The 72089-nt window shown below is 46.0% G+C and overlaps 1 protein-coding gene across 1 annotated transcript; it reads left to right on the forward strand.

The window, feature by feature from the left end:
• The first annotated feature begins 1757 nt into the window (after positions 1-1757).
• On the forward strand, positions 1758-33023 carry rtraf (RNA transcription, translation and transport factor). The gene is made up of 8 exons (XM_056301230.1): positions 1758-1894; positions 2595-2719; positions 4220-4319; positions 6125-6202; positions 10562-10650; positions 16036-16104; positions 29571-29619; positions 32233-33023. The coding sequence occupies exons 1-8, from the start codon at positions 1834-1836 to the stop codon at positions 32385-32387; spliced, it is 726 nt and encodes a 241-aa protein (XP_056157205.1). The 5' UTR covers positions 1758-1833; the 3' UTR covers positions 32388-33023.
• Positions 33024-72089: the final 39066 nt, after the last annotated feature.

Below are 72089 nucleotides of genomic sequence, written 5' to 3' on the forward strand. Positions count from 1 at the left end.
CACACAGGACACAATTACTTCCGGGGTTCTTGTAGCTTTAATTTTATTGTTTGAACCTTCGAATGCAGATCGTTTTACTGAGTGCATACATTCCTGTGTCTTTCGAGCAAACAGATCATAAATGTTCACAGATGTGGCAAGTTTAACAGAAAAGATTTTAAAAAGGGAAATAATAAATACAAAATACGGTGCAAAATACGGCAGTGGACTATGTACGTTAAACAGGGTTTAACAAAGACATGTGGAACTTCCTGAAGATCGCGCAACTTCTCACTCTGTCAGTTACCTTGTCATGCCTGCAATGGCGAACAGCGGTCGACGGCTCGCGCCCAAAATCACCGAACATCAACTCCAGTAGCGTTTACTACGGAGTCAGAGCACTGTCACACCGCAATCTTCAGGCGCTCCACACAAGAAAAAAAAGAAAGAATACCCAAGATGCACTTGGATAACTTGCACGGAGTTACAATAAAAGTCCGCCACTGCCACTTACTGGTCAAAACATGCAATGACAACCAAAACTATAAAAATACACTCACAATCTGCCTCACAATTTAAATACATCAAATGACATTTTACATGGCTTGACAGTGTAACAATTACATATATTAACAGTTAAACTATACTAAATTTAAGTGGAAAATCTTTTAACATATTTAACAGATTTACCACCCGGCTACACATACATAAAAAGATAGATGTAGGAAGAAAAACTTTTAATACATCGCAGTACAAGCTTGTTTCGTGTGCAACAAATATCTGAGGACCTCTAGAGCAACTATGAAAAAGTGCAGACGTATTATTATTAAGTTGTTTTATCTATTAAATTGTTTAATTCTCTATCATTTATGTTAAATAGTCAATTTTAAACCATGGAAACTCTCTTTCTTACCTAATGTACCTTGTATTTTGAAATGCTAACTGTCATGGTTTGTATGCCTTGATGTTTTTTGAATAAATCGTTTTCAATACAACAATAAAAAAAAGTTTAAAAAAAACAAACTTTGACTTCCGGTCAGTAAAGGGTCTCTCAATAAACGTTGTGTCGAGATGAACTGATTCAACTTTCTGTGATGTTGTCATCTGGAGTATTGAGCATGCACAGAGGATATATGCGCAGAGCAGCACAGAGGATATATGCGCAGAGCAGCGCAGAGGATATATGCGCAGAGCAGCACAGAGGATATATGCGCAGAGCAGCGCAGAGGATATATGCGCAGAGCAGCACAGAGGATATATGCGCAGAGCAGTGCAGAGGATATATGCACAGAGCAGCAAAGAGATGCAGATTGAAAGCCTGTGTTTTAGGCGTACTGACTCGGAGCTGCGGATCCAACAAAAGGATTAGAGCAGAAGGCCTAGAACAGGACTAGAACTGCTTACTGTCATCAGAGAGTTGAATCAGTTCATCATCCACTGTTTTAAATAGATCAGATTGTAATTATAACTTTTGAGATTGTTTTTCTGATGTATTGTCATATTTTTATTTTGTCTTGATTGTTCTTTGTCTGCCTGTCCAATAGTTTTCTTATGTATTGTGTTTTTACTTCTGTATTAATTGTTGTTTGTTTGCCTGCCCAGTGACTGCAGATGCAAATTAGCTGCCGGCTAACTCTGGTGCAGTTGTAAAATTGTGCCTTGTCCCTGTCAAATACACACTAAACTAAACTAAACTAAACGAAACTAAACGGTACTTTCATGTTCACGACTGCGCTTGAAAGCCGCACACGGCGCGTCCTGCGCATGCGCCATAGCACCAGTTAGCTGCCAGCAAGCCGCTTTAGCCCTCCCTCGTCCAGCGTGGCCATTATCTGAGGCAGAAAACACATTGAAATGTTCCGGAGAAAACTGACTGCTTTAGATTATCATAATCCTGACGGATTTAACTGCACGGGTAAGAAATATTTAACGAGACGTATCTTTATTTCGGCGCTAGCCATAGCTAACTACCCGGGTAGTTGGCTATAGCTAGCGGTTCTAGGTGCCAGACGAGATAGCCGACGTCACGCATACGGGATCACGACATGTACCCGCTTTGTTCTGCTCCAGGCTAAACACCGTTAAATATTATAATACACTACTCAGATTAATCTTACAATCAAGTCATAAGCAAAAGGAACATGTCGTGTAAAGGCAAATGTAACGTTAATTCCGCGGACCTTTGCAACTAGTGTGTTGGCGATTAGCTGCGTCCGGTGCATAGTAGCGGCTAACGTGCCAGCTGGCCGCTGCGTCCTCGCTCCCTCGCTCGCGCTGGCCAGCCAGGGCAGGCAGCCGGCCGGCTGGCTGGCCTACAGCCACCATGTCGGTCTCTGCACTAAGTGAGATTGATTTTATTTGCGGTTTTAAAAAACTTGGTTAAAAGAAACACTCAACGGTAAGGAAAGTGCTGAACAAATAAAGAGCAAAATAATCTAGATTATATTTGTTTGTTTGTTTGTTTGTTTAGCCTCTGACTGCCCCCTTGTGTGCGTGTCGGTGTGTGTGTTACTGTGCGCTGTTGTAGTTGAGGGCTGTATCAGGGGCTGGGTTAGGCGCGGGGTGGGCTGTCTGCGTGCTGACGGCGGCCATGTGGTCGGTTCTGCTGTCCACAGATGAGACTGAGTTCAGGAACTGCATCGTCTGGCTGGAGGACCAGAAGATCAGGCATTACAAGATAGAGGACCGGGGCAATCTCCGAAACATCCCAAGCTCCGAATGGCCAAACGCCTTCCAGAAGGTGAGACCTGTGCTGCATACCAACATATAACAGTAGTTAATGCTGCTTATCCAACACCTGATGTACTGTATAGGAATATATATATCTGTACTGTATATCACTATACTTCTATAGTTAATGCTGTTTATCCCAACACTTGATGAAAGACCATCACACATTTACTCTACTGGAGTCCTGTTAAAGTGTTTAATCTTTGGAATCAGATTTGTTTCAAAGCTGAAAAAAAATGCAGACAGAAATTTAGAGAACACGTCCACTTGTCTTGCAAAGACATATGGTGAAACACAGTATGTTTTCCAAGACACACAACATTTACCTATCAATTTCACTTTGTCTGTGTTTATTAGCGATTGAACCATGTTTAATTCCATAATCAAGCCTGGTTCCCAGTAAAAACCCAGGATGGCCAGACATAATCAAACCACGGATGTTTGTTGTGAATGAAACCATGTCAGTTCGAGCCAAACTGAGTTAAGACATCGTCTCACCAAGTAAGTCTTCTCAGAAAGGCTTACAGTGGAGAAGACTGCATTTAAACCTTACTTTTGGATATGTTGTTATGCTTCTATCCCCACATAAACAAAACACATACTGGGTCTTTTTCTAACCTCTGGGATGTTCCTGTGGCTTGAGTTTTTCACTGTCACATCTCCATCTAGCCAGCTTGTATGGTTCATGTTGGTGAAGCATGAACTTGCTTACCGGGGCCAGTTACTAGATCTGCACACCTTCATGCCACTATTCTCCTCACATCTTCAGCTTGAACTTGCTTTTTATAGTAATGGCAGAAATGGTGTTCTGGGCATCAGGGTGGCATAGCAGTCTATTCTGTTGCCTACCAACACAGGGATCACCGGTTTGAATCCCCTTGTTACCTCCGGCTTGGTTGGCCGTCCCTACAGACACAGTTGGCTGTGTCTGCCGGTGGGAAGCTGTTTGTGGGTATTTGTCCTGGTCGCTGCACTAGCACCTCCTCTGGTCGGTCAGGGTGCCTGTTCGGGGAGGGGGCAGGGACTGGGGGAATAGCGTGATCCTCCCACGCGCTACGTCCCCCTGGTGGAACTCCTCACTGTCAGGTGAAAAGAAGCGGCTGGTGACTCCACGCGTATGGGAGGAGGCATGTGGTAGGCTGCAGCCCTCCCCGGATCGGCAGAGGGTGTGGAGCAGAGACCGAGACGGCTTGGAAGAGTGGGGTAATTGGCAAAGTACAATTGGGGAGAAAAAAAAAAGGGGGGGGGGTTGGAGGCACATCAGAGTCTTGGATGGTTCCACTGTTTCAGCACCAGCTGACCCATAAGACAGAGTACTGGACTCAGGATGCTGTCAGGAATTATAAAGAACGGTGACACAGAACATGAAGTCACTCATAGGAAGAGCTCTTTGTGTTTTAAGGTGGTGGTTTTTAGTACGTGTGGGGTGGCTGTAAGAGAATGTCTGTGTTGTTTACTTGCTTTATGTTGCAGCCAGGTGTGGTGTTTAAGCTCGCATTTCTCTGTGCAGTACCTGCAGGACGTCAGCTGTCCGTTCAGCGTACAGGAGAGACAGGAGGCAGTGGACTGGTTATTAGGGCTGGCTGTGCGGTACGAATATGGAGACAACGGTAAGAGGCTTGTGTATTCGTGAGTCTCTCTGCATGTTGCATTTCCTAGGATGAATGTTGACTCAAGAAACATGTTGTGTGCAGTTTAATATCACGGCAAAACTGCAACAACAAAAAATCCTCACACCTGACTTGACTTGACCAGCAAAGTAAACATGGTTTTAGTTTTTATGGCGTTGAGATCGGCTACCAAGCAAGTCAGTGTAAATTAAATGTGCTTTTTAACTAATATGTAAACCTTCTTATTATTGACCAGTGTCCAGTTATTATATCCAGCGATGCCTAAGCTGTGGGTGGGGGGGGGGGGGTTCTGGGTCAGTCTCAATGTCCTCCACGTAGCTTGTGTTAATTTGTCGTTTTATCGCATGTTGAGATGTCGCGCCACACACTTGTAATTTAAAGAATCTTCATGGCTCTTGCAGTGCTGTGGGAATGCACACTTTAGTGACCTACGTAATTATCCTGGTGATGGCTCCAGACTCTTCAGTTCTTCAAAAAGGTTCCCAGAACTGGGTGGAAAACCACCTAATCTGTGATGATGGTGCTGAAGCACCGTAACAAGCATCATGGTTCACGGCAATTGCTGTTCCTCAGTCCACTGTGTAACTGATAGAATCATCTGGAAGAGATGATTCTATGATCAGATGTTTTTTTTATCTATCTATCTATTTATTTATTTTATTTCCCCCCTTTTTCTCTCCAATTGCACTTGGCCAATTACCCCACTCTTCCGAGCCATCCCGGTCACTGCTCCACCCCCTCTGCTGATCCGGGGAGGACTGCAGACTACCACATGTCTCCTCCCATACATGTGGAGGCGCCAGCCGCTTCTTTTCACCTGACAATGAGGCGTTTCACCTGGGGGATGTAGCGCGAGGGAGGGTCACGCTATTCCCATCAGCCCCCCCCCCCCTCCCCGAACAGGCGCCCCGACCGACCAGAGGAGGTGCTAGCGCTACTGCAGCGACCAGTACACATACCCACATCCGGCTTTCCACCCGTAGACACGGCCAGTTTTGTCTGTAGGGACACCTGACCAAGCCGAAGGTAACACAGAGATTCGAACCAGCGATCCCCATGTTGGTGGGTAATGGAATAGACTACCACGCGACCCGGACGCCACCCTACCAGATGATTCTATTATATATGTGATTCTATGTAACATGATGAAGAGGCCATGAAGGGAACAGTGCCACAAAGACAAAAGAGTTACTTCGCAGGTTAGCATCCGGCCGTTAATCCTTGTTGTTTCTTAAAGCCAATCTGAAGAAAGACATTTTCAGAGACGAGTTAAAGGAAACAGACAAGAGCATGTGAGCAGGGACAACTACATGTCCACTGGTTCCAGTCCAGGCCAGTAAATGTGATGAGTGTTAAATTGACCTGAACGTGAACCCCTGACATACATGTTGCTTGTATCTGTTTGTACTTTGTCATGATTAAGACATTTCATTCTCCAATATGTCCACATAACGGGGGAATTTGCCCCTTGCATCATGGGGTATTTGTTTGTTGAAACACTCAAACTGCAACAACCAATGAGAGTGCTAACGTGAATATGACATTGGGGTTATCATGGGGGCACGTTCCATCCCAGATGTTTTGTTGAATTCGGCCCACAATACCTCCAAAAGCTCAACTCATGAGTTCTGACATCCCAAAACCACTCCCTTCTAAACCCACATCCAACACCCTCTGCCTACTACCAACCTCCCTCTCGTACCCGGTAGAGATGGGAGCGAGAGGATGAGCGTTAGTATCGTTAGTTGCATGAGCTCACGTGGTTTGTATGTGTTTCCCTGTAGTGGAGAAGTATAAGAACTGTCAGCTGCTGTCCGCTTCAAACCACAGTAAACCAGCAGACCCGCTCATCAACCTTGACAGTAGGTATCATGTCCTCTACTCTTCCCCCGTCTGCCCCTCTCGATCTGCTGGCGTACCTTTGTTTTCTGTCTCTGTAAAGACTCCATTGTTATGGGTTTTTAAACACTGATGCCAATGGTTTTTTTTTTTAACCAAACCTGCCAGTAGCCCATATTTTGTGCCAGTATTCAATCTTTAAATTTGAAAATTACTATGCAGTAAATAAAAATATATTGAGATCATTTGAAAGCAATATTTTCATTTCTAGTGTCTATTTCGGCAGCTCGACAGTATGCCTCATCTGTAGTCTTAATTCGGTTGCACTTTTAAGTGTTGGTATATGGTGTGGTAGTATATTATCAGTACTGGTGCAGAAATAAAAGCGTGATGTGAAGTAGTGGCAGTATGACTTCTCTAGTTTGTCTTCATACTGTTATGGTGTGGCATAAGGAAGAAACACCAACGACCCACTTGTCCAGTTTAAACATAATAGGCAGTCTGAGACCTCCTCTCTGTCTGATGTTGGGTTGTGCTACTGTTTCTGCAAAATAACCTGGTAATAATACTACAGTAGTCGATGATCAAACATGTATAATCTACCCTGCAGAGTGCATTCATCTGACCAGAGTTAAACACGCTGCTTATGACAGCGTTTTTAACTCGACCATAAGTCCATGCCACAAGCCATACCATATCCATGCCACAAACCATACTATAATCCATGCCACAAACCCTACCATATCATGCCACAAACCATACCATAATCCATGCCACAAACCATACCGTAATCCATGCCACAAACCATACCGTAATCCATGCCACAAACCATACCGTAATCCATGCCACAAACCATACCATAATCCATGCCACAAACCATACCATAATCCATGCCACAAACATACCATAAATCCATGCCACAAACCATACCATAAATCCATACCACAAACCATGCCATAAATCCATGCCACAAACCATACCATAAATCCATACCACAAACCATGCCATAAATCCATGCCACAAACCATACCATAATCCATGCCACAAACCATACCATAATCCATGCCACAAACCATACCGTAATCCATGCCACAAACATACCATAAATCCATGCCACAAACCATACCATAAATCCATACCACAAACCATGCCATAAATCCATACCACAAACCATACCATAATCCATGCCACAAACCATACCATAATTCATGCCACAAACCATACCATAAATCCATGCCACAAACCATACCATAATCCATGCCACAAACCATACCATAATTCATGCCACAAACCATACCATAAATCCATGCCACAAACCATACCATAAATCCATGTCACAAACCATACCATAATCCATGCCACAAACCATACCATAAATCCATGCCATAATCCATGCCACAAACCATACCATAATCCATTGGTGCCCAACCCTGCTCCTGGAGAGCTACCAGCCTGCCGTTTCTCGCTCCAACCCTAATTTAACACACCTGATTCTACTAACTACCTACTGACCAAGATCTTGGTTAATTGAATCAGATTTGTTAAATCAGGGTTGGAGTGAAAACCGGCAGGAGGGTAGCTCTCCAGGAGCAGGGTTGAGCACCACTGCCATAATCCATGCCACAAACCATAGCACAAGGCCATGTGCATGTAGACACTGTGTCTACTGTTAGACAGTGTGCACATGCATCAGCATTGTGTTTTACCGCAAGAAGCTCTGTCATAAATTGACATTTTTATCTAGTTTTTAGCCAGTATTTTACGCTACAATTTTAGATCCTTTTAGATTTTACCTATATATTTTAACAAGGTAAAAGATTTTAATCATCGGACATTTGGGTAAGTTATCAGTAGTTTTCAGTTGTCTTTGAGCTGGACGTAGCTTACTGGACCATCTCTACTGCCGCCAGCTTAACTAGGTTTATTTTTAGCCTGGTGGCTAAGCTAGCCGGTAACTTTTATTGAGGATTTTAAGCTTTTTGCACCTTTACAGACTTTTATGCCAATTTTCTTGCTTATTGCCTGACAACAGTTCTGAACTGGTTGAGGACCTACCTACAGGATAGGCAGTTCTATGTGTCTATTGGAGACTTTGCCTCGGACAAAGTGGATACCATATGTGAGGGTACCCGAAGGTTTGATTCTTAATAATAATAATGATAATAATAAATTAAACTTATATAGCGCTTTTCTAACACTCAAAGTGGCTTTACAATAAACGGGGTGAAACAAGACAACAGATAAACACAACACAGACATACAGGGTTGGATGGGAAGGGGGCGCTACGAGAGAGAGAAGCGGCAGCCACACACGACGCCAGCAGTACTCTCCCACTTAAACACATACAAAAGGGCAAGAAAAACAAAGCAACAGCACTGTGGACGTTGATGTGTAGGTGTTTACTCCCGTAGCCTAGTCCTCTCCCAAGGTATCCACCAGGTGGCACTATTTAACCCAAAGCTGGGGGTGGTTCCTGGGCATCAGGGAATATCCACACACCGGTGGGCCTGCGTACCGCACGTCTAGGGGCCAGACCTCCTCCGGGTCCCTTGTAGTTCAACCAGGGTCCAAGGTGTACCCAGTTACCGTGTGTCGCCACGAGGAGGCGCTATGTAGGGCTTGCTGTTAGAGAAGTGATGTACTGGCAGGGAGAGACATACATGCTTGGCTGTCCTGTTCACATTTCTGCTTGCCAGCAGTGAAGGTTGAGAGTGAGACGTGACAGCACAGAACACTACACCAACACACTAGATGCTTCACAACAACCCCACTTCCTACACAACAATGTCACACACACATTCGGACCATTACTGTTTAATCTCTATATGCTCCCACTCACACGTTACACAGAAACACAACATATATTACCATAATTGTGCAGATGATTCACAACTGTACATATCCCTGTCTCCTGAAGACCTAGATGCCATACGTTCCCTAACTCGGTGTAGTGAAGATATTAATCTATGGATGTCAGAGAACTTTTTACAACTGAACAAAGACAAGACAGAAACACTTATTTTTGGTGCAAAGACTCAGAGACACAGAATTGCAGCTCATCTCAGCTCTCTGTCTCTGAAGTGCAAAAGTGAAGCTAGAAATCTGGGTGTGATCACAGACGGTGATCTAAATTTTAAGAGCCACATCAGTCATCTCTCAAGATCAGCCTTCTACCACCTTAAAAACATTTCAAAACTAAGGGGCTCTCTATCAAAATCACACTGTGAGACATTAATCCATGCATTTATAACAAGTAGACTGGACTACTGTAATGGACTATTCAACGGCCTCCCAAAATCACTTGTGCACCAACTACAGTTAATTCAACATGTGGCAGCACGTGTTCTCACTAGAACTAGAGTATGAAGAGATTACACCTGTTCTTAGACCTCTGCACTGGCCTCCCGTCAACACTGGAATAGATTTATTTTTACAATGTCTTTATTGATTTTTAACTTCCACAAACAAACAAAACATGCGCCCCCCCCCCCAACATTCACTTGTTCTCATTAACATCTCCCTTGCATTTCGAGCCAAAATGAATATAAAACACATGACAAAACCAATCACACAATTCAGTGGTACCTCTAACAAAATAAAGCTATATACTATATAGACAAAAAAATTACGTCATTGCAGCAGTTTCAAAACATGCCTCCATCCCCTGTAGGATCGATGTTTAAAATGGCTTTACTTTATACAAAGCTGTAAATGGCCATGCACCTCAGTGTGTAAGAAATGCTAATTAGATACAGCTAATTAGATACAAACCAGCAAAAACTCTCAGGTCCAGTGGCCTTTTAACCACCCGTCGTGCTGTAAAACAGGGAAGCTGCCTTTTGTATTTATGCCCCAAGTGGATGGACAGCCCTGCTTGAGGACCTGAGAGAGGCCCCCACACTGGACACATTTAACAACAGGTTAAACACCTTACTTTTCCCAACAGCCTACGGCTGGTGTGTGTGTGTGTGTGTGTGTGTGTGTTTTGTATAGTTTGATATATTCTGCTCTGATTCCTGTATAACTGCACTAACACCCGTTGATGTGCATATTTATTTTCTACATTTGCACTTTTATGATTATTTTGATTGTATTGTTACTCTATGTAAAGCACATTATGTTGCCTGTGTATGAAATGTTCTATAAAAATAAAGTTTGACTTGACATGACAAATAGAAAAAGTTTATATCTAATTTCCAACTTGTACCTAGAAGTTGCACAACATTCATACATTTCAGTTTGATACACCCAGTGGAAATCTGATGTTTAAACAATGACACTTTCTTCGTGCCTGCCTTCTTTTAGCTTTCTCTCATTTTCCCCCATAGAAGAACATAATCCAGACTTTGTGTGTGTGTGTGTGTGGTTTTTTCTTTTTTAGGTAATTCACCAGATTTTAAGGCAGGTGTGACAGCTCTGGCCAACATTCTCAAGATACAACGTCATGATGACTACCTAGTCATGCTCAAGGTAATAGTGTCTCTCTGTGCTGCCTTGTCTTGGGTCTGTGTCTTAGGCCACATTTACACTGCAGGTCTTAATAGCTGAGCTGGATTTGTTTAGTTAAAATTCAGTGTTTTGTCTTTGAAATATACATTTTGCAATCTGAATTTGGACTATGTATTTGCACGGTCATGCATCTTGTGACACATATGTACCCACAGCAACAAGTGTGGTGTTTTGCGTAGCAATGTAGGTGACAGACAGATTTCAGACACAGAACCGAGTGAAAGTGTTGCCAGATTCCATTCAGGGCTCTGATTGGGCAGAAGACAGCCCAATCAGCACCCTAAACCCACCCAAAAATAGCACCCCCTCCTTCTTCTTTTTTTTTACTGCCATTTTGTAGAAGGTTTCTCTGTCTGTCCGGTGTATGTATGTAATAGTAATTATGTTTATCAAAGCCATTTTTACCCGCCCAATCAAATGAAAAGTAGCCCAATCTGGCAACACTGCCCAGTGAGCTTCTGTTTATTCCAAAAGGTGTCGATGGACAAATGGCAGAGAAGGGCTGTGGGATGCATTTCTTTTTTGTATTTGCTGCAGCAATTTCCCCCAAGTCCGTCAAGAAATGTTTTTGACTAGGTAGCAGGACTCTGGGGTGGCAGTAGTGATGCCTCCAGATTTTTATCTGATGCAGGAGAACGAACCGGTGCAGATAACCACATTTCACACCGTCAAGGCAAGGAAGCTGCAGTGGAAGCTGTAGTGGAAGCTGTAGTGTATGTTATCGTGTAAGATGTACTGTAAGCAGTAGTGGAAGTTGCAGTGGAAGCTGTAGTGGAAGTTGTAGTGGAAGCTGTCGTGGAAGTTGTAGTGTAATGTAAGATGTAGTGGAAGCTATAGAGTAAGCTGTAGTCTATGTTGTAATGTAATGTAAGATGTAGTAGAAGTTGTACTGTAAGCTGTAGTGGAAGATGCAGTGTAAGTTGTAGTGTAAGCTGTAGTGTAAGTTGTAATGTAAGTTGTAGTGGAAGTTGTAGTGTAAGCAGTACTGTAAGCTGTAGTGTAAATTGTAGTGTAGCGTAAGATGTAGTGGAGGTTTTAATGCAAGTTGTAGTGTAAGCTGTAGTGTAAGTTGTAGTGTAGGTTGTAGGGTAAGCTTTAGTTTAAGTTGTAGTGTTAGAGTGTAGGTTGTAATGTAAGTTGTCGTGTAAGCTGTAATTTAAGCTGTAGTGTAAGTAGTTCTGTAAGTTGTCGTGTAAGCTGTAGTGTAAGTTTTAGGGTAAGCTGTAGCGTAAGTTGTAGTGGAAGCTGTAGTGGAATTATTAGTGTTAATTGTAGGGTAAGTTGTAGTGTCAGTTGTAGGGTAAGTTGTAGTGTAAGTTGTAATGTAAGCTGTAGTGTAAGTTGTACTGCAAGTTGTAGGGTAAGTTGTAGTGGAAGCTATAGTGGAAGTTGTGGAAGCTGTAGTTGTAGGGTAAGTTTTAGTGGAAGTTGTAGAGTAAGTTATTGGGTAAGTGTTAGTGGAACTTGTAAGTTGTAGGGTAAGTTGTAGTGTGATCTGTAGTTGAAGTTGTAGTGTAAGCTGTAGTGGAAGTTGTACTGTAAGCTGTAGTGGAAGTTGTAGGGTAAGTTGTCGTGTAAGCTTTAGTGGAAGTTGTAGTGGAAACTATAGTGGAAACTATAGTGGAAGTTGTAGTTTAAATTGTAGTGGAAGCTGTAGTGGAAGTGTAATGGAAGTTGAAGGATAAGTTGTAGGGGAAGTTGTAGTTTAAATTGTAGTGGAAGCTGTAGTGGAAGTGTAATGGGAGTTGTAGGGTATGTTTTGGGGTAAGTTGTAGTTTAAGCTGTAGGGTAAGCTGTAGGGTAAGCTGTAGTGGAAGTTGTGGAAGTTGTAGTGGAAGTTGTAGTGCGAGCTGTAGTGTGAGCTGTATTGGAAGTTGTAGTGTAAGCTGTAGTGGAAGTTGTAGTGTGAGCTGTAGTGGAAGTTGTAGTGGAATTATTAGTGTAAGTTGTAGTGTCAGTTGTCGTGTAAGCTGTAGTGGAATTTGTAGTGGAAGCTGTAGGGTAATTTGTAGGGTATGCTGTAGTGGAAGTTGTAGGTTAAGTTGTACGCTAAGTTGTAATGAAAGCTGTAGTGGAAGTTGTAGTGGACATTGTAGGGTAAGTTGTTTTGGAAGTTGTAGTGTGAGCTGTAGTGGAAGTTGTAACGGAAGCTGCAATGCAAGTTGTAGGGTAAGTTGTTGTGGAAGTTGTAGTGTGAGCTGTAGTGGAAGTTGTAACGGAAGCTATAGGGTAAGCTGTAGTGGAAGCTGTAGTGGAAGTTGTAGTGGGCGTGGTAGGGTAAGTTGTGTTGGAGGTTGTAGTGTGAGCTGTAGTGGAAATTGTAATGGAAGCTGTAGTGCAAGTTGTAGGGTACATTGTTGTGGAAGTTGTAGTGGAAGCTGTAGTGGAAGTTGTAATGTAAGCTGTCGTGGAAGTTGTAGTGAAAGTTGTAATGGACGTTGTAGGGTAAGATGTAGTGAAAGCTATAACGGAAGTTGTAGTGGACGTTGTAGGGGAAGTTGTTGGGGAAGTTGTAGTGTAAGTTGCAATATAAGCTGTAGTTTAAGCTGTGGTGTAAGTTGTACTGGAAGTTGTAGTTGTAGTGGAAGTTGTAGTGTAAGCTGTAGTGGACGTTGTAGGGTAAGTTTTAATGGAAGCTGTAGTGGAAGTTGTAGGGTACGTTGTGGAAGTTGTAGTGTAAGCTGTAGTGTAAGTTGTAATATAAGCTGTCATGGAAGTTGTAGTTTAAATTGTAGTGGAAGCTGTAGTGGAATTTGTAGAGTAAGTTGTAGTGGAAGCCATAGTGGAAGTTGTAGAGTAAGTTGTAGTGGAAGCCATAGTGGAAGTTGAAGGGTAAGTTGTAGTGGAAGATGTAGTGGAAGTTGAAGGGTAAGTTTTAGTGGAAGTTCTAGGGTAAGCTGTAGTGGAAGTTGTAGTGGAAGTTTTTGGGTAAGTTGTAGTCGAAGTTATAGGATAAATTGTAGGGGAAGCTGTAGTGTAAGTTGTAGGGTAGGTTGTAGTGTAAGCTGTAGTGGAAGTTGAAGGGTAAGTTGTCTTGGAAGTTTTAATGGAAGCTGTAGTGGAAGTTGTAGGGTAAGCTGTAGTGGAAGTTGTAGTGGACATTGTAGGGTAAGTTGTTTTGGAAGTTGTAGTGTAAGCTGTAGTGTAAGTTGTAATGTAAGTTTTAGTGGAAGTTGTAGGGTAAGTTGTAGTGGAAGCCGTAGTGGATGTTGTAGAGTAACTTGTAGTATAAGCCGTAGTGGAAGTTGAAGGGCAAGTTGTAGTGTAAGATTTAGTGGAAGTTGAAGGGTAAGTTTTAGTGGAAGTTCTAGGGTAAGCTGTAGTGGAAGTTGTAGTGGAGGTTGTAGTGGAAGTTTCAGGGTAAGCTGTAATGGAAGCTATAAGAGAAGTTGTAGTGGAAGTTGTATTTTAAATTGTAGTGGAAGTTTTAGTGGAAGTTGTCGTGTAAGCTGTAGGGTAACTTGTAGTGATAGCTGTAGTGAAAGTTGTAATGTGAGCTGTAGTGGAAGTTGTAGTGTAAGCTGTAGTGGAAGTTGTAGTGTGAACTTTAGTGGAAATTGTAGTGGAAGTTGTAGTGGAATTTGTAGTGGAAGTTGTAGTATCAGTTGTAGTGTCAGTTGTAGGGTAAGATGTAGTGGAAGCTGTAGTGGAAGTTGTAGGGTAAGTTGTAGTGGAAGATGTAGTGGAAGTTGAAGGGTAAGTTTTAGTGGAAGTTCTAGGGTAAGCTGTAGTGGAAGTTGTAGTGGAGGTTGTAGTGGAAGTTTCAGGGTAAGTTGTAGTGGAAGTTGTAGACTAAGTTGTAGTGGAAGTCGTAGTGTGAGCTGTAGTGGAAGCTGTAGTGTAAGTTGTAGTGTGAACTTTAGTGGAAATTGTAGTGGAAGTTGTAGGGTAAGTTGTCTTGGACGTTGTAGTGGAAGTTGTAGACTAAGTTGTAGTGGAAGTCGTAGTGTGAACTTTAGTGGAAATTGTAGTGGAAGTTGTAGGGTAAGTTGTCTTGGACGTTGTAGTGGAAGTTGTAGGGTAAGATGTAGGGTAAGTTGTAGTGGAAGATGTAGTGGAAGTTGAAGGGTAAGTTTTAGTGGAAGTTCTAGGGTAAGCTGTAGTGGAAGTTGTAGTGGAGGTTGTAGTGGAAGTTTTAGGGTAAGTTGTAGTGGAAGTCGTAGTGTGAGCTGTAGTGTAAATTGTTGTGTAAGCTGTAGTCTAAGCTGTCGTGGAAGTTGTAGTGGAAACTGTAGTGGAAGTTGTCGTGGAAGTTGTAGGGTAAGTTTTAGTGTAAGCCATACTGGCAGTTGTAGGGTAAGTTGTAGTGTAAGCCGTAGTGGACGTTGTAGTGTAAGCTGTCGTGGAAGTTGTAATATAAGCTGTAGTGGAAGTTGTACTGGAAGTTGTAGCGTAAGCTGTAGTGGAAGTTGTAGTGGAGGTTGTACTGGAAGTTGTAGTGGAAGTTGTAGTGGAAGTTGTGGAAGTTGTCGTGTGAGCTGTAGTGAAAGTTGTAGTGTGATCTGTAGTGGAAATTGTAGGGTAAGTTGTCTTGGAAGTTGTAGTGGAATTTGTAGTGTCAGTTGTAGGGTAAGATGTGGTGTAAGTTGTAGTGGAAGCTGTAGTGGAAGTTGTAGGGTAAGTTTGGTGGAAGCTGTAGTGGAAGTTGAAGGGTAAGTTATAGTGGAAGTTGTAGGGTAAGTTGCAGTGGAATTTGTAGGGTAAGTTGTAGTGTAAGATCTGGTGAAAGTTGTAGTGGAATTTGTAGTGGACGTTTTAGGGTAAGTTGTAGTGTAGGCAGTAGCAGAAGTTGTAGGGTAGGTTGTAGTGTAAGCTGTAGTGTAAGTTGTAGCGTAAGCTGTAGTGGCAGTCGTTGGGTAAGTTGTAGGGTATGCTGTAGTGTAAGATGTAGTTGAAGTTGGGTAAGTTGTAGTGGAAGTTGTAGGGTAAGTTTTAGTGAAAGTTGTAGGGTAAATTGTAGTGGAAGCTGTAGTGGAAGTTGAAGGGTAAGTTGTAGTCGAAGTTGTAGTCGGAAGTTTTAGGGTAAGTTGTAAGGTAAGTTGTAGTGGAAGTTTTAGGGTAAGCTGTAGTGGAAGCTGTGGTGGAAGTTGTAGGATAAATTGTAGGGGAAGTTGTGGAAGTTGTAGTGGAAGTGCACCACGGGTATTTTGGTTTGTGTGTGTGTGTGATTACAGTGACAAATTAAGTTAGCTTTAGATGTGTTTGTGTATATCTTTTGAATGCAGTGTTATTGTTTGTTGATGACATTGTTTTTATGAGTTGTATTTTATATTTGGCTCTGTCCTGAAATACACAGCCCTTTATACAGTATGAGTCATGTGTATCATGGTTGTGTCCGTCTGCCAGGCCATTCGTATTCTGATCCAGGAGAGGCTGTCTTCAGAGGCCATCGCTAAGTCCGGCCAGGCTAAAGAGGTAAAGCTGAACTTGATGATCTGGGAAATATAAAGATATTGTGCAGTCCTGCAGGGAACTCACCTGCCTCACTGTGGGAAATGTATAATTTGATGGATATGAACAACGTCACTGAAAATAGAAAAGGCTTAGCAGTGTTCTTCACTGGACTGCGTTGTCACATATCCCTGCTGTTGAAGCAAATGGATTTAATTTAAACACTGCTGTGAAACAAAGACAAACAGCATCTTTAGTTACAGAATGTGCAATATAAAAATGCTATTATTACTTTTTATGATGTATCACTATTGTTTTGCATCCTTTATTCTTCCATAACTTTTATTTCTTATATCGACTCCTTTTACTATGAATTGTTTGTTTGATTTCACAGTTTTAGGCTGTTAATGTACAGTGTCTGCAGTTTTCTTCTCGGTCCATGCAGTTAGCAGGGTATTAATGTAGTGTCTGCAGGTTTCTTCTCGTTCCATGCAGTTAGCAGAGTATTAATGTACAGTGTCTGCAGGTTTCTTCTCGGTCCATGCAGTTAGCAGGATATTAATGTACAGTGTCTGCAGTTTTCTTCTCGGTCGATGCAGTTAGCAGGGTATTAATGTACATTGTCTGCAGTTTTCTTTCGGTCCATGCAATTAGCAGGATATTAATGTACAGTGTCTGCAGTTTTCTTCTCGGTCCATGCAGTTAGCAGGATATTAATGTACAGTGTCTGCAGGTTTCTTCTTGGTCCATGCAGTTAGAAGGGTATTAATGTACAGTGTCTGCAGTTTTCTTCTCGGTCGATGCAGTTAGCAGGATATTAACGTACAGTGTCTGTAGTTTTCTTCTCGGTCCATGCAGTTATCAGGATATTAATGTACAGTGTCTGCAGTTTTCTTCTCGGTCCATGCAGTTAGCAGGATATTAATGTACAGTGTCTGCAGTTTTCTTCTCGGTCCATGCAGTTAGCAGGACATTAACGTACAGTGTCTGCAGTTTTCTTCTCGGTCCATGCAGTTAGCAGGGTATTAATGTACAGTGTCTGCAGTTTTCTTCTCGGTCCATGCAGTTAGCAGGGTATTAATGTACAGTGTCTGCAGTTTTCTTCTCGGTCCATGCAGTTAGCTGGGTATTAATTTACAGTGTCTGCAGTTTCTTCTCGGTCCGTGCAGTTAGCAGGGTATTAATGTACAGTGTCTGCAGGTCTCTTCTCGGTCCATGCAGTTATCAGGATATTAATGTACAGTGTCTGCAGTTTTCTTCTCGGTCCATGCAGTTATCAGGATATTAATGTACAGTGTCTGCAGGTTTCTTCTCGGTCCATGCAGTTAGCTGGGTATTAATGTACAGTGTCTGTAGTTTTCTTCTCGGTCCATGCAGTTAGCAGGGTATTAATGTACAGTGTCTGTAGTTTTCTTCTCGGTCCATGCAGTTAGCTGGGTATTAATGTACAGTGTCTGTAGTTTTCTTCTCGGTCCATGCAGTTAGCAGGATATTAATGTACAGTGTCTGCAGTTTTCTTCTCGGTCCATGCAGTTAGCAGGGTATTAATGTACAGTGTCTGTAGTTTTCTTCTCGGTCCATGCAGTTAGCAGGGTATTAATGTACAGTGTCTGCAGGTTTCTTCTCGGTCCATGCAGTTAGCAGGATATTAATGTACAGTGTCTGCAGTTTTCTTCTCGGTCCATGCAGTTATCAGGATATTAATGTACAGTGTCTGCAGTTTTCTTCTCGGTCCATGCAGTTAGCAGGATATTAATGTACAGTGTCTGCAGTTTTCTTCTCGGTCCATGCAGTTAGCAGGATATTAATGTACAGTGTCTGCAGGTTTCTTCTTGGTCCATGCAGTTAGCAGGGTATTAATGTACAGTGTCTGCAGTTTTCTTCTCGGTCCATGCAGTTAGCAGGATATTAACGTACAGTGTCTGTAGTTTTCTTCTCGGTCCATGCAGTTATCAGGATATTAATGTACAGTGTCTGCAGTTTTCTTCTCGGTCCATGCAGTTAGCAGGGTATTAATGTACAGTGTCTGTAGTTTTCTTCTCGGTCCATGCAGTTAGCAGGATATTAATGTACAGTGTCTGCAGTTTTCTTCTCGGTCCATGCAGTTATCAGGATATTAATGTACAGTGTCTGCAGTTTTCTTCTCGGTCCATGCAGTTAGCAGGATATTAATGTACAGTGTCTGCAGTTTTCTTCTCGGTCCATGCAGTTAGCAGGATATTAATGTACAGTGTCTGCAGTGTTCTTCTCGGTCGATGCAGTTAGCAGGGTATTAATGTACAGTGTCTGCAGGTTTCTTCTTGGTCCATGCAGTTAGCAGGGTATTAATGTACAGTGTCTGCAGTTTTATTCTCGGTCCATGCAGTTAGCAGGATATTAATGTACAGTGTCTGCAGTTTTCTTCTCGGTCCATGCAGTTAGCAGGACATTAACGTACAGTGTCTGCAGTTTTCTTCTCGGTCCATGCAGTTAGCCGGGTATTAATGTACAGTGTCTGCAGTTTTCTTCTCGGTCCATGCAGTTAGCAGGGTATTAATGTACAGTGTCTGCAGTTTTCTTCTCGGTCCATGCAGTTAGCAGGGTATTAATATACAGTGTCTGCAGTTTTCTTCTCGGTCCATGCAGTTAGCAGGGTATTAATGTACAGTGTCTGCAGGTTTCTTCTCAGTCCATGCAGTTATCAGGATATTAACGTACAGTGTCTGCAGTTTTCTTCTCGGTCCATGCAGTTAGCTGGGTATTAATGTACAGTGTCTGCAGGTTTCTTCTCAGTCCATGCAGTTATCAGGATATTAACGTACAGTGTCTGCAGTTTTCTTCTCGGTCCATGCAGTTATCAGGATATTAATGTACAGTGTCTGCAGGTTTCTTCTCGGTCCATGCAGTTAGCTGGGTATTAATGTACAGTGTCTGTAGTTTTCTTCTCGGTCCATGCAGTTAGCAGGGTATTAATGTACAGTGTCTGTAGTTTTCTTCTCGGTCCATGCAGTTAGCTGGGTATTAATGTACAGTGTCTGTAGTTTTCTTCTCGGTCCATGCAGTTAGCAGGGTATTAATGTACAGTGTCTGTAGTTTTCTTCTCGGTCCATGCAGTTAGCAGGGTATTAATGTACAGTGTCTGTAGTTTTCTTCTCGGTCCATGCAGTTAGCAGGGTATTAATGTACAGTGTCTGCAGGTTTCTTCTCGGTCCATGCAGTTAGCAGGATATTAATGTACAGTGTCTGCAGTTTTCTTCTCGGTCCATGCAGTTATCAGGATATTAATGTACAGTGTCTGCAGTTTTCTTCTCGGTCCATGCAGTTAGCAGGATATTAATGTACAGTGTCTGCAGTTTTCTTCTCGGTCCATGCAGTTAGCAGGATATTAATGTACAGTGTCTGCAGGTTTCTTCTTGGTCCATGCAGTTAGCAGGGTATTAATGTACAGTGTCTGCAGTTTTCTTCTCGGTCCATGCAGTTAGCAGGATATTAACGTACAGTGTCTGTAGTTTTCTTCTCGGTCCATGCAGTTATCAGGATATTAATGTACAGTGTCTGCAGTTTTCTTCTCGGTCCATGCAGTTAGCAGGGTATTAATGTACAGTGTCTGTAGTTTTCTTCTCGGTCCATGCAGTTAGCAGGATATTAATGTACAGTGTCTGCAGTTTTCTTCTCGGTCCATGCAGTTATCAGGATATTAATGTACAGTGTCTGCAGTTTTCTTCTCGGTCCATGCAGTTAGCAGGATATTAATGTACAGTGTCTGCAGTTTTCTTCTCGGTCCATGCAGTTAGCAGGATATTAATGTACAGTGTCTGCAGTGTTCTTCTCGGTCGATGCAGTTAGCAGGGTATTAATGTACAGTGTCTGCAGGTTTCTTCTTGGTCCATGCAGTTAGCAGGGTATTAATGTACAGTGTCTGCAGTTTTCTTCTCGGTCGATGCAGTTAGCAGGATATTAATGTACAGTGTCTGCAGTGTTCTTCTCGGTCGATGCAGTTAGCAGGGTATTAATGTACAGTGTCTGCAGGTTTCTTCTTGGTCCATGCAGTTAGCAGGGTATTAATGTACAGTGTCTGCAGTTTTATTCTCGGTCCATGCAGTTAGCAGGATATTAATGTACAGTGTCTGCAGTTTTCTTCTCGGTCCATGCAGTTAGCAGGACATTAACGTACAGTGTCTGCAGTTTTCTTCTCGGTCCATGCAGTTAGCCGGGTATTAATGTACAGTGTCTGCAGTTTTCTTCTCGGTCCATGCAGTTAGCAGGACATTAACGTACAGTGTCTGCAGTTTTCTTCTCGGTCCATGCAGTTAGCAGGGTATTAATGTACAGTGTCTGCAGTTTTCTTCTCGGTCCATGCAGTTAGCAGGGTATTAATATACAGTGTCTGCAGTTTTCTTCTCGGTCCATGCAGTTAGCAGGGTATTAATGTACAGTGTCTGCAGGTTTCTTCTCAGTCCATGCAGTTATCAGGATATTAACGTACAGTGTCTGCAGTTTTCTTCTCGGTCCATGCAGTTAGCTGGGTATTAATGTACAGTGTCTGCAGGTTTCTTCTCGGTCCATGCAGTTAGCTGGGTATTAATGTACAGTGTCTGTAGTTTTCTTCTCGGTCCATGCAGTTAGCAGGGTATTAATGTACAGTGTCTGTAGTTTTCTTCTCGGTCCATGCAGTTAGCAGGGTATTAATGTACAGTGTCTGCAGTTTTCTTCTCGGTCCATGCAGTTAGCAGGGTATTAATGTACAGTGTCTGCAGTTTTCTTCTCGGTCCATGCAGTTAGCAGGGTATTAATGTACAGTGTCTGCAGTTTTCTTCTCGGTCCATGCAGTTAGCAGGGTATTAATGTAAAGTGTCTGCAGTTTTCTTCTCGGTCCATGCAGTTAGCAGGGTATTAATGTACAGTGTCTGCAGTTTTCTTCTCGGTCCATGCAGTTATCAGGATATCAATGTACAGTGTCTGCAGGTCTCTTCTCGGTCCATGCAGTTATCAGGATATTAATGTACAGTGTCTGCAGGTTTCTTCTCGGTCCATGCAGTTAGCAGGGTATTAATGTACAGTGTCTGCAGTTTTCTTCTCGGTCCAAGCAGCTAGCTGGGTATTAATTTACAGTGTCTGCAGTTTCTTCTCGGTCCATGCAGTTAGCAGGGTATTAATGTACAGTGTCTGCAGGTCTCTTCTCGGTCCATGCAGTTATCAGGATATTAATGTACAGTGTCTGCAGTTTTCTTCTCGGTCCATGCAGTTATCAGGATATTAATGTACAGTGTCTGCAGGTTTCTTCTCGGTCCATGCAGTTAGCTGGGTATTAATGTACAGTGTCTGTAGTTTTCTTCTCGGTCCATGCAGTTAGCAGGGTATTAATGTACAGTGTCTGTAGTTTTCTTCTCGGTCCATGCAGTTAGCTGGGTATTAATGTACAGTGTCTGTAGTTTTCTTCTCGGTCCATGCAGTTAGCAGGGTATTAATGTACAGTGTCTGTAGTTTTCTTCTCGGTCCATGCAGTTAGCAGGGTATTAATGTACAGTGTCTGCAGGTTTCTTCTCGGTCCATGCAGTTAGCAGGATATTAATGTACAGTGTCTGCAGTTTTCTTCTCGGTCCATGCAGTTATCAGGATATTAATGTACAGTGTCTGCAGTTTTCTTCTCGGTCCATGCAGTTAGCAGGGTATTAATGTACAGTGTCTGCAGTTTTCGTCTCGGTCCATGCAGTTAGCTGGGTATTAATGTACAGTGTCTGTAGTTTTCTTCTCGGTCCATGCAGTTAGCAGGGTATTAATGTACAGTGTCTGTAGTTTTCTTCTCGGTCCATGCAGTTAGCAGGGTATTAATGTACAGTGTCTGCAGTTTTCTTCTCGGTCCATGCAGTTAGCAGGGTATTAATGTACAGTGTCTGCAGTTTTCTTCTCGGTCCATGCAGTTAGCAGGGTATTAATGTACAGTGTCTGCAGTTTTCTTCTCGGTCCATGCAGTTAGCAGGGTATTAATGTAAAGTGTCTGCAGTTTTCTTCTCGGTCCATGCAGTTAGCAGGGTATTAATGTACAGTGTCTGCAGTTTTCTTCTCGGTCCATGCAGTTATCAGGATATCAATGTACAGTGTCTGCAGGTCTCTTCTCGGTCCATGCAGTTATCAGGATATTAATGTACAGTGTCTGCAGGTTTCTTCTCGGTCCATGCAGTTAGCAGGGTATTAATGTACAGTGTCTGCAGTTTTCTTCTCGGTCCAAGCAGCTAGCTGGGTATTAATTTACAGTGTCTGCAGTTTCTTCTCGGTCCATGCAGTTAGCAGGGTATTAATGTACAGTGTCTGCAGGTCTCTTCTCGGTCCATGCAGTTATCAGGATATTAATGTACAGTGTCTGCAGTTTTCTTCTCGGTCCATGCAGTTATCAGGATATTAATGTACAGTGTCTGCAGGTTTCTTCTCGGTCCATGCAGTTAGCTGGGTATTAATGTACAGTGTCTGTAGTTTTCTTCTCGGTCCATGCAGTTAGCAGGGTATTAATGTACAGTGTCTGTAGTTTTCTTCTCGGTCCATGCAGTTAGCTGGGTATTAATGTACAGTGTCTGTAGTTTTCTTCTCGGTCCATGCAGTTAGCAGGGTATTAATGTACAGTGTCTGTAGTTTTCTTCTCGGTCCATGCAGTTAGCAGGGTATTAATGTACAGTGTCTGCAGGTTTCTTCTCGGTCCATGCAGTTAGCAGGATATTAATGTACAGTGTCTGCAGTTTTCTTCTCGGTCCATGCAGTTATCAGGATATTAATGTACAGTGTCTGCAGTTTTCTTCTCGGTCCATGCAGTTAGCAGGATATTAATATACAGTGTCTGCAGTTTTCTTCTCGGTCCATGCAGTTAGCAGGATATTAATGTACAGTGTCTGCAGGTTTCTTCTTGGTCCATGCAGTTAGCAGGGTATTAATGTACAGTGTCTGCAGTTTTCTTCTCGGTCCATGCAGTTAGCAGGATATTAATGTACAGTGTCTGTAGTTTTCTTCTCGGTCCATGCAGTTATCAGGATATTAATGTACAGTGTCTGCAGTTTTCTTCTCGGTCCATGCAGTTAGCAGGATATTAATGTACAGTGTCTGCAGGTTTCTTCTTGGTCCATGCAGTTAGCTGGATATTAATGTACAGTGTCTGCAGTTTTCTTCTCGGTCGATGCAGTTAGCAGGATATTAATGTACAGTGTCTGCAGTTTTCTTCTCGGTCCATGCAGTTAGCAGGATATTAATGTACAGTGTCTGCAGTTTTCTTCTCGGTCCATGCAGTTAGCAGGATATTAATGTACAGTGTCTGCAGTTTTCTTCTCGGTCCATGCAGTTAGCAGGACATTAACGTACAGTGTCTGCAGTTTCTTCTCGGTCCATGCAGTTAGCAGGGTATTAATGTACAGTGTCTGCAGGTCTCTTCTCGGTCCATGCAGTTATCAGGATATTAATGTACAGTGTCTGCAGTTTTCTTCTCGGTCCATGCAGTTATCAGGATATTAATGTACAGTGTCTGCAGGTTTCTTCTCGGTCCATGCAGTTAGCTGGGTATTAATGTACAGTGTCTGTAGTTTTCTTCTCGGTCCATGCAGTTAGCAGGGTATTAATGTACAGTGTCTGTAGTTTTCTTCTCGGTCCATGCAGTTAGCTGGGTATTAATGTACAGTGTCTGCAGTTTTCGTCTCGGTCCATGCAGTTAGCAGGGTATTAATGTACAGTGTCTGTAGTTTTCTTCTCGGTCCATGCAGTTAGCTGGGTATTAATGTACAGTGTCTGCAGTTTTCTTCTCGGTCCATGCAGTTAGCAGGATATTAACGTACAGTGTCTGTAGTTTTCTTCTCGGTCCATGCAGTTATCAGGATATTAATGTACAGTGTCTGCAGTTTTCTTCTCGGTCCATGCAGTTAGCAGGATATTAATGTACAGTGTCTGCAGGTTTCTTCTTGGTCCATGCAGTTAGCTGGATATTAATGTACAGTGTCTGCAGTTTTCTTCTCGGTCGATGCAGTTAGCAGGATATTAATGTACAGTGTCTGCAGTGTTCTTCTCGGTCGATGCAGTTAGCAGGGTATTAATGTACAGTAGGGCTGCAACTAACGATTATTTTGGTAGTCGACTAATCTGTCGATTATTTTTTCGATTAGTCGACTAATCTAACGATTATTTCTTTCACACCCTCCATCTCTGCTTCCTGAGGGCGCGGATCCTCTTCCGGGCTCCAGTGCACGTTTTACCTCACACGCTTAAGTCTGCACACTTGTGAATGTCGCCCTGTGTCTCTCTGCCTTAACATAACATGATCCCATAGCGAATTAAAATAATGACTCACGAAACATTTGAATTTGGAACTTGTTTTGGAGCTACTTGTTTAATCAAATGCATCATCAATCATAATGAAAACTAAATAAATACATGAAATAATACAAATGAAAGTAAATGCATTATCAATCATAATAAAAACAAAATAAATAAATTAAATAATACAAATTAAAGTGCAAGTCAAAACGTAAAGATCATATGCAAATAATGTTTTAAAAGTAACTCAAAATAGCAGCCTCTGCCCCAGCACCGCGGTTCTGATGGGGCTGTTAACCTGGTCCAGGAGGGGGACGTGGATCCACTCACTGGGCTCCACCATCTCCAACAGGAGGGGAGAATGAGTCAGCTCAGACAGACCTGTAGGTCTTTTGTTTGCTGTGTGTGAGTGAGAGGAGCTGTGTGTGTGTATATGTGTGTCTTACTCTGATCTCCTGCAGTTCATAAACACTTTAAATTGCAGTGCAGGAACGTGAGCATGTCGACGTGCTCTGGAGTGAGGCTGGCTCTCTTCTTTGAGGCGATGTTCCCAGCTGCTGAGAAGAGACGCTCAGAGGGAGTAGAAGTAGCTGGAATACACAAAAACGATTTGGCTTGTGATGCAAGGGTTGGATACTTTGCCTCATTCAATTTCCACCAAGACAGGGGACTTTCTGTCTTTGAGAGGGGCTGCTCTCCGAAGTACATCAGCACTTCATTACTGATCGCTTGGTTGCGCGCATCCTGTTCATCATTGGTCTCACTGTCACTGTCTGTTGAGTCACATCCAAGCAGTGAATCGAGAGCTGAAACAGACCTATTTGTAGTTCCGTCAGCTGAGTCTGTGGCATCCTTGTCAGCTGATGCTGCTGTGGCTTCTTCATTCCCACTGGTGTGCTGGTTATTCACAGTACTCCCATCCTTGGACTGTAGGGCCAGAGCTTGTACTTTATTCTGAACACTGAACCTCTCCTCCGGTGTCAGGAATTTCAGTTTTCGAAATCGTGGGTCTAGTGCAGCTGCAATGATCTGTTTGCTTGGGTCATCATCTGTGATGGTGACCTCTCTTGACCAGCGTGCAGTGGTCTCCTCTGAAGCAGCCGCCTGGAAGGCCTGCACAGGAGCTGTATCATAGGCAGTGTGGGTTGACTTCAAAAGCCCTCTGACTAGTGGAGGCAGGGCGGGGGCTGTCACATAGCTTTCACCACTCAAGTAGACAGTGGCACATTCAAAGGCCTGGAGAGCTTTGGCCAGTTCATCTAGCAGGGTCCACTGATCAGCTTTGAGGTCTAGGTATTGTTTCCCTCTCTGTGTTACTGCCGGGTCAGACAGAGTCGCAGTCAGTGGCCATCTCTGTTCCAGCATGCGAGTCACCATATAATAGGTGCTGTTCCACCTGGTAGAGACATCTTGGACAAGTTTGTGTTCCGGGGTCCCCATCTGTTTCTGCTTTGTCTTAAGCTTGCTTGAAGCCAGTTCGCTCCTTTTAAAGTGCTTGACGAGACACCTCGCTGCTCCCAGTGCTTTACTGATCTGAGGGTGTTTCAGTGCACGATTGATCACCAACTGTAAAGTGTGGCCTGCACAGCGGATAGACACCCACCCATGTTTTTCCTGCAAGATGTTTGCAGCCAGTACGACATTGGAGCCATTGTCATGAACAACTGCCACAATCTTGCTTGGAGGGATCTCAAACCTTTCCACAACCTGCTCAATCCATGCAGCAATGTTGGGTCCAGTGTGCCGTTCTTCGAGTGGCATGGTTGTAAGGCAGAAGCTAGTGAGCTCCCAGTCATCACTTATAAAGTGACAGGTGATGCCAAGATATGCCTCTGTCGCGACACTGGTCCAGGCATCAGTTGTCAGGGCAATCTTGTTCTTGGTTGCTTTAAGAGCATCTTTAACCTTACCAAAAGTAGCTTCATACTTTCCCTCCATAAGCTTAGTAAAATGAGTTCTGGAAGGTAAGGTGTAACCTGGATGGAATGTGGTGACCATCTGCTTAAATCCCCCATCTTCAACCATGGATATTGGTCTCATGTCATTGACGAGCATGTTGAGGATGCTCTCTGTTAAGACTCCAGCCATTTGAGGGGTGCATGAGCCTCTCTTCAGGATGAACTCATCCACACACCTTTGCTTAGTACTAAAATAGAAAGAGAACAAAACAGAAAGCTGTATTAATTATCATCACAATTTGTAGGCTATGGTATCAGTTTATCTTAGTGTACTGACTAATACCAATTAAACCATTTAAATGAATAAATATCTTACAACTGAATTATTGATATGCTCCAACCCAGTCTAACTAGCTAACGCTACGACAAGCTACAGCTGATTAGAGCGCACTGGGAAAGCTAGTTGACTGTCTAGGCTACAGACAGCTCACGTTAGCACCGTGTCGTGTTTTTGCAGACTGCAGATTGACTAGCTAAGTAAGATAGCTAGCTAATGTTAGATGGTGCTAACGTTCCCCGTCTCTGCAGTCTTGCCTGCGCTTTAGCCCAAAAAGTTCAATTTTTTTCAACTGAAAAAAAAAGAAACCTAGAGCCCATAGCGCAGTAAGTTACTGCAGTCAGTGAATGTTAGAACTCGTTAACATTTAGCTAACGTTAGCAATCTTAACTTAGCTAGTTAATACTCCAGTCTGCAAAAACACGACACTCGGTGATAAATGACGGAGCTAAACAACTCTAAGCTGTAGTGTGCTACGCTGCAAACTTGGTGCTGTTTAGCTAATGTTACATACAGCTCGTTGGTGGATACGCAGAATCCACATAACTGAAATAGCGTTCGCTTAGCAAGCATCACCCTTGAGACGTTCTGTTTTCCAACATGTAACTTAAGCTAACGTAAACATTACGATACTGTGGCTAACTAGCTAAACTTACCCATGATCCGAAGTAGCAATCATCGTGGCTCCAGGGTGCTTGCGTTTCAAATGCTCGTGCATCGCCGTAGTGCTGCTGTGGAAGGCCAATTCGGCTTTGCATATTCTGCATTTAACTGACTTCTTTGGCTTGTCATCTGTGAAATACTCAGAGACTTTTGATAGTCTCGGTCTCGCTGGTTTTTGCTCTTCATTAGCCTCATTCGCTCTCCTTTCCGCCATCGTTCATTCGCTTTCTTCTTCTCTTCGTCGTTCATGCAAAATGCAGTTATATCAGACGATGGAAGCGATACTGCCCCCAGCACTTCCTATAGGGCATTGCAGTTACAAATGAACATTTGTGCGGTTTTGGGTTAACGTTACTGGCTCTGATTGTTTTTATACGACGCGTCGAAGCTAAAATTCTGCGTCGACGAGTTTTTATGATCGACGTCGTCGATTATGTCGACTAATCGTTGCAGCCCTAATGTACAGTGTCTGCAGGTTTCTTCTTGGTCCATGCAGTTAGCAGGGTATTAATGTACAGTGTCTGCAGTTTTCTTCTCGGTCCATGCAGTTAGCAGGGTATTAATATACAGTGTCTGCAGTTTTCTTCTCGGTCCATGCAGTTAGCAGGATATTAATGTACAGTGTCTGCAGTTTTCTTCTCGGTCCATGCAGTTAGCAGGACATTAATGTACAGTGTCTGCAGGTTTCTTCTCGGTACATGCAGTTAGCAGGACATTAATGTACAGTGTCTGCAGTTTTCTTCTCGGTCGATGCAGTTAGCAGGATATTAATGTACAGTGTCTGCAGGTTTCTTCTCGGTCCATGCAGTTATCAGGATATTAACGTACAGTGTCTGCAGTTTTCTTCTCGGTCCATGCAGTTAGCTGGGTATTAATGTACAGTGTCTGCAGGTTTCTCCTCGGTCCATGCAGTTAGCAGGGTATTAATGTACAGTGTCTGCAGTTTTCTTCTCGGTCTATGCAGTTAGCAGGGTATTAATGTACAGTGTCTGCAGTTTTCTTCTCGGTCCATGCAGTTAGCAGGGTATTAATGTACAGTGTCTGCAGTTTTCTTCTCGGTCCATGCAGTTAGCAGGGTATTAATATACAGCGTCTGCAGTTTTCTTCTCGGTCCATGCAGTTAGCAGGATATTAATGTACAGTGTCTGCAGTTTTCTTCTCGGTCCATGCAGTTAGCAGGACATTAATGTACAGTGTCTGCAGGTTTCTTCTCGGTACATGCAGTTAGCAGGACATTAATGTACAGTGTCTGCAGTTTTCTTCTCGGTCCATGCAGTTAGCAGGGTATTAATGTACAGTGTCTACAGTTTTCTTCTCGGTCCATGCAGTTAGCAGGGTATTAATGTACAGTGTCTACAGTTTTCTTCTCGGTCCATGCAGTTAGCAGGATATTAATGTACAGTGTCTACAGTTTTCTTCTCGGTCCATGCAGTTAGCAGGGTATTAATGTACAGTGTCTGTAGTTTTCTTCTCGGTCCATGCAGTTAGCAGGGTATTAATGTACAGTGTCTACAGTTTTCTTCTCGGTCCATGCAGTTAGCTGGGTATTAATGTACAGTGTCTGCAGTTTTCTTCTCGGTCGATGCAGTTAGCAGGATATTAATGTACAGTGTCTACAGTTTTCTTCTCGGTCCATGCAGTTAGCAGGATATTAATGTACAGTGTCTACAGTTTTCTTCTCGGTCCATGCAGTTAGCAGGGTATTAATGTACAGTGTCTACAGTTTTCTTCTCGGTCCATGCAGTTAGCTGGGTATTAATGTACAGTGTCTGCAGTTTTCTTCTCGGTCGATGCAGTTAGCAGGATATTAATGTACAGTGTCTACAGTTTTCTTCTCGGTCCATGCAGTTAGCAGGATATTAATGTACAGTGTCTACAGTTTTCTTCTCGGTCCATGCAGTTAGCAGGATATTAATGTACAGTGTCTACAGTTTTCTTCTCGGTCCATGCAGTTAGCTGGGTATTAATGTATGATTGAGAAACGACTGCAGACTGAGTCACAGCAGATAAGCCGCACTGATGAGACTTTTCAGTAAGTTACAGTGGTTAACATCCTGTTATCCTGGCACTGTGTCTTTAAACAAGTTGTAGTTGCTCTAATTCTAGATGATTTAACACACACACACACATACACACACACACACAGAAGTATTGACAACTGGTAGTGCAAGCAGTAGAGAACATCAAAATGAGAACAGGGCTCATCTGCTTCACTATCTGCTTTGCTCCTCCTCTCATCCTCCACCCTTCCCCTCTCATCCTCCTTCTCCTCCTCCCCCTGTCATCCTCCTCTCCCCCTCTCATCCTCCCTTCCTCCTGCTCCTCAGGGTCTTCCAGTAGCCTTGGACAAGCACATCCTGGGTTTTGACACGGGGGGTAAGTGCAGTGTTTGCTTTTGCTGTCATGACATTAAGTTGTGGAGACTTGGGAGGTAAAGTGGGAATCCTCCTTATTCATCGAGGTGGGCGGTGCTCATGTGTTTGGAATATTATGTTTTATGAATAGTCTGTAGACCTATAGTGTGTGTATGCATGTATGTATGTATGTATGTACGTACACACACACACACACACACACACACACACACACACACACACACACACATATATAATATCCCGGGTCGTCCTCTGTGTGGAGTTTCTCCCCGTGTCTGCGCCGGTTTCCTCCCACAGTCCAAAGACATGTAGGTCAGCTGAACCGGCCGTACTACATTGTCCCTGGGTGTGTGTGTGTGTGTGTGTGTGTGTGTGTGTGTGTGTGTGTGTGTACCATGTTTGTGCGTGTGTGTGTCGGCCCTGTGATGGTCTGGCAGTCTGTCCAGGGTGTCTCCCTGCCTGCCGCCCAATGACTGCTGGGATAGGCTCCAGCATCCCCACAACCCTGAGAGCAGGATAAGCAGTTTGGATGATGGATGGATGGATATCAGTGTAATACAGTCCACATACAGTAGTATTAGTACAGTGGTATTAGTTCAGTTGTATTAGTTCTGTAGTGTTACTACAGCGGTATTAGTTCAGTCGTATTAGTTCGGTAGTATTAGTTCAGTCGTATTAGTACAGTCATATTAGTTCAGTAGTATTAGTACAGTGGTATTAGTTCAGTAGTATTAGTACAGTGGTATTAGTTCAGTCATATTAGTTCAGTAGTACTAGTTCAGTAGTATTAGTTCAGTCATATTAGTTCAGTAGTATCAGTACAGTAGTATTAGTACAGCCGTATTAGTTAAGTGGTATTAGTACAGTAGTATTAGTTCAGTAGTATTAGTACAGTGGTATTAGTTCAGTAGTATTAGTACAGTGGTATTAGTTAAGTAGTATTAGTTTAGCGGATCTCAGATAGTGTGACACATTTTACTCAGTGTTGAGGACCATCTTTGTGTGCATGCTAGCGTTTAAGCTGGCTTGACTGAAAAATACTCGATGAGAATCCATACTTGCTGGCTAATGAGCAAAATTCATATCACATCTCGGTGGCGTGTTGCTCTATTCCATTGCCTACCAACATGGGGATCGCCGGTTTGAATCCCGATGTTACCTCCGGCTTGGTCGGGCGTACCTACAGATACAATTGGCCGTGTCTGTGGGTGGGAAGCCGGATGTGGGTATGTGTCCTGGTCGCTGCACTAGCGAGGCTCCTCTGGTCAGTCGGGGCGCCTGTTCAGGGGGGTGGGGGGGAATAGCGTGATCCTCCCACGTGCTACGTCCCCCTGGTGAAACTCCTCACTGTCAGGTGAAAAGAAGCAGCTGGTGACTCCACATGTGTGGGAGGAGACATGTGGTAGTCTGCAGCCCTCCCCGGGAGGGGGTGGAGCAGCGACCGGGACGACTCGGAAGAGTGGGGTAATTGGCCACGTACAATTGGGGAGAAAAAGTGGGGGGGGGGGGATTCATATTGCATCCAAATGTCTTAATCCAGGTAAGAAAATCACAGAAGGTTGAATCAGTTCATGTGGACACAACATGTATTGACAGAAACGTTCCATCACTTATCTGAGTGACCTCTGCAGTCTGAAGACTGAAGTCTAAAGTTTGAAGACTGAAGTCTGACGTTTGAAGACTGCAGAGGTCACTTGCTTTTTCTGTTGACCAGTATCAAAAAAAGCAAATTAAATCCACTGTGATTCCATGTTTGGAAACATAAAAACTTCCAAAGGGGTGAGTACTTTTTATAGGCACCGTATGTTTGGCAGCACTGGTGGAGGGTGAAGAGTGTTGACCTCTCCAACGTGGTGATGTTACGTCACCTTGACCTTCAATTAGCAGATAAGCTTCAGTGTTGAGAAACTTACAACTGCTGAATCTTCCTTTGCCTCTGAAAAGGTGCTGGATGACGCCTTGTTGAAAACGAGAGGCTTGCAGCACACTCGAGTCATGCCTTGATGTGTTCCAGTGGAATAAACGGTCACACACCATGTTTTCCCTCAAGTTTATTTTGCACTTCCACAAATATGTTCTCCCTCTTCTATTAGTGTGTGTTATACTGTGGTGGTAGGCTGCTAAGCTAACGCTACATGTGTGCGTTATACTGTGGTGGTAGGCGGCTAAGCTAACACTACATGTGTGCATTATACTGTGGTGGTAGGCTGCTAAGCTAACGCTACATGTGTGCGTTATACTGTGGTGGTAGGCTGCTAAGCTAACGCTACATGTGTGTGTTATACTGTGGTGGTAGACTGCTAAGCTAATGCTACATGTGTGCGCTATACTATGGTGGTAGGCTGCTAAGCTAATGCTACATGTGTAAGTTAACTGTGGCGGTAGGCTGCTAATCTAATGCTACATGTGTGCGTTATACTTTGGTCGTAGGCTGCTAAGCTACTGCTACATGGTTGCAGGGTTGCAGGACTTTATTAAGGTGGAAGTAGCTTGATTTTTCTCCTATTCAAGATTATTTGGAATTAACACAGACTCGAGACCTCAAAATAAAGTAAACTCTTGTTTTTCCTCCTGTGCTGACTTCTTCCTCACACTCTACCTCTTCTGTTCCCAGACGCGGTTTTGAACGAGGCAGCCCAGATTCTGCGCCTCCTGCACATCGAGGAGCTGCGGGACCTCCAGACGAAGATCAATGAGGCCATCGTGGCCGTTCAGGCCATCATAGCCGACCCCAAGACGGACCACAGGCTGGGCAAGGTTGGCAGATAAGAGGAGAACCGGAGGAATGAAGGAGAGGATGGACTGCTATTGGATCCGTTTTAATTTGATTTCTTTGAAAAAGCTCTTTTTGTTTTAACAATGGAAAAAGTCCTGTTGTGTTTGGATTTTGTTTTGTTTTTTTGCATGCGATCTGGTTGTTTAAATCGGGAAGGGCATTACAGATGTGGGGAACTGACCATAGTCACCATGTTTTACACTGCGGATTTGTCGAGGAATAGGTTATCTTGACCCAACTGCCATTTGTGATTTATTTTTGTAGGGAAATCAGATCACACTACTTCTCTGTTGTACAGAACTGAAATGTTATGATGGCGGATGGATATTGTTGAAAGTACTGAAAAATAATTTTCCATAACGTACTTCTATCAAAGTGTTGAGATGAGGCCTTGTCTCACACCTTCTCTGAAGATGCGAGATCCATGTCAACATTTATTCAAATTGGAGCTTGTACGGATCTCCCGAATCATTTATTTAAGTCAAAAGAGTTTTCTGTTTGGAGGTAGTTATCTTAAAGACTGAAACAGACGGATACACGTTAAAAACTCCTCAAAACGGTTCCTGTTTTTCCCTTTTAGCAGACTGCACAAAACGTCCGATTAAAGGTTGACGCACTACGTTTGGCAAGCAGACACATCAGTTGTGCATGGCTCCCGGGTGTTTATTGTGTGGTGAGTTTCTTACTGACAGAGTCTCTTCTTCTTTTGTCCTGTTGAGCGTTTGTGTCAACAGTGAGGAGCCTCTTGTCTCCTGCTGCCAAGACCCGGCATGTTGTCCTGTATCATAGGATCGAACTGCCAGAAAGCCTGGGACGAGAACTTGACTTGCAGTTTCTGGGTGCTAGCTCACACACATCCTACAGAAGTTTACTTTTCCCACCGGCCAAAAAGCCCGCTAACATCCGCCTTTTTACAGTGACCAGAGGCGGACACTAGCGGGGCTTTTTGGCCGGTGGGAAAGGACTGTCTACACATCTCAGATACACAACTTTTTTCCTTTTAAGAGAAAAAAGCAGGTATACCCACCAAGACAAACCACTTTTCAGAGTAATAATAATAATAATTAATAGTAATAACTTTAGTTATAGGATTTCTGTCACATTTTTGAAAATCGGGAATCAGGAACACTTTCTCATTTGCACTTGCATACATGAAATGAAACTAAATGCCGTTTCCCCCAGCCCACAGCAGTGCAACACAAAGACAAAAACACATCCAAAACTACAAGAACACACATAGCCAAACTAACACACATATCAAAACTAAACAAAAAATCACTGTCCAAGCGAACGAACACCAGCCAGGATGACTGCCGCTCTGCGTGGCTTAGCAGTTAGCTTAGCCCACCCCGCTCCCGCTCCCTGTCAGACCACCCTCGGCGTTTCCTCCTCGAGCGCAGCTCCAGGAAGGGCCGTGGTCCACGGGCCCACTGGATGAAGCAGACCAAGCTCTCCCAGCCGATCCAGTACCAGCTCTCCCAGCCAAACACCCTCGACACACCTCCCCGCACTCCTCACGACGACATCAGAAACACCAGAGTCAACGCTAGGTGGCGCCGCCAGGCTGCCTCGGTGTTATGGGACCCGCCGGTCTGCATGGGCTAGCAGTTAGCTTGGCCTGCCCCATTCTCCCAGCCATCAAACGAAGACTAAACTTAGGCGCAGACGTGGGCAAAGACCCTGCATGGCTGGTACTGGGTGAGGCCGCTACAAACGCGAATTCGCGCAGCCATCTTCCCACACCGGAAGCGGAAACAATCTCAAACTCAGTTTTGTCAAACCAGGTTTAGAGCGTTGTATTTCTGCTTGCGTCTGTCCATAACGGAAGTTGAAATCGGGATTGCTTGCAGTAGAACGTCTGGTGAACTGGCAGGGAATAAAGAGTAAGCACCTGTTTTTGCACTTGTGTCTTTCTCACATTTTGAAAAAGGAAGGAGTGTAGATGTAGAGGGCAGTGCTGGAGGTGTCCATGTATAAAGAGGTGTAGATGAAGAGGACAATGGGGGGGGGGGGGGTTCCATGTATAAGGGATAACAAGTGGGGTAGACATTCTAGATAAATCTGAGGGGAGAAGATGCTCTCCGGTGAGACAGCATCACCTAATCCTGGACTTTTCAAGGATTCTGTAGCCTCTGATTACTCAAAACTTTCATGTCTGTTATGTCATTGAAAGAAGCTTGAATAGCTCACAAGGTGAAACGCCCTGGTGGTGTCCAGAGCTGCTGAGATGGTGTTCAGGTTCTTCAATCCATCAAACGATGCTGGCTATAGCTCGCATACCAGAGTTTTGTTTTTGGTCAGTCCATTTTCCATTTGGAGAGGACAACATTTGCTATATGCATGTAAAAAGCTGCTGAAGGTACCTTTATCAGCCAGAGTTGAAGTTGTTCATAAACTGCAGGCCAGTTCGTTCACCGCGGGAGTTTTCATCCTTCATGGCGCACTGCAAACCGTGACCAACCAGGCTTGGCGCAAAAACACACAGACTCACTTTTCATAATCATTAGGGGCTTCAACAGCGAAATTAAACCGCTAACTACCAAAACACAGTCTGCATATTAAATGTCCCACCCGGGAACACACTTCAACACTGTTACACAATCCTTAAAGGTGCATATCGTTCTGTCCCCTGGGAAGCTATGGGGCACTCTCATCACTGCTTGGTTAATCTTATGCCAACCTATTGGCAGAAACTAAAATCTGCGAAGCCTGTGGTTAAAACTGAAGACATGGACCAGCGAAGCACAGCAGGAACTGCAAGACTGTTTTGACTGCACCGATTGGAGTGTATTTGCAGCTGCAACTGGCAACCCGGACGAACTGCCACTGTGAAGAAAGAAGAAAGTTGTTACAGTTCTGCACATCGCCCTTGTTCTTGAAAATCGGTACGAGTACGCTTCTTCTCCACTCCTCAGGCATCCTCTCACTTTCCAAGATTGTGTTAAACAATCTCGTTAAAACCCCCACTGTCATCTCTCCTAAACACCTCCATGGTATGTCATCAGGACCAACTGCCTTTCCACTCGTCATCCTCTTCATAGCTGCCCTCACTTCCTTGCTAATCCACTGCACTTCCTGATTCACTATCCCTACATCATCCAACCTTCTCTCTCTCATTTTCTTCATTCATCAGCCCTTCAAAGTGTGACATTTTGTATGTGTTTTATTAAATTCCATTCATGGGAGAATAATAATAAATTGGTTAATATTGATGCGCTGTCCCTCCCAGCCGGTAGGGGGCCCTGACTTTGGAACGTACGCAGCATTGGAGTGAGTGGTTGTTGCTCGGCGACCGCTAGGGTTCGTCATTCTATTGAGAGCAACGTCTGAAAAGCAGCGCACGTTTCTCTGTCAACTTCTTTCTCCCGTATTACAGGTTAGTGATGTGCACAAACATACCAGATGTACTGAATGTGAATTGTTAAGCTGTAAACAGGATGTGTTAGTCACATAAGTTGTATATTGTGGTGGACACGTATTGGGGATAGAATTCACCCCAGGAACTAAGGGTTAAGTCAGGGTTGCCCTGGCAGGTTAACGCAGGGTTAAGTTATGGTTGTCCAGCCAGTTTTCTGATTATTCTTGCCGCCTCCGCTCAGTCGAGCTGTGGTTTTGTTGTCTCTCTGATTTACCGTGGATTAAAGAAGGTTGCCTACACGGCTAAAGTGTGAACCTACGGTCTTCTCCGTTCCTTCGGCTCTACAATATACGTATTAAGCGTATATTTGAAGTTAAACTGCTGTAGTCTCTGCAGTAACGTGGGCAGCACATGTGTAGAATGGCGGAACCGTTTTCTCCCTAGACAATATCCTGATCATTTTTGAGAACTCAGTTAATGGTAAATGTTGTACTGTAGTAATATGCATGTTCACGGTCTTTTCACACATATCCTGTTTTAACATGAAAGCCAGGTTAATGTTTGGTTAGCTCTCTGAAATGTTTCATTTAGTATCAATGTAATAATGCATCCCGAACGAGCCCCCAAAAATCTTTTGCAGGCCCCGGGTTCCGGTCATGCAAACAGATTATATTCCCTATAATGCGGGAGAAATAAATTGACAGAGAAACGTATGCTGCTTTTCAGACGTTGCTCTCAATAGAATTTATGCAAAATCAAACACTTGTTTGGTGGCTGACCGCATTCAACTTTGCAGTACTCATTATGTATGTCAGGGGTTTATTGCTCGTATACATGGTGAAGTGAGGTGCATAGAACAGATAATCCCTGAATTTTTTCGCATACTGACCACTTCAGGGTAAGGAATTCCCACTTCCCCGAGTGAAGGTTGTAATTCTTCTCAGCGGGGGACAGCGTTCTGGAACCATAAGCGATGACTCGCAGTTTTCCCTCCTGCTGCTGATAGAGCACCGCGCCCAGCCCCTGCTCAGATGCGTCCGTGTGAAGCACGAAGGATAGCTCAAAATCTGGGTAAGCCAGCACTGGTGGATGTGAAAGGATGTCGATAAGCTGCTCAAGAATTCTCTGGTGTCCATCGTCCCACTGGACAGGGATCTTAGAGGGCAGCTGAGCTCCTTTCCCCTTCATAGACCTTTTCAGCGTCTCCTCGGGCCTCCCCTTCACCTGCAGTAGCTCGTAGATGGGTTTTGCTATGCGGGAGAAGTCCTGAATATACGCTCTATAATAGCTTAGGAACCCGACCAGCCTGCCGTCTTCCCCGACGGTGCTGGTCCTCTTCTCCCTCGGTGACAGGATAGCTTTGATGTCTTTTGGGTCAATCCTCACACCATCAGCCGAGACTAGCCTCCCTCTCGACATGGACAGCTACGTCGCTGAGTGCACTGAGGAGCTTACCAGAGACACCTTACAAGCCGCATGGGACGGGAGTGAGGCTGCCGAAAAACAAGACGTCGCCTACATCGCTGTCCTTAATCTGGCGCAAAGCCCAGAGCCACCCGTAACTACATCACTACCCACCATTGACCACCACGAACTAGTCAGAGCTCAGAAGGAAGACAATGCCATCAGTGCGTTGGTCAAGCTGAAAGAGTCCAAGCCTGTGTTGATGAACGAGGACAGGCGAGGAGTGAATGGTGCTGTGAAGAGACTTATGCATGAGTGGGGTAAACTGTACATCGAGGATGGATTGCTGTACAGGAGATCTGGCCAGTGACAACAACTGGTCCTACTAGCGGAATACCAGCCTCTTGTGCTCAAGTGCCTCCATGATGACATGGGTCATGTGGGCGTGGAGAGAGTAACCAACCTGGTACGTGATCGCTTCTACTGGCCCTTCATGAAACAACACATTGAGACCTATGTCACTCGAAAGTGCTCTTGTTGTTATGAATCTCGAATGAAGACCAGAGTAGCGAAACCCAAAAGGACAGACAGACAACAGGGCACCGGGATAACCTGAAGGGCGATTTAATGCAGGGGAGAAAAACAATCAATACTGCCACAGGGGATAATAACAGGTGAGTCTCAGGTGGGCGTAGTAGAGACGATGTGTGCCTGGCTACCGAAGTCCGAATCCGTAAAGCGAGGGGTTGTCCTAGGAGGTCCGGGTCCGAGATCCAGGAAGTCAAGTCCGAGTAGGAGGGGTCCAGTTAGAGAGACACGGAGAGAGATCGCAGGAGAGGTCCGGGGGGAAAACGTGAAGGTCGCTGTGAGCGAGGGAGACGCGGGGAGCCGTGGAAGTCGCGGAGGGAGAGTCCTAGGAGGGAAAAGAAAGAGACACACGAAAATATACACTGGAAATAAACGGAATGGCAAGGAACGCTGGAGGGCTTGTCAGAGCTTTACCACAGGGTTCAGTACGTCGAAGCACAGACGGGCGTTCTGGCAGGCTTCTTGTAGGGGGCCGCCTGATTACCGCAGGTGTGCCTGATGGAAGATGGCAAACACCTGGTGCAGCGCAGCGCTCATCTCCGCAGAGCGCAAGCCAAGCGCTCGGATGTTTCCGGCATGTCCGAGCTGGGGAAGTGGCTTGAACGTGCCGGGGAGGCAGCTCGGGGCGGTGTAACTGCAACAGGACCCCCCCCCTCCCTACGGGAGACACCGGGCGACCGTCCGATGGCGTCGGCCCGATAGAACTCCTCCAGGAGTGCGGGGTCGGCCAGGTAGGACCGGGGAACCCAGCTGCGGTCTTCGGGCCCATAGCCAGCCCAGTCCACCAGGTATTGGTACCCACGCCCCCGGCGGCTTACGGCAAGCAGCCGGTCGACATCCCAGACCATGTCAGAGAGACAGGGGGCTGGAGGCTACTGGTTTGAGGTGGGAGACATGGATCACGGGATGGATTTTGAGGGAGGTGGAGGCGTACCGCCGAAGGGTTGACGATGCGGTCGATGGTGTAGGGGCCGACGTAGCGAGGAGCCAGCTTCCGGTTGAGGGTAGGGAGGGGCAGGTCCCGGGCCAGGAGCCATACCCTGTCAATAGGCTGGGGCCGGCACTGTCCACCGGTTGGCGCTGCGCCGGGCCCGCTCTGTAGCTTGCAACATAGCGGTCCGAGCGGTCTTCCAAAGGCGCCGACATCGGCGGAGATGGGCCCTTGTGGATGGAACCGCCACCTCCAACTCCTGACGGGGGAGCAGAGGGGGTTGATAGCCAAGGGAACACTCAAGGAGGACAAACCGGTGGCTGAACTCTTCATAGTGTTGAGCGAGTATGCCACCCAGGGCAGGTACTTGCTCCAGGAGGCGGGGTTGCTGGTGGTAACGCAATGCAAAGCCGCCTCCAGGGCTTGATTGGCCCGCTCTGCCTGCCCATTGGTCTGGGGGTGATACCCGGAGGAGAGGCTGACCGTGGCCCCAATCCCCTTACAGAAGGCCTGCCACACCTTAGAAGTGAACTGGGGACCACAGTCAGAGACAATGTCCAGGGGGATGCCATGGAGGCGGACGACATGGGAGACAAGAAGGTCTGCCGTATCGGCTGCAGAGGGGAGTTTGGTGAGGGCGACAAAGTGGACGGCCTTGTAAAACCGGTCGACAATGGTCAGAATGGTGTCATTGCCTTGGGACACGGGGAGGCCAGTTACAAAGTCCAAGGCAATGTGGGACCAAGGTCGGCCGGGGACAGGAAGGGGGTCAGAAGACCTGCTGGAGGGCGATGGAGGGCCTTGCTGTGGGCGCAGGCAGCCACAAACTCCCTGGTGTCTGCCTCCATGGTGGGCCATCAGAAGTGCCTGCGGATGAAGGCCACCGTCCGGTGGGCACCGGGGTGGCAGGCAAAACGGCTGGAGTGACCCCACTCCAGCACCTGGGGCCGGACAGAGGGAGGCACAAATAGCCGGTTCCGGGATCCATTGCCTGGGCCCTTCTCACCACCGATTCGATGGCCCAAGTGATGACACCCACCACCCGGGCTGGGGGAAAGATGGTGTCTGGGGCGTCAGGGGACCCCTCGGGAAACAGACGGGAGAGGGCGTCTGCCCTGACGTTCTTGGTGCCCGGGCGGTAAGTGAAGGTGAAGTCGAACCGGCTGAAGAAGAGAGCCTAGAGCGCCTGCCTGGGGTTGAGCCTCTTAGCTGTCCGCACGTAGGTTAGGTTCTTGTGATCGGACCATACGATGAACGGCTGACCTCCTCCCTCTAGCCAGTGTCTCCACTCCTCGAGGGCGGCATGGACAGCCAGCAACTCCCTATTGCCGATGTCGTGGTTACTCCTCCGACCGCTGGGAGAGGACGGCTCCGATGCCCGTGTCCGACGCGTCCACCTCCACGATGAACTGCCTGGACGGGTCCGGGTGGGCGAGCACCGGAGCCATTGAAAACAGTTTCTTCAGGGCCGAGAAGGTGGCCTCTGCCTCCGGGGTCCAGGAGAAGGGGGGAAGTGAGTGCACTGAGGGGGGCGGCCACACGGCTGAACCCCCTGATGAAGCGCCGGTAAAAGTTAGCGAACCCAAGGAAGCGCTGGAGTTGCGTCCTGTTGGTGGGTCGTGCCCACTCCTCCACCGCTCGGGTCTTCCTGGGGTCAGTGCGGATGAGCCCCTTCTCCACGATGTGGCTAAGGAACTCCACGGAGGCGGAGTGGAACACGCACTTCTCGGCCTTCACGAAGAGCCTGTTCTCCAGCAGCCGGTGGAGGACCAGGCGGACAGGCTGGTGGTGTTCCTCCTCAGTCCTGGAGAACACGAGGATGTCATCCAGGTACACCACCGCGAACGTGTTCAGCATGTCCCGGAGCACGTCGTTGACCAACGCCTGGAAGACAGCCGGGGCGTTGGTGAGGCCGAAGGGCATAACGAGGTACTCGAAATGCCCTAGGTGGGTGTTGAAGGCCGTCTTCCATTCATCCCCTTCCCGGATGCGCACCAGGTGGTACGCGCTGCGCAGGTCTAGCTTGGTGAACACCGTGGCGTGAGTGAGTGGCTCGAACGTGGAACTCATAAGGGGGAGTGGATATTTTTTTTAACCGTGATGTCATTTAACAGTCGATAATCTATGCAAGGCCTCAGGCTGCCCTCCTTCTTTGCCACAAAAAAGAAGCCAGCTGCTACCGTGGAAGACGAGGGCCTTATGATTCCTGAGGCCAGGGACTCTGATATAATTGCGCATAGACTCCTTCTCCGGGATGGAAAGGTTATACAACCGACCGGTGGGAAGGGCGGCCCGGGGGAGGAGATCTATGGCGCAATCATAGGGATGGTAAGGGGGGAGAGAAAGTGCACTGTCTTTACTAAATATGGGAGCTAAATCGTGGTAAATGGGAGGAACACCAGTGAGATCCGTGGGAGGAGGCACGGGTCTGAGGCCGCTGCACAGAGCGAAGGCAGTTGGCATGACATGCAACGCTCCAACCCAAAATCTGCCCAGTGGACCAAGAGATGTGGGGATCGTGCCGTTCCAACCACGGCCTCCCTAACACCAGGGGCGCTGTGGGGGCGTGCAAAACCAAAAAACGCATAGATTCAACGTGATAACCCGAAAGAGTGAGTGAGGGAAGCAGTGCTGTGTGTGATTTACCAAGTGAACGACCATCTAGGGCTTGGGCTGTGAGGGGTGTGTCTAGGGGGACGAGTGGAACGCCGGCCTGCCGGGCCAGCGAGATGTCCATCAAACACTCGTCCGCCCCCGAATCCAGGAGTGCACCAATGGAGAGGGAGTCGTCGCCCCAGGTGACAGTGACCGGGAACAGCTGGTTGTGCTCCTTCTTGGGCTGGGGCTCTGGGAGGGTCGTCAGGCTCACTAGGACACCCCTCGCTAGTGAGCCGGGTCTTTTCGGCGAGCCGGGCAGACCCTGATGTAGTGGACCGACCTCCCGCAGTAGAGGCAGAGGCGGTAATGCATCCTCTACTCCCTAACCTCTAGCGGTAGCCGTGACCGACCCAACTGCATGGGCTCCTCCTCCGGCCTGGATTCAGAAGACATCCAGGGTTGTGAGAGGGAGTGTGAGGGTGGACAGAGCCCGCGGGACGCTGATCCAGGGAAGGCACCGGTAGAACGGACGGGGGTTGGTCTATGGGAGGGCCCCGTGCGCGGGGCGCGTTCCTTGCGCTGCTCCCGCAGCCGTTCGTCCATGAGGAGGGTGAGGGTGACGAGCTCGTTGAAGGAGGCAGGGCGGTCCCGAACGATGAGGTCTTTGATGGGCTCCCTCAGCCCCCTCCTGTACATGCTCTTGAGCGCAGTGTCATCCCACCCACTGTCTGCCGCGAGTATCCTCACCTCCAAGGTATAATCTGCCACCGTCCTGGCTCCCTGCTGGATGGAATGGAGGCGGCTAGCAATGTCCTGCCCGTCAGCTGGGTGGTCGAACACCAGATTGAACTCGCGGCGGAAGGCACCATAGTCCGAGGCGAGCCGCTCGGTATGGCCAACCGCCGCTATGGCCCAGCTGAGGGCTTTGCCGGTGAGGAGGGACATAACAAGGGCTACCTTGGTCTCTCCTGTCCTATACCTGGCTGGCTGGTATTTGAACAGGACCTCACACTGACCAAGGAAACCCCTGCACAGCTCGAACTCCCCACCGAAGGCCTTGGGGCAGAGAAGGTTAGGCTCGAACCGGGGGTCCAGTGGGGGTTGACCAGGAGGAGGAGGAACGTCGGGACCAGGAACAGGGAATCCGGAGGCCGAGCTGGGGGCAGGGACCGGGGCCAGAGCAGGGTGGTCGCTGATCTTGGACACTGCCACTGTTAGAGCAGTGATCTGCACGGAGAGTGAAGCAAGGGTGCTCGCTGAGGTACGCAAGTTAGCCTGGAGCCCGCTGATTTCTCCAGTGATCTGGGGGAAGGCAGTGCTAAGCTCAGAATGGAGTTGGGTGAGTTGAGTGCTGTGGTCCTTTACCACTGCCTTGAGAGATATAGGGTTCTGGGGCTTCTATAGCTGCCTGAGCGACTGCCTGCTCCTCGGGTTTGCTTTGGCTCATTCTGGCTTCGACGTTCTGTTACGAATCTCGAATGAAGACCAGAGGCCAGTGTAGCGAAACCCAAAAGGACAGACAGACAACAGGGCACCGGGATAACCCGAAGGGCGATTTAATGCAGGGGAGAAAAACAATCAATACTTCCACATGGGATAATAACAGGTGAGTCTCAGGTGGGCGTAGTAGAGACAATATGTGCCTGGCTACCAAAGTCCGAATCCGTAAAGCGAGGGGTTGTCCTAGGAGGTCCGGGTCCGAGATCCAGGAAGTCAAGTCCGAGTAGGAGGGGTCCAGGTAGAAAGACACGGAGGGAGATTGCTGGAGAGGTCCGGGGGGAAAACGTGAAGGTCGCTGGGGGCGAGGAGCGAGGGAGACGCGGGGAGCCGTGGAAGTCACGGAGGGAGAGCCCTAGGATTGAAAAGAGATACACGAAAATAGACACTGGGAATTAACGAAATAGCAAGAGGGGAAGGAATGCTGGAGGGCTTGTCAGAGCTTTACCACAGGGTTCAGTACGTCGAAGCACAGACGGGCGTTCTGGCAGGCTTTTTGTAGGGGACCGCCTGATTGCCGCAGGTGTGCCTGATGGAAGATGGCAAACACCTGGTGCAGCGCAGCGCTCGTCTCCGCAGAGCGCGAGTCGAGCGCTAGGATGTTTTCGGCATGTCCGAGCTGGGTGAGTGGCTTGAACGTGCCGGGGAGGCAGCTCGGGGCGGTGTAACCGCAACACTTATATTAAACAGAAAAAGCCAGTGACCCACATCAGGCCGCCAATGGGAAGTATCATGAACAGTGCACCACTTGAACTCGTGTCTATCGATTACATGCATTTGGAACACAACAAGGGTGGTTATGAGTATATTTTAGTCGTCATTGACCACTTGACGAGATTTGCTCAAGTGTACCCAATGAAAAATAAATCCGGTCGAACTGCCGCCGAAAGAATATTCAGCGATTTCGTTCATCATTTTGGGCACCTTGCCAGATTGCACCATGACAAAGGCCGTGAATTTGAGAACTCCTTGTTCAAGACTCTACAACAGCTGGCTGGAGTTGGTTACTTCAGAACGACCCCATACCATCCACAGGGAAACCCGACTGAAAGGTTCAACTGGACGTTACTCCAAATGTTAAGAACCCTGGAAGAGAAGGAGAAGAATAACTGGAAAGAACACTTACCTCAGGTTATACACGCATATAACTGCACTAAACACGAGGCAACAGGCTTCTCACCCCACTATCTCATGTTCGGTCATCAACCCCGTCTGCCAGTAGACTTACTGTTCGGCCTGTTCACCGAGGAGGAGACTGATACACCTCAGGGCTATGCTAAGAAATGGGCTGCGAGGATGAGGGAGGCCTACCGAATTGCGACGGAGAACAGTCAACACTCCAGTGCGAGGGGCAAGAGGTATTATGACCGTCACGTCAAAGGAGTTGTTCTCCAGCCTGGGGACAGAGTCTTAGTCCGCAACCTGAGTGAGCGAAGGGGACCGGGGAAGCTAAGGTCTTATTGGGAACAGACAGTATATATCGTCACAGAACGAGTTAAAGACAGTCCCATTTACAAAGTGTCTCTGGAAACAGGTGGTAACAAAGTCTGTATTCTCCACCGAAACCTTCTGCACCTTGTAAATGACTTACCTGTGAACTTACCTCAACAGCAAAAGAATCTGACACCACCTGGAGAGAAACAAAAGGACAAAGGTCAAGGCAGACAACCCAGACAGGTGGAGTTGTCTCAAAGAAATGAGTCCTCAGACTCTGACAACGAAGTGCCCAGAGTACAATACTGGTTAAGAGTATCGACTCGGACTGAGCCTCAAATGCTAAGTGTGAGACCGACCTGTGAACCCCAAATGATCAAAGAGAGTTTCCTGGATCCAAGACCATTTGGACAGTCAAGGCCTACAGCACCTGCAAGAGAGGCCAAACCGGTGCCTAGTGTAGTCATTACAGCTGAAAGAGCAACCACTCCAGAACTACCGGAGAGACAACCCGACTATGAATCCATGCCTGTGGAACCTGATAATACTGGAGAACATGAAGACGAACAGGTCGGATGTGAAGATAACGGTAATGACAGGCCTGTGACTCTTCCGAATGAATCGGTTAGGAGATCCATGCGTGACAGAAGACCCCCCCCCCCAGACACGGACATATGAGTCTCTGGGTCAGCCGTCTTACCAGCCACACTCATTTAATCCCACCAGACTCTATGGAGTACAAGCCTTACCAGTCTGGGGAATGCAGCCAGTCCCCATGCCACACTATGCACCTTATCACACAGCGCCATACCAGTCACTTCCATAGATTACCCCATACACTACCATGATGCAATATGCTTTCCCTACCCTTGTGTATTAAGATGCTCACACACTTAAACAGCCACACCTTCTTCATACTGTAATGGATTCAGTGAGTGTCAAACTGACATTTAAAATGTTTTCTGAATGTCGGGAGACATTTTATTTTATCAGGGAACATGTGACGCACACAGTATGTGGTCACATTTTGTATGTGTTTTATTAAATCCCATTCATGGGAGAATAATAATAAATAGGTTAATATTGATGCGCTGTCCCTCCCAGCCGGTAGGGGGCCCTGATTTAGGAACGTACGCAGCATTGGAGTGAGTGGTTGTTGCTCGGCGACCGCTAGGGTTCGTCATTCTATTGAGAGCAACGTCTGAAAAGCAGCGCACGTTTCTCTATCAACTTCCTTCTCCCGTATTACAGGTTAGTGATGTGCACAAACATACCAGATGTACTGAATGTGAAGCTGTAAACAGGATGATGTGTTAGTCACATAAGTTGTATGCACGTATTAAGCGTATATTTGAAGTTAAACTGCCGTAGTCTCTGCAGTGACGTGGGCAGCGCATGTGTATAATGACAAATCTCCCGGTCATTTCTGAGAACGCAGTTAATGGTAAATGTTGTACTGTAGTAATATGCATGTTCACGGTCTTTTCATACATTTCCTGTTTTAAAATGAAAGCCAAGTTCATGTTTGGTTAGCTCTCTGAAATGCTTCATTTAGTATTAGTGTAATAATGCGTCCTGGCGATCCCAGCACATTCTCGCGAGTGATTACGTCATCGCGATAGTCTACCCGAGCACGTTAGCAAGTCACTACATTAATACAGTGGTGGATTCAGGTTCATTTTAGGAAGTTTAACAAGTCAAAGACTTACCTGACTAAAGCCAATACATTTAAAGCCACTGGCCGGCAGTGGTTACATTAGCAGTTTGAAAGGTTGATGGTTCTGAATAAGAGCAGAACTATGCAGCACACTGGTAACTGGTCATATTACATGACACGGACTTATGCCACATCATATTGTTAATACATTATTATCATGCTGCCATAAATACTATTGGGCCAGGTTGTACTGTAGGAGGTGATCTAATACAGTGTTATGATGATTGTATTTATTAAAGTATATACATATGTATGTGTGGTATAGCAGAGTTAATGTGAGCTCACTGAGTCAAAGGCAAATTGGCTTATGTGTACTCTTAGTGTTTTGTGAAAATTGTGAACCCTTCATATTTTATACAAATTCATGTTTATATAAATTTTAAACAAAGGAAAAAAGAGAAAATACAAACAAGTGTTAAATTATGGATTTGATTTTGAATAAATTCTATTGAGAGCAACGTGTTATGCTCGCGCACCAGAACCTGACCCGTGTGGCGAAACCCAAGACAGACAGACACGAGATAACTTCCAAAGGGAGGTTTTATTGTGGGAGGGAAATGTATGGTGAAAAAAGGCGTTCTGTTAGTGGGATGTGTGAGTAAACTATGTGTGGTGTCCCGTGGTTTGCGTGAATAACTATGTGTGAGTGTTTTTAGCCAATGTGTGGTGCGGTATGTAAATGACCAGGAGGTGTTGAAAAAATGTGCGTGCACCTGGCGAGAAAGTCCAGGCCGCGATCCAAGGGGGGTTGTCCGAGAAAGTCCAGGTCCGAGATCCGGGAAGTCGAGTCCGAAAGGAGGGGTCCAGATAGAGGGACAAGGGGGGAGATCGCAGGAGAGGTCCGGGGAGAAACGTGAAGGTCGCTGGGGACGAGGGAGACGCGGAAATCGCGGAGGGAGAGTCGCAGGGTTCAGTACGTCGAAGAGAGAGACGTTCTGGGAGGCTTCTTGTAGAGGGCTGCCTGATTGCCGCAGGTGTGCCTGATGGATGATGGCAAACACCTGGTGCAGTGCAGCGCTCGTCTCCTCAGAGCGCGAGCCGAGCGCTCGGATGTTTCCGGCACGTCCGAGCTGGGGGAGTGGCTTGAACGTGCCGGGGAGGCAGCTTGGGGCGGTGTAACCACAACAGGACCCCCCCTCCTACGGGAGACACCGGGCGACCGTCCGATGGCGTTGGGGTGGGCCCGATAGAACTCCTCCAGGAGTGCGGGGTCGGCCAGGTAGGACCGGGGAACCCAGCTGCGGTCCTCGGGCCCATAGCCAACCCAGTCCACCAGGTATTGGTACCCACGCCCCCGGCGGCGTACGGCGAGCAGCTGTTCGACATCCCAGACCATGTCACCACCGTCGAGGACCCTGGGGGGTGGAGGAGCTTGGACAGGGGGCTGGTGGCTACCGGTTTGAGGCGCGAGACATGGAAGACGGGATGGATCTTGAGTGAGGTAGGGAGATGGAGACGCACCACCGAAGGGTTGACGATGCGGTCGATGGTGTAGAGACCGACGTAGCGGGGAGCCAGCTTCCGGTTGAGGGTAGGGAGGGCCAGGTCCCGGGCCAGGAGCCATACCCTCTGGCCAGGTCGATAAGCTGGGGCCGGCACTCTCCGCCGGTTGGCGCTGCGCCGGGCCCGCTCTGTAGCTCGCAACATAGCGGCCCGGGCGGTCTTCCAAACGCGCCGACACATCGGCGGAGATGGGCCCTCGTGGACGGGACCGCCACCTCCAACTCCTGATGGGGGAACAGAGGGGGTTGATAGCCCAGGGAACACTCGAAGGGGGACAAACCGGTAGCCGAACTCTCCATGGAGTTGAGCGAGTACTCCACCCAGGGCAGGTACTTGCTCCAGGAGGCGGGGTTGCTGGTGGTAACGCAACGCAAAGCCGCCTCCAGGGCTTGATTGGCCCGCTCTGCCTGCCCATTGGTCTGGGGGTGATACCCGGAGGAGAGGCTGACCGTGGCCCCAATCCCCTTACAGAAGGCCTGCCATACCTTCGAAGTGAACTGGGGACCACGGTCAGAGACAATGTCCAGGGGAATCCCATGAGGTCGGACGACGTGGGAGACGAGAAGGTCCGCCGTCTCGGCTGCAGAGGGGAGTTTGGTGAGGGCAACAAAATGGACGGCCTTGGAAAACCGGTCGACAACGGTCAGAATGGTGTCATTGCCTTGGGACACGGGGAGGCCAGTTACGAAGTCCAAGGCAATGTGGGACCAAGGTCGGCCGGGGACAGGAAGGGGGCGCAGGAGACCTGCTGGAGGGCGATGGAGAGCCTTGCTGCGGGCGCAGGTGGTGCAGGCTGCCACGAACTCTCTGGTGTCTGCCTCCATGGTGGGCCACCAGAAACTCCTGCGGATGAAGGCCGCCGTTCGGTAGACACCGGGGTGGCAGGCAAGATGGCTGGAGTGGCCCCACTCCAGCACCTGGGGCCGGACAGAGGGAGGCACAAATAGCCGGTTCCGGGGTCCATTGCCTGGGTCGAGATGGGCGCGCTGGGCTCTTCTCACCACTGATTCGATGGCCCAGGTGACGGCACCCACCACCCGGGCCGGGGGAAGGATGTGTCTGGGGCGTCAGGGGACCCCTCGGGAAACAGACGGGAGAGGGCGTCTGCCCTGACGTTCTTGGTGCCCGGGCGGTAGGTGAGGGTGAAGTCGAACCGGCTGAAGAAGAGAGCCCAACGCGCCTGCCTGGGGTTGAGCCTCTTAGCCGTCCGTACGTAGGTCAGGTTTTTGTGATCGGACCATACGATGAACGGCTGCCCTGCTCCCTCCAGCCAGTGTCTCCACTCCTCTAGGGCGGCGTGGACGGCCAGCAACTCCCTGTTGCCGATGTCATAATTCTTCTCCGCAGGACTGAAACGCCGGGAGAAGAAGGCGCACGGGTGGATCTTCTGGTCCTCCTCCGACCGCTGGGAGAGGACGGCTCCGATGCCCGTGTCCGATGCGTCCACCTCCACGATGAACTGTCTGCACGGGTCCGGGTGGGCGAGCACCGGAGCCGTTGTGAACAGACTCTTCAGGGCCAAGAAGGCGGCTTCCGCCTCCGAGGTCCAGGAGAAGGGGCGGAGGTTGGAGGTGAGTGCAGTGAGGGGGGCGGCCACACGGCTGAACCCCCTGATGAAGCGCCGGTAGAAGTTTGCAAACCCCAGGAAGCGCTGGAGTTGCGTCCTGTTGGTGGGCCGCGCCCACTCCTCCACCGCTCGGGTCTTCCTGGGGTCAGTGCGGACGAGCCCCTTCTCCACGATGTGGCCAAGGAACTCCACGGAGGCGGAGTGGAACACGCACTTCTCGGCTTTCACGAAGAGCCTGTTCTCCAGCAGCCGTTGGAGGACCAGGCGGACATGCTGGTGGTGTTCCTCCTCAGTCCTGGAGAACACGAGTATGTCATCCAGGTACACCACCGCGAACGTGTTCAGCATGTCCCGGAGCACGTCGTTGACCAATGCCTGGAAGACGGCCGGGGCGTTGGTGAGGCCGAAGGGCATAACGAGGTACTCGAAATGCCCTAGGTGGGTGTTGAAGGCCGTCTTCCATTCATCCCCTTCCCGGATGCGCACCAGGTGGTACGCGCTGCGCAGGTCCAGCTTCGAGAACACCGTGGCGTGAGTGAGTGGCTCGAACGTGGAACTCATAAGGGGGAGTGGGTATTTATTTTTCACCGTGATATTATTTAACATTCGATAATCTATGCAAGGCCTCAGGCTGCCCTCCTTCTTTGCCACAAAAAAAGAAGCCCGCCGCCACCGGGGAAGACGAGGGCCTTATGATTCCTGAGGCCAGGGACTCTGTGATATAATTGCGCATAGCCTCCTTCTCTGGGACGGAGAGGTTATACAACCGACCGGTGGGAAGGGCGGCCCCGGGAAAGAGATCTATGGCACAATCATAGGGACGGTGAGGGGGGAGGGAAAGTGCACTCTCTTTACTAAATACAGGGGCTAAATCGTGATAAATGGAAGGAACACCAGTGAGATCCGTGGGAGGAGGCACGGGTCTGAGGCCGCTGGACGGGGAGTGGGCGGAGCGAAGGCAGTTGGCATGACACGCAACGCTCCAACCCAAAATCCGCCCAGTAGACCAAGAGATGTAGGGATCGTGCCGTTCCAACCACGGTCTTCCTAACACCAGGGGCGCGCAAAACCAAGAAACGGATAGCTTCCACGTGATTACCCGAAAGAGTGAGGGAAGCAGTGCTGTGTGTGATTTTACCAAGTGAACGTCCATCTAGGGCTTGGGCTGTGAGGGGTGTGTCTAGGAGGACGAGTGGAATGCCGGCCTGCCGGGCCAGCGAGGTGCCCATCAAACACTCGTCCGCCCCCGAATCCAGGAGTGCACCAACAGACAGTGAGCGGTTACCCCAGGTGAGAGTGACCGGAAAAAGGTGGTTGTGCTCCTTCTTGGGCTGGGGCTGAGGTAGGGTCGTCAGGCTCACTAGGACACCCCTCACTAGTGAGCCGGGTCTTTTTGGGCGAGTCGGGCAGGCCTTGATATAGTGGCCCGACCTCCCGCAGTAGAGGCAGAGGTGGCCATGCATCCTCTGCTCCCTAACTTCCAGCGGGAGCCGTGACCGACCCAACTGCATGGGCTCCTCCTCCGGCCTGGATCCAGAAGCCACCCAGGGTTGCGAGGGGGAGTGTGAGGGTGGAGAGAGCCCACGGGACGCGGACCCAGGGAAGGCACCGGTAGGACGGACGGGGGTTGGTCTATGGGAGGGGCCAGCGCACGGGGCGCGTTCCTGGCGCCGATCCCGCAGCCGTTCGTCCATCTGGAGGGCGAGGGTGACGAGCTCGTTGAAGGAGGCAGGGCGGTCCCGAACGATAAGATCTTTGATGGGCTCGCTCAGCCCCCTCCTGTACGCGCTCTTGAGCGCAGTGTCATCCCACCCACTGTCTGCCGCGAGTATCCTTACCTCCAGGCAATAATCTGCCACAAACCTGGCTCCCTGTTGGATGGAATGGAGGCGGCCGGCAGCGTCCTGCCCGCCAGCTGGGTGGTCGAACACCAGATTGAACTCGCGGCGGAAGGCACCATAGTCCGAGGCGAGCTGCTCGGTATGGCCTACCGCCGCTATGGCCCAGCTGAGGGCTTTGCCGGTGAGGAGGGACATGACAAGGGCTACCTTGGTCTCTCCTGTCCTATACCTAGCTGGCTGGTGTTTGAACAGGACCTCACACTGACCAAGGAAACCCCTGCACAGCTCGAACTCCCCACCGAAGGCCTTGGGGCAGGGGAGGTTAGGCTCGCACCGGGGGTCCAGTGGGGGTTGACTCGGAGGGGGAACGTCGGGACCAGGAACGGGGAAACCGGAGGCCGAGGTGGGGGCAGAGACCGAGGCCAGGGCAGGGTGGTCGCTCATCCTGGAGACCGCTGTGGAGAGTGCAGCGATCTGCGCGGTGAGGGTATCTAACGCGCTCGTCGCGGCCTGGGAGCCGGACTGAAGATCGCTGATCTCTCCGGTGACACGGGTGAAGGCAGTAATAAGCTCTGAGCAGAGAGAGGCAAGTTGGCAACTGTGACTTCTTACTACTGCCTCTAGGGGGACGGAGCTCTGGGGCGTCACAGGGACCGTCCGCTCCTTGGGTTTGCCTGGGTCCATAATGGCTCCGACGTTCTGTTATGCTCGCGCACCAGAACCTGACCCGTGTGGCGAAACCCAAGACAGACAGACACGAGATAACTTCCAAAGGGAGGTTTTATTGTGGGAGGTAAATGTATGGTGAAAAAAGGCGTTCTGTTAGTGGGATGTGTGAGTAAACTATGTGTGGTGTCCCGTGGTTTGCGTGAATAACTATGTGTGAGTGTTTTTAGCCAATGTGTGGTGCGGTATGTAAATGACCAGGGGATGTTGAAAAAATGTGCGTGCACCTGGCGAGAAAGTCCAGTCCGTGATCCAAGGGGGGGTTGTCCGAGAAAGTCCAGGTCCGAGATCCGGGAAGTCGAGTCCGAAAGGAGGGGTCCAGATAGAGGGACAAGGGGGGAGATCGCAGGAGAGGTCCGGGGAGAAACGTGAAGGTCGCTGGGGACGATGGAGACGCGGGGAGCCGTGGAAATCGCGGAGGGAGAGTCGCAGGGTTCAGTACGTCGAAGCACTGAGAGACGTTCTGGGAGGCTTCTTGTAGAAGGCTGCCTGATTGCCACAGGTGTGCCTGATGGATGATGGCAAACACCTGGTGCAGTGCAGCGCTCGTCTCCTCAGAGCGCGAGCCGAGCGCTCGGATGTTTCCGGCACGTCCGAGCTGGGGGAGTGGCTTGAACGTGCCGGGGAGGCAGCTCGGGGCGGTGTAACCACAACACAACGTCTGAAAAGCAGCATACGTTTCTGTCAACTTATTTCTCCGTATTACAGGGCATATAACCTGCTTGCATGACCGCAACCCAGGGTCTGCAACAAAAGTATTCCTTCCACCTTCTCAGCACACTCTCCTCGCTTGTCAGCACATTCCCATCTCTATCCTTGGTCGCCCTATCCTGCTGCACATCCTTCCCAGCTCGGTCCCTCTGTCTAGCCAGTCGGTACAAGTCCTTTTCTCCTTCCTTAGTGTCTAACCTCTCATACAGGTTGCCGTACGGCTTTGCCTTTGCCACCTCTCTCTTCACTTTACGCTGTGTCTCCTTGTACTCCTGTCTACTTTCTTCATCTCTCTGACTATCATACTTCTTCTTTGCCAACCTCTTCCTCTGTATACTTTGCTGTACTTATTTGATCTTCGGCTCTGTCTTCACTCTCTTCCTCTTCTTGGTCTCCAAAGCCATCCTACAGACCACCATCCGATGCTGCTTAGCTACGTTCTCCCCTGTCACCACCTTGCAGTCTCCAGTCTCTTTCAGATGGCGCCTTCTACATAAGATATAGTCCACCTCTGTGCACTTTCCTCCACTCTTGTACGTCACCCTGTGTTCCTCCCTCTTCTTGAAATATGTATTCACCACAGCCATTTCCATCCTTTTCGCAAAATCCACCTCCATCTGTCCTTCCACATTTCTCTCCTTGACACCATACCTGCCCATCACCTCCTCATCACCTCTGTTCCCTTCACCAACATGTCTGAAGTCCACTCCAATCACCACTCTCTCCTCCTTGGGTACCCTCTCCACCATGTCGTCCAACTCCCTCCAGAATTCTTCTTCCTCTTCCATCTCACACCCAACTAGCGGGGCATATGTGCTGATAACATTCAGCAATACACCTTCCATTTCCAGCTTCATACTCATCACTCTGTCTGACACTCTCTTCACCTCCAGCACGCTCTTGACATACTCTTCCTTCAGAATTACCCCTACCCCATTACTCCTCCCATTCACACCATGGTAGAAGAGTTTGAAGCCACCTCCAATGCTCCTGGCCTTACTCCCCTTCCACCTGGTCTCTTGCCCACACAGTATGCCTACCTTTCTCCTCTCCATCATATCAGCCAGCTCTCTCCCTTTTCCAGTCATACTGCCAACATTCAAAGTTCTGACTCTCACCTCCACACTCCTACCCTTCCTCCTCTCTCGCTGCCTCTAGACTTGCCTTCCCCCTCTCCTTCTCCACCCAACAGTAGCATAGTTTCCATCGGCACCGTGCTGGTTAACAGTACCAGTGGCGGTCTTTGGTAACCCGGGCCTCGACCAATCCGGTATGGAAATCTGATTTATGATCCACATATTTGGCAAAGTTTTTACGCCGGATGCCCTTCCTGACGCAACCCTCCCCAATTATCCGGGCTTGGGACTGGCACTAAGAATGCACTGGCTTGTGCATCCTCAGTGGCGGGGTTAGGAGTATTAACCCCTAATATGCATGTCTTTTTGATGGTGGGAGGAAACCGGAGCACTCGGAGGAAACCCATTTCTGCATGTTCTCCCCGTGAGGGAGAACATGCAAAGTCCAGACAGAAAGAACTTGGGATGCACTGATGTTCGAACCTAGGAGCTTTTTGCTGTGAAGCAACAGTGCTAACCACTGGACCACCATGCCCCCCGTGTCATCTTACATCAGCTTTGTGAAGATATGTGCCTACCAAGACCTTCTGCATATACAACAATAACAAGCCAGGGTGGCATGGTGGCGCAGTGGTTAGCGGGGTTGCCTCACAGCAAGAAGGTCCTGGGTTCGAGCCCCGGGCCCCTGGTGTAGTCCAACCTTGGGGGGTCGTCCCGGGTGTGTGTGTGTGTGTGTGTGTGTGTGTGTGTGTGTGTGTGTGTGTGTGAGCCCTGTGATAGCCTGGCGGCCTGGCCAGCGTGTCTGCCCGCTTGCAGCCCAATGTCTGCTAGGATAGGCTCCAGTATCCCCGCGAACCTGAGAGCAGGATAAGCGGTTCGGATAATGGATGGATGGTTCACAGCCCAGCGCCAAACTAAGACAACTTGGGCAGGCCAAAGGCCAAGCAGCAGGATGCCTACAGAGGTGGGGATAGAGCCCTGTACATGCAGGCCAGAAATTCACTGACAAAGTCCAGCCATATCTTAGGTATTGACCTTTTTCTTTTTCTTTTTTTACCCTCCATCATTGGACGCTGGTGCAGAAGATAGAATTTTATTTGGTCAGAGGTGAGAACAAAGCTTTAGGAGACTTGTGTTAGGATTCTGTTCTATTGTAACAGGTGTCTGAAATTCAGATTTGACCAGAAATGTAAAGCACTTTGAATGGCTGTTGCAGCTAAAAAAGCGCTATATAAAATGCAACTTGATTGGCTGAAAGGAGATCAGAGCGGCTGAAAGAAGCTACACTGAAAGCTGATGTAGCCCGGGTGAGGAAAGGCTGGGTTTAGTACAGTTGTTAAATGCATGTAGTTTTACTGTGTCATTATGGTTTTGCTAATGTCTGAAGTTCGCATCCTGTCTGCCTTCAAAAAAAAAACTAAGCAAGTTTGATTGGAATGTAAATGGGCATACACGTGGCATAGCGAGTGTACAACCTATTGTGTATGACATATAAGAGTTTTTTATTGGTTAATGTCAAATGTCAATAAGGGCAAATCTGTATTGTGATTGGATGACATTCCGCTGTCTGCAGTCTCCTCAGCATTGTCCTGTATTCGGCTTTAATTATATACTTGTTAGAGTCGACTCTTATACGTTGACCAAGCGTGTAACTTGTAAGGTATGTTGAGTCAGATTATATTCAGAAGTTTGAGGTTGTGTACGTAAATTCTCACTGTTAACTTCGTTTGCTACCTTGTTTAGCTAACGTTAGCAGATTGCTCCCGAATAGCTTGGGTAGTTAGACTAATCTAACCTTTACTGTAATGATGGCAGTTGTCATTCGAAATACGGTCTGTTACTGACAACATGTAGGAGTTGACTCGGTTTTATAGCACGTTTGAAAGACGTGTTTTATTTTCTGTTCGACCCCACTGTTTTTTACGAGTGTCTTGCTCGTCAGATATGCTAGCAAGTTAACTTATCTGCAAGTTAACTGACCCCAGTGTTCTTTCCGAGTGTCTTGCTAGTCAGATATGCTAGCAAGTTAACTTATCTGCAAGTTAACTGACCCCAGTGTTCTTACGAGTGTCTTGCTAGTCAGATATGCTAGTAAGTTAGCTTATCTGGAAGTTAGCTGACCCCAGTGTTCTTTACGAGTGTGTTGCTAGTCAGATATGCTAGCAAGTTAACGTATCTGTAAGTTAGCTGACCCCATTGTTTTTTCCGAGTGTCTTGCTAGTCAGATATGCTAGCAAGTTAACTTATCTGCAAGTTAACTGACCCCAGTGTTCTTTCCGAGTGTCTTGCTAGTCAGATATGCTAGCAAGTTAACTTATCTGTAAGTTAGCTGACCCCAGTGTTCTTTACGAGTGTGTTGCTAGTCAGATATGCTAGCAAGTTAACTTATCTGTAAGTTAGCTGACCCCAGTGTTCTTTACGAGTGTCTTGCTAGTCAGATATGCTAGCAAGTTAACTTATCTGTAAGTTAGCTGACCCCAGTGTTCTTTACGAGTGTGTTGCTAGTCAGATATGCTAGCAAGTTAACTTATCTGTAAGTTAGCTGACCCCAGTGTTCTTTACGAGTGTCTTGCTAGTCAGATATGCTAGCAAGTTAACTTATCTGTAAGTTAGCTGACCCCAGTGTTCTTTACGAGTGTCTTGCTAGTCAGATATGCTAGTAAGTTAGCTTATCTGGAAGTTAGCTGACCCCAGTGTTCTTTACGAGTGTGTTGCTAGTCAGATATGCTAGCAAGTTAGCTTATCTGTAAGTTAGCTGACCCCACTGTTCTTTACGAGTGTCTTGCTAGTCAGATATGCTAGCAAGTTAACTTATCTGTAAGTTAGCTGACCCCAGTGTTCTTTATGAGTGTCTTGCTAGTCAGATATGCTAGCAAGTTAACTTATCTGTATCGGTTATACTCTGCCTTGTTTTGGTGAGACTGTAGCTCGTGGAACTGAGCCATAGTATTTGGCAGTACATCTCAACCCAGTCCGTATACGGCAGTTCATCGTTGGATTTTGATCATCGTTCCCGCTATGTGCTATGTGGGCACATACAGAGCTCTCCTGGACTCAAACAGTTTCCCTGGCATCATCGTTCCAACTCTGTCCTACGTGGGCGCGCACAGAACTGTCCTGGACTCAAACAGAGTTTCCCTGGCATCATCGTTCCCGCTCTGTGCTACGTTGGGCGCATACAGAGCTCTCCTGGCCACAAGGCGGCACTACTTGTCCCACACGACCACCCGCGGACATTGGTAAGTCCAGTCTCATTCGGCTCTGTTGAGTGAAGGAGCCCATTGCAAGTAGCGCGCGGGTCACCACGCACCCAAGCAGCGACCAGGCCTGCACCGTTTATTTGTTTATGCCGGCTTTTGGGGTTATTTTATTTGTCTGATAAAGTGTGTGGGCCCACCACTATTGTTGCATTTGTGATATTGAGCAACAGGTATTTTGTGTTTTGTTTTTACTTGGGGGTATATTATTGTACCACAAAGGTATGTGCACTTGTTTAAAGCACAAGGTGAATTACTCTGTTGCGGTACAGCCAATACATTCCTAGGGGTCCATTTAAAGCAGAGTATCTGCTACAGTACTGCTTATAGTCAAAGTAATTAGGCCCAATCTATTTTAAAGCTACGTATAGTTAGCTTTATTTGAGGTATACTCACAGCTAGTGTCATATTGTCCACTAAATAGATATAGCTCTATTATTATTATACAAATGTCCTTTAACTTCATGCCATAATACACCATAATAAGCGAGCGGGTCCATTCCTTTGGCCCAGGGTTAGAATGAGGTAGAAGTCTATTTGATGGATAGTGCCTTTCTTAGGATATGAGATGTTCCAAGTAGTGCCATCTTCTGTACTTCTTGTATTCTGATGTTACCCGGGATCCATTGGGTGTATTTCTCCATCCCTTTTTTTACAAGTCCCAGCGCTCCTATTACTACTGGTATTGTTGTGGTTTTTACAAGTCCCAGGACTCCTATCACTACTGGTATTGTTGTGGTTTTCATTCCCCACATTCGTTCAGTCTGGATTTCAAGGTCTTTATATTTGGACAGTTTTTCAGTTACTTTTACTGAGGTGTTCCTCTCAGTCGGGATGGACATGTCGATGAGTAGGCAGCTTTTTTCTTTTTTGTTCTTGATGATGATGTCTGGTCTGTTGGCCTTTATCTCACATCTGTCTGTACTGGCATGTCCCATAAGATTGTGATGTCATCTTTTTCTGTTACTGTTTGGGGCTCGTGGTCGTACCGTTTTTCTTTTGTGTTGATGTTGAATTCTTTGCAGATGTTCCAGTGCAGGTCTGTGGTGGCTTTGTTGTGTCTTTGTAGGTATTCAGTTCTGGCCAGCTCAGGGCACCCTGCCACCATATGGTCAATGGTTTCCTGGAGTTGACCACATATCCTGCACGCTGGGTCTGTGCCATCTCTGAGGATTTTGGTCAGGTAGTAACTGGTCTTGATGGCCTGGTCTTGGGCAGCGATGATGAAACCCTCTGTTTGGGATTCCAGCCCAGCTGTTTTGAGCCATTGGTTGGTCATTTGTTGGTCTACATCTTTCTCACCTACTCTTTTGGGTATTGCCCGTGCATTTGTTTCCCTTCCCATTTTGTTTCATTTGTTCTTGGGCATGATGCTTTGCTTTTTGTTTGACTTTTTGGGCGTGGATGGTTGGAGCTTCATTTTCAGGTAGCGGTGTTTCAGGGAGGTGGAGCTCTCTTCTGAGCATTGCGGCTTGGTTAGCTATGGAGTGCTTTTTGTTTTGTTTTTCATGCTCTCTAGCAATCATGAGAAGGGGGTCATTTCTGGTGTTAAGGTAAGTATCTAGGCCTATTTTTGCTGTTTTGTAGGCAGTTTCCAGTTGGATGAGACCCCTGCCACCCTCGTTTCTGGGGAGGTACAATCTATCCACATCTGATTTTGGGTGGTGCATCCTCTCTAAGGTGAGTATGTTTCTTGTTTTTCTATCCAGTCTCCTGATCTCTTCTAGTTTCCAGTCGACGATGGTGAAGCTGTAAGTTACGACTGGTGTAGCCAGGGTGTTGATGACTTCCATTCGGTTGGATGCATTGAGTTCGGATTTTGTTACCATTCGTATTCTTCGGTAGTACTCCTTTCTGATCTTTTCTTTCATTTTGGCATGTTATTATTATTATTATTATTATAGCAGCCTCTAGTATTTTACTAATTCCATTCCTCACTATTACCACATTGTCCACTAAACAAACAAACAAACAAATAAATTATATATATATAAAATATTATTATGATATATCGGTCTCGCTTTATACAAATTCTTTCCCAGTCTATTCTATTTACATATATATATATATTAGATAAATTTCCCATCTCAAAAGCGCTGGTATGCTTGGGATGCACAAAGGTATTGGTTGTGCAACTATTGACTGGAGTCAGATTATTCTTTATTTGTATTTTGTTTTTTTTGGGGGGGGGTTGACATAATTGATAATTGTGCGCCTGTTTGCATTGCTGCTGTCACAACTTTACTTTATTCACATTTCTAGATTTAATACATTATCTGTTTATATAAGGAGAGTTGTCTGGTCCAGTTATTTCAGCTGAATAATAAGCTGAGTTCATTAAGCATAATATTGCTGGGTATAGTTAACTCTTATTCAGAATAGTATTAGTATACAAACCCGTAGCCCCACCTTCCTAGTCTATAGTTTATTCCCTTTCAGACCGGTAGGATGTCTGATCTCCTTACACCTTACATGCCATCTTGAGCTCTTCACTCTCAAAATACAGGGCTCCTGTGTGACCCCAAGTTAAAAAGAAGTCAGCTGGTGGCAGGGCCTTTTCCTATCGGGCCCCGTTCTTGTGGAATAACCTGCCTGCTGCCGTCAGGCAATCAGTCTGTTGAGTCTTTAAATCCAATCTTAAAACTCAATCTTTTTGCCTTGGCTTACAATTATTTGTCTTTAAGCTGAGTGCTTCACAACCTGGACTGGTTGGCAGGTCAGTTTCTGTCTCAATGAATTTACCAACCACTGCTCTGCCCACGACATTATAGTGTATAGATTATAGATTAGAGAGTATAGATTATGACTAGTTGATGACTTAATTGATTATGACTAATGACTATGCAAACTGTTCTCTTCTCTCACATGTCTTTTCTCTCTTTCTGAATGATGTCTTCTTCTTTCTCTTTTTCTGTGTGTGAATGGTGTCATGTGAGTCTCCCTTGTGTGCACGTGCAGTCTGTCCTCCTCCCAGGTCTCCGTGGTGATGGTGGTCGCCAGCTGGACTCTGCCTGGCATCCTCCTCATCACATTTTCTTTTTATATATCTTATAAATCCATATAATTATTTTTACATGATGATGCTGGTCGCGTGGCTTGGGTCCGGGACTGTTCCGATGGCGTCTGCACACTGCTTGACATCCTGCGCATCATATTCTTCATAAATTTTATAAGTCCATTATAATTCTGTTTATCCCCTTTCAATGTTGTATTATGTAAACAGAACATCATGTCATGTTGTCCGTTTTGGGACAGAGATCCTCCTCTGTTGCTCTCCCTGAGGTTTCTTCTTATTTTTTCTCCCTGTTAAAGGGTTTTTAGGGAGTTGTTCCTTATGCGATGTGACAGTCTAAGGACAGGATGTTGTGTTGCTGTAAAGCCCACTGAGGCAAATTTTTAATTTGTGATATTGGGCTATAATATGGTATAATATATGGTATAGTGTGTGGAAAATATAGTATAGAAGTAATATGGTATGATATACGGTATAGTGTGTAGACAATATAGTATAGAAGTAATATTTTATAATATATGGTATAGTGTATGGACAATATAGCATATAAGTAATACGGTATAATATATGGTATAGTGTATGGGCAAAATAGTATAGAAGTAATATCAAATCAAATCAAATCAAATCAAATCAATTTTATTTGTATAGCCCAATATCACAAATTACAAATGTGCCTCAGTGGGCTTAACAGCAACACAACATCCCGTCCTTAGACCCTATCATCGGATAAGGAACAACTCCCTAAAAAAAAAACCCTTTAACAGGGAGAAAAACTAGGAAGAAACCTCAGGGAGAGCAGCAGAGGAAGATCTCTCTCCCAAGACGGACAGCGTGCAATGGATGTTGTGTTCACGCAATTTACATAACACAACATTGAAAGAGGAGAACAGAATTATAATGGACATAAAATGTATGAAGAACATGATGCACAGGATGCCAAGCAGTGTCCACATGCCAACGGATCAGTCCAGGACCCAAGCCACGCGACCAGCATCATCATGTAATAAAAGAAAAACTTATGTGAGGAAAGGAAGGGCAGGCAGCATCCACATGGTGACCACCATCACCACAGAGACCTGGGAGGAGAACCGACTGCACATGCACGCAAGAGAGACTCACATGACACCATTCACACACAGAGAAAGAGAAAGGAGAAGACATCATTCAGAGAGAGAGAAAAGACATGTTAGAGAAGAGAACAGTTTGCAATAGTCATTAGCCATAATCAATTAAGTCATCAATTCGTCATAATCTATACTCGATAATCTCGTCGGCAGAAGAGTGGTTGGTAAATTCATTGAGACAGAAAACCAACCCGCCATCCAGTACAGGTTGTGATGGACTCAACTTAAAGGCAGCTAATTGTAAACTAAGGCAAAAAGATGAGTTTTAAGTTTGGATTTAAAGACTCAACAGACTCTGATGGTCTGATGGCAGCAGGCAGGTTATTCCACAACATTGTAGCCCGATAGGAAAAGGCCCTGCTGCCACCAGCGGACTTCTTTTTAACTTTGGGTACACACAGGAGCCCTGTATTTTGAGAACGAAGTGCTCCAGATGGCATGTAAGTTTTAAGGAGATCAGACAGGTAAGATGGGGCAAGCCCATTTAGGATTTTATAAGTCAGTAGAAGCACCTTGTATTCTGATTTAACATGGATAGGAAACCAATGAAGGGAGGCAAGAATTGGTGTAATATGGTCAAATTTCCTAGTTTTAGTTAGGATTCTAGCAGCAGCATTCTGAACCACCTGAAGACTTTTAGTACTAGAATGTGGCAGACCTGAGAACAGAACATTACAGTAATCAAGTCTGGATGAAACAAATGCATGTATTAGAATCTCTGCGTCAGCCATGGAGAGAAAAGACCGAATTTTAGCTATGTTACGTAAGTGAAAAAGGGCAGTCTTGGTGATTTCTTTAATGTGCTTATCAAAGGAAAGGCTGGGATCAAACGTAACACCAAGATTTTTGGCTGCCACACTTTGTGAAACCACAGAGTTGTCGATTGTTATCGTTACTTGAGCAATTTGGTGTCTGTGTCTAGCAGGGTCAATGACTAGCATCTCGGTTTTATCTGAATTTAAAAGCAGAAAGTTAAGTGACATCCAGTTTTTCACAGTAGCCAAGCAGGCCTCTGTTAGTTAGTGATTTGAGTATGATCATCAGCCCTTATAGGCACATACAACTGAGTATCATCAGCATAGCAACGGACATTTATTCTATAACTGCGTATAATTTGGCCAAGAGGTGTAATGTAAAGAGAGAAAAATAGAGGGCCAAGAACTAAGCCCTGAGGCACACCACATTTAACATCAGAGAATTTTGATATAATATTATTTTAGCAGACACAATGTGTTCCTTCAGATAACTAGGACTTAAGCCAAGAGAGAGCTAAGCCAGAGACACCAAAATTACAATTTAATCTATCTAAGAGTATACAGTGATCAATGGTGTCAAAGGCTGCACTGAGGTCCAGCAGTAGAAGCACAGAAGTGGAATCAGAGTCGATAGCTAGTAAAAGATCATTTAACACTCTGGTCAGAGCAGTTTCAGTGGAGTGACAGCACCTGAAAGCCGACTGAAAAGGTTCATATAGATGGTTTTCTTTTATATGGGTCAAAAGTTGTTGATACACAACTCTCTCTAGTACTTCAGAGAAGAATGGAAGATTAGAGACTGGCCGATAGTTATTAAGAGACCGTGGATCAAGGTGCAGTTTTTTAAGTAGAGGTTTAACCACACTTAAAACTGCTGGGAACAATGCCAGTAGTAAGAGATAAATTAACAATGTCTAGCATTGTAGGTCCAAGAAAAGGCCAGAGGTCTTTAAAAAGTTTTGCTGGTAAGGGATCAAGTAGGCAAGCAGTTGGTTTAAAAGCTGACACGAACTTAGTCAAAGTATCAAGAGACATAGTCTCAAAAGCTGTAATAACTGGAACTGTCAGTGACTCATTGTGTAGATATGAATTTAGTAAGACAGGATCTGCAGGAGTAGATGGAGTTGAAGAACTAATTTTGTTTAAGATCTCATCAACCTTATTGCAGAAAAAATTTAGAAATTCATGGGCCTTGAATGGTAAGCAGCTAATAGACGACTGCTTTTTAGTAAGTTTAGATACAGTGTCAAAGAGAAGTCTGGGGTTATGTTTATTAATATTTATTAAGTGAGAGAGATACGATGTTTTTGCAGTAGATAAAGCACGCTTGTATTTCAATAAACACTCGTGCCACGATAGGTAAAAAGCTTCCAATTTTGATTTTTGCCATTTACGTTCCAGTCTCCTGCAGGTCCGCTTAAGAGCACGTGTCTCATCATTAAACCAGGGTGTAGGCCTCTTTAGTCGCCTAGCTCTGGTAGTGAGAGGTGCAACTGAATCGAGGAGACTAGAGAGGGCCACATTTAAGTCACTAGTGAAATTTTCAACAGAGTCATTTACCACAGTGAAAGGAGCCAAGACTTCAGGCAGCTGCTGGCCAAATGCAACTACAGTGGAGGGACCACTGTGGCGAGTGGCAATTACATCTGTGCTGACATTAACTGGACAGGCCAATAATGCTTCAAATTTGATGAGAAAATGATCAGACACAGCAGATGTGGTTGGCAAGACATCAGATCAGAAACAGCTATCCCTTTAGATAAAACCAAATCAAGGGTGTTACCACTGCAATGAGTCGACTCTTGAACAAACTGAGTGAACCCAAAAGTATCAACTAGTGCCAGAAAGGCTTTACTTAGAGGATCAGCAGCCTTATTCAGATGAACATTGAAATCACCTAGAATTAGAATCTCACCAGAGTGAGTAACAAGGCCTGAGACAAATTCTCCAAATTCTTCAAGAAATAACGAGTAACAGCCAGGAGGCCGATAGAGTATCTCAATTTGGACTGGGCCGAGTCTATTCATGGCTGAGGGAGATGGACCAAGAATAAGAGACTCAAAAGACTGGGATTTAGATTCAAGTCTAGAAGTCAGATTGAAAATAGATTTATATATTAAGGCAACACCCCCATCTTGTTTATTTGCCCGAGCTACATGGGCATAAGTATAGTCAGGTGGGGAAGCTTCATTTAAGGGAAGGAAAACATTTGGCTTCAGCCATGTTTCACATAACCCAATCATATCAAAACTATGTTCAAGAATCAGATCATTTATTAGTAAGGCTTTAGTAGACAGTGATCTGATATTTATGAAACCAAATTTAAGTGTCTTGTGGAAGTGATCAGTAGTAGGCAGAGCTTTAGAGCTACCAATAGGTGAAAGATTAATTGGAATTAGACACCTTGTTGAGAGTTTTGGCCACCAACGCTTTGGACGATATGTGGTCACATTCTTGATAACATTAGCTGTTTGGTTCTGTAGATTATTAGGTACTTTGTTGCACATTTCACCACTACCAGTGGTAGGAATAATTACTAGATTATTGTGATTCACGCGTTTAGGAGAGGAGAGCTTGGGAGCAATACAGCAGGGTAGGGAGACAGTCTCAATGTTATAGACCAAGCTATCAGGCTGATAATCTACACTATGATACATTCCCTGACTAACATTAATTAAACTACTTGACTCCTCATCCGCACTAGATTTAAACCTAGCAGGCTCTCTAATCACCTGCAACTTGCTGAATGACAAGTCCCTAGTGTCAAACTAAATGTAAACAGCTAGCTATATTGCTAGACAAAAGCGCGGCGCCGTCCCCAGTAGGGTGAATGCCATCCGCTTTCAGCAGGTAAGGGTGGCCTCAGAAAGAAGGCCAGTTATCAACAAAGCCGAATCCCTGCTCATTACAGTAATGCGCCAGCCAGCGGTTAATTGAGGTGAGCCTACTGTACATCTCATCATTACCCCTCACAGATAAGGGACCAGAGACAATTAATTGATGCCAACACATCTTTCTGGCAAACTCAAGCATTCTGACTAGGCTGGCTTTTGTGATCTCTGATTGCTTCATCCTTGCATTATTGGTGCCGACATGAATAACAATGTCGCTGAAAGTAGTGGTGCTGTGTGCCTGGGTTCCCTGACTCTCCCTCCGTGATGCCAGCACCCTAAGATTATCCTCTATGTCGGAGACTCTGGCCTCGAGTAAACAGTGAACCAAGGCTGGCAAAGCTAATCTAACATTGCGGGTAATGGAGTCTCCTATCACTAGCGTGCGTTGCTTTACTCTGTCGACAGGAGCGGGAGAAGCACGATGGCCGGTAGGACTACCAACATGGCTGGTGAGTGGAGAAACCCGGTTTGCAGTCGGGAAGGGTGACTGCAGACCAGGCCACACGACCGATGGCTTGCAATATGGTATAATATATGGTATAATATATGGTATAGTGTATGGACAATATAGTATAGAAGTAATATAGTATTATATATGGTATAGTTATGGACAATATAGTATAGAAGTAATGTGGTATAATATACGGTATAGTGTATGGACAATATAGTATAGAAGTAATATGGTATGATATACAGGCAACACTGTACAGTAGCAACTTACCTGTTGTGCATACACATGCTGGTCTCCAGTGTCCTGCTGTTGTTCTTGTTCCATTTATTTCTTGTTTTTGTTTTTGTTTTTTGTTAGTTTTTTTTGTTTGTTTGTTTTTTGTTTTTCATCTCTGTCTGTGTGAGGATGGCTGCTGTGCTAGAAGCTGCTGTGTACCGGAGTCAAATTCTTCATGTGCGTAAACACACTGGGCCAATAAAGTAGATTCTGATTCTGTTTTTGATCATTACTGACTGAATTGCCATTATAATGAAACTGAGCTAACAGAAGCTATCATCCTGGCCTCGGTGTGTTTAGAGAGTTGATTACATTTCAGCTTGGCTCTTCATTGTTCTGTCAATCTATGCTGCATCATATAGTTTTGTTAAGGTGTGCTGCATAATATAGTTTCATAATGGTATGCTGCATCATACAATATTGTCATGGCATGCTGCATCATATAGTATTGTCTTGGTATGCTGCATTATATAGTCTTGTCATGGTATGCTGCATCATACAGTATTGTCATGGTATGCTGCATCATTTTATTTTGTCATTGTATACTGCATCATATAGTATTGTCATGGTATGCTGCATCATTTTATTTTGTCATTGTATGCTGCATCATATAGTATTGTCATGGTATGCTGCATCATACAGTATTGTCATGGTACGCTAGATCATATAATATTGTCATGGTATGCTGCATCATACGGTATTCTCATGGTATGCTGCATCATATAATATTGGCATGGTATGTTGCATTCTTGTCATGGTATGCTGCATCATGTAGTATTTTCATGGTATTCTGCATCATTTAGTCTTGTCATAGTATGCTGCATCATACAGTATTGTCATGGTATGCTGCATCACATAGTATTATCATGGTATGCTGCATCATACAATATTGGCATGGTCTGCTGCATCATATAGTATTGTCATGGTATACTGCATTATACAGCATTGTCATGGTAGGCTGCATCATATATTCTTGTCATGGTATGCTACATCATATTGTTTTGTCATGGTATGCTGCATCATATAGTATTATCATGGTATGCTGCATCATATAGTATTGTCATGGTATGCTGCATCATATAGTATTATCATGGTATGGTGCATCATTTTATTGTGTCATGGTATGCTGCATCATTTTATTGTGTCCTGGTATGCTGCATTATATAGTATTATCATGGTATGCTGCATCATATAGTATTGTCATGGTATGCTGCACCATACAGTATTGTCATGGTACGCTAGATCATATAGTATTGTCATGGTATGCTGCATCATACGGTATTGTCATGGTATGCTGCATCATACAGTATTGTCATGGTATGTTGCATTCTTGTCATGGTATGCTGCATCATATAATATTGGCATGGTATGTTGCATTCTTGTCATGGTATGCTGCATCATGTAGTATTTTCATGGTATTCTGCATCATTTAGTCTTGTCATAGTATGCTGCATCATACAGTATTGTCATGGTATGCTGCATCACATAGTATTATCATGGTATGCTGCATCATACAATATTGGCATGGTCTGCTGCATCATATAGTATTGTCATGGTATACTGCATTATACAGCATTGTCATGGTAGGCTGCATCATATATTCTTGTCATGGTATGCTACATCATATTGTTTTGTCATGGTATGCTGCATCATATAGTATTATCATGGTATGCTGCATCATATAGTATTGTCATGGTATGCTGCATCATATAGTATTATCATGGTATGGTGCATCATTTTATTGTGTCATGGTATGCTGCATCATTTTATTGTGTCCTGGTATGCTGCATTATATAGTATTATCATGGTATGCTGCATCATATAGTATTGTCATGGTATGCTGCACCATACAGTATTGTCATGGTACGCTAGATCATATAGTATTGTCATGGTATGCTGCATCATACGGTATTGTCATGGTATGCTGCATCATACAGTATTGTCATGGTATGTTGCATTCTTGTCATGGTATGCTGCATCATATAATATTGGCATGGTATGTTGCATTCTTGTCATGGTATGCTGCATCATATAGTATTTTCATGGTATTCTGCATCATTTAGTCTTGTCATAGTATGCTGCATCATACAGTATTGTCATGGTATGCTGCATCACATAGTATTATCATGGTATGCTGCATCATACAATATTGGCATGGTCTGCTGCATCATATAGTATTGTCATGGTATACTGCATTATACAGTATTGTCATGGTAGGCTGCATCATATATTCTTGTCATGGTATGCTACATCATATTGTTTTGTCATGGTATGCTGCATCATATAGTATTATCATGGTATGCTGCATCATATAGTATTGTCACGGTATGCTGCATCATATAGTATTATCATGGTATGCTGCATCATTTTATGGTGTCATGGTATGCTGCATTATATAGTATTATCATGGTGTGCTGCATCATATATTCTTGTCATGGTATGCTACATCATATTGTTTTGTCATGGTATGCTGCATCATATAGTATTGTCATGGTATGCTGCATCATATAGTATTGTCATGGTATGCTGCATCATATAGTATTATCATGGTATGCTGCATCATTTTATGGTGTCATGGTATGCTGCATCATATAGTATTATCATGGTATGCTGCATCATATAGTATTGTCATGGTATGCTGCATCATACAGTATTGTCATTGTAGCTGTCTCAAAAGTAGAGACTTGGTTTGTTATAGTTTCATTATGATTTCGTAAATAATTTCATGTGATAAATATGTGATTAAGAATATAAATACAGGTTAAAAATCTTATCGTTAAAACAAGTGACTTTTACTTTGAAAATGTGTTATGCTCACATGATTGCTGTATGTAGTTGCACCTACAACTACTGCATTATGGGAAGGAGAAACCTACCGCAGTGCTGAGACGCCATGCAAAGTTCCAAATATTCATTCTACACATGGTCTGAGAGGTGCACACGGTAACTATTTCACATTCTGGATTATTTTATGTATCCTGTCATATCTTTATGTTTGTTGATCTTGTGTGTAATTGATTTTCTATATCGTTGTTATGTTACGTTGTACAATGATGGAACCTAGCCATGTGCAGCCATGATAGTAATTGTCGTTCTGTTGTTGTTCTTGACTTTAGTTTTCACGGTGTCTGAGGAGGCGAATGGGAGAGTAATAAACACTGGACATCAGTATGAATCGTGGCCTTTTATTAAAGTACATTGGACCTGTGTAGCTACAGTGAAACGTAACGCCGATGCTGCCAAGAAGAGAAAAGTGAAAGTAATCGCCAACGCGGCCGAGAGAAGCAGAGCTAGCCAGCGAGGGCGGGAGCTAGCAGTGACGTAGCTAGCCAGCGAGGGCGGGAGCTAGCAGTGACGTAGCTAGCCAGCGAGGACGAGAGCTAGCAGTGACGTAGCTAGCCAGCGAGGGCGGGAGCTAGCAGTGACGTAGCTGGCCAGCGAGGGCGAGAGCTAGCAGTGACGTAGCTGGCCAGCGAAGACGAGAGCTAGCAGTGACGTAGCTAGCCAGCGAGGGCGAGAGCTAGCAGTGACATAGCTAGCCAGCTAGACCACCGCCAAGGCGCACGAGAGGAAAACGGAGCAGGAGCAAGGTGCGCTGGAGAATTCCATTGAGAGAAAGTCTGCAGGCGAAGATGTGTAGAGCCGCGGTTTTACCACAAGGGGGAAGCGGTGGACAGTAAACAGTTCTGCATACTGCAAAGAGCAGCCATCGGTGTGGGACTGTCATTGTCGCTAAGAGGAGCCTGGGGATTGCATCATCCAAGAACCAGCGTCAGGTTTGAGTGATAACCCTGCAACGTTATAAACGTCTGAAAAGGTACTATAGGAAAAGAGACACTGATTAATCAACATCAAAACCTATTGGCTATTCTTGAATGCTACTGCTGCATTGTTGTGAATGTTCTAATGTGTGCTTGAAAATTAATGTTGATTTAATAGAAAGCCAACTATAGTAGAAAAGCTTTGGGTGAAGCGTGTAGGCTTATTTAATTCATTCAAGTTCATAAGGTTTATTTGAATAGCCTAATTCATTACTCCTGAATATCAGTAGCCTAATTGGTTTTCACTCACAAGAAGCACACCATTGTGGTAAGCATTTATTTGCACCTTACAATAACACTGTGATTGATACAGTACATTGCCCAACATGTCGGAACATAGTGAAACATCACATGGTGGTGAATTAAGGAAACAATTAGATTCTCTCCAACTAGAACTTATCAGATTATGTGGAGAAGCTGAAAAACAGGTGGATGATGCTGAAAAAAAAAGAAATCTGAGGTACTCATCCATGAGATATATACTGAAATAGTAACACACCAAACAACACTGAAGGAGCAAGAGGCTTCTAAAATGGAAAGAAGATTTAGCATGCAGTACGAAAAGTGGAAAGAGGGAGTTAGAATTGCACGTAATAAACTGAAAGCTGAGTGCTCTGACCCAGAGTTGATCAATATGATGGAAGCCGTTGAAGGGCTAGAGACACAAGTGAAGGATGCATATGATCAAATACAAGTCCAGGCTGCACCTTCCCCTGATATCAGAAGAAAGATGGATACCTGCGGAGCATCAACAATGAGGATGATGGATCTATTGAAGGTGAATGAGTGAAACAGGACTAGACGAGTTTGATGCTGAAGCAGAAAATGCAAGACTGCATAATGTGCTGAATGTCGAGTATGCCCGGTCCATATTTGGGAGCACAGTCTCTAGGCCTGTCCCTAGCCACCACACAGGCCTATCAGCAGGGCAACATAGCCTCACAGTACAAAGAGTAGAGTGCGCCGCCGCACTTGCTGCAAAGAAGGCAGAAATAGAGATGACAGATGTGATTGCAGCACAAACACTAGAGCTTAGAAGGTTAGAAAATCAGAGAACAGATGAGATTGCAGCACAACAACTAGAGCTTAGACGGCTAGAAAACCAGAGAGATCTAAAAGTAATAGCTGCCAAACTTAAGGCATACTCTGAAGCGGATTTAGGTGAGAAATATGATGAAAATAAATCAATAAGTGGTGAGGTAGATGTCACTCACTCGGTACCTGAAAAGGACGTTAAGAAAGAGGAAATGTGTAGGCCTAAGAGCAAAGATAATAAACAAACAGTACTACTAACAATGAAACAACATTTGTACAAGCCCTACATGATGCAATGATCCTTACCAGACGTCCCACACCCGAGCCCTCCGTCTTCTCAGGAGATGCTCTGAGCTTCCTAGAGTGGAGCACAAGTTTCAAAGCACTGATTGAACGTCGCTGCACAAATCCAGCTGACAGGTTATTTTATCTACAGAAATACATCAGTGGAGAGGCACGATCTGTATTGGAAGGAAGCTTCTTTAGAAATGATGATGAAGCCTATCACCAAGCATGGGCGGCACTGAACACTCGGTATGGCCACCCCTTTGTGATCCAGCGTGCCTTTAGAGACAAACTAAATAACTGGCCCAAGATAGGTTCGAGGGAGTCCATTAAATTAAGACAGTACAGTGACTTTCTCAAAGCGTGCAGCAATGCTATGCCACATGTGAAAGGGCTAAAAATGTTAGATGACTGCGAAGAGAATAAAAAGATGCTTCAAAAACTGCCGGACTGGGTGACCTCGCGCTGGAATCGTCAGGTCACAAAACAACTGCAACAAACAGAGGACTACCCAAGTTTCAAGGAGTTTGCTGATTTTCTTGCACAAGAAGCTGAAGTTGCATGCAATCCTGTGACATCCCTCCACGCGCTGAAGCCTCCTGAAGAAAGGCAATCCAGAGATATTAAGCGCCCAAAGGCCAGTGCATTCCTAACAAATGCATCACCAGAGAAGTCAACGACAGACAACACAAAGGAGTCTTCTGAACACAAGGAACAATCCTCATCATCGAACCCAGTAAAATGCATGTACTGTGAAGAGAGCCACTCCGTTCACAAATGCCAGAAGCTCCTTGGTCAACCTGTGGAAGAAAAGAAAAAGTTTGTAAGAGACAACAACCCGTGCTTCGGGTGTCTTAGAAAAGGACACATTTCAAAAGACTGTAAGAGAAAGGCTACTTGTGGCATATGCAAGAAACAACATCCAACTCCACTTCATGAGGACAGATCTCCCGCAGACAAAACATCTGTGCATGCCATGCAAGCAGCAGAAGAAACCACATCTTCTCAGTCTTGCTATGTAAACAGAGGTGATGAAGGAAGCACATCCATGATAGTGCCGGTATGGATGTCTTCAGACACCACCAAAACAGAGACCTTAGTATATGCCCTACTAGATACTCAGAGTAGCAACACGTTTGTAGACAGGGATGTATGTGAGAAGATGGGGGCAGTTTTAGAACCAGTCAAGTTGAAACTTTCCACTATGATGGGAAAAGACTCTGTAGTTCAGAGTGAAAGAGTAAGTGGGCTTAGAGTTAGAGGGTTCACATCACAAATCACTGTCAACTTGCCACCCGCATACACCAGGGATTTCATTCCATTAGAACGATCCCACATACCTACCCCAAACACTGCCAAAAAGTGGAAACATCTGAATAACATAGCACAAGAAATACCAAAAAGAATGAATTGCGAGGTAGGACTCCTAATAGGCTACGACTGCTCCAGAGCATTAGCTCCACGACATGTCATCACTGGAGATGACTACGAGCCCTACGCCATCAAGACAGATTTGGGCTGGAGCATCGTCGGCGGTTCACCGCGGATCGTAAGGTCAACAGATGTAACAGGTCTGTGCCAAGGACAATGTTCTGTCAAGATTTGAGAGGTTCTCAAAATGGCAGACAGCACTGAATGTTGTTGCTCGAATCCAACATCTAGCAAAAAGAGACAAAACAGCAGAGCCCATACAAGTGGAAGACAGAAGAAAGGCAAGTCTTGTGCTCGTCAAGTTGACACAAAAGCATGCCTTCAAAGAAGAAATGAAAGCTCTGAGTCATGGCGAACTGTCACAAAACCACCAGCTATACCAGCTCGATCCAATCCTGCAAG

The sequence above is a fragment of the Lampris incognitus genome, chromosome 21 (assembly GCF_029633865.1).
Source record: "Lampris incognitus isolate fLamInc1 chromosome 21, fLamInc1.hap2, whole genome shotgun sequence".
Classification (NCBI taxonomy): Eukaryota; Metazoa; Chordata; class Actinopteri; order Lampriformes; family Lampridae; genus Lampris; species Lampris incognitus.

Bases quoted from the DNA above. Each gene is read 5' to 3' on its own strand.
- rtraf (XM_056301230.1), top strand. From the start codon at position 1,834: ATGTTCCGGAGAAAACTGACTGCTTTAGATTATCATAATCCTGACGGA. The intron at 16,105-29,570 runs GTAAAGCTGAAC...CCTGCTCCTCAG, and splicing joins AGTCCGGCCAGGCTAAAGAG to GGTCTTCCAGTAGCCTTGGA. The intron at 29,620-32,232 runs GTAAGTGCAGTG...TTCTGTTCCCAG, and splicing joins CCTGGGTTTTGACACGGGGG to ACGCGGTTTTGAACGAGGCA.